General features: G+C 52.5%; 1 protein-coding gene across 1 annotated transcript; it reads right to left on the bottom strand.

Moving 5' to 3' along the window:
* Positions 1–9,830: 9,830 nt before the first annotated feature.
* bma (SCY1-like protein bma) lies at positions 9,831–41,336 on the bottom strand. The gene is made up of 15 exons (XM_029111125.1): positions 41,136–41,336; positions 32,034–32,194; positions 29,638–29,932; positions 29,264–29,479; positions 27,790–27,906; positions 27,421–27,546; positions 26,364–26,540; positions 25,002–25,238; positions 23,486–23,642; positions 23,206–23,324; positions 22,799–22,905; positions 20,938–21,080; positions 18,923–19,069; positions 18,627–18,771; positions 9,831–9,951 (listed from the first exon to the last, which is right to left on the bottom strand). The coding sequence occupies exons 1-15, from the start codon at positions 41,316–41,318 to the stop codon at positions 9,831–9,833; spliced, it is 2,451 nt and encodes an 816-aa protein (XP_028966958.1). The 5' UTR covers positions 41,319–41,336.
* Between the last annotated feature and the right edge of the window lie 30,075 nt (positions 41,337–71,411).

Below are 71,411 nucleotides of genomic sequence, written 5' to 3' on the forward strand. Positions count from 1 at the left end.
TCAATACAACGCGAATTCCTTCATAAGATCTAGTTTGCATCGCGAATCTTCAGCCTCTGCATATTTTAAGAGGATTGTTCCCTCGCCCCACTCTTCGTACTTCTTACGAAATGTTCTCCCCAGGTTCCTCAGCCGTGCGTTGGCGTATCGCGAATCACAACTTGGTCTTCGGAGGGCTGCCAGGCTCCGAGGGTACGCGAGATGGAGTCGAAGCGAATCGTCTCAGGTCGTTCGAAGAATCGGAAGACGGGCTCCGTTGGAAGGTGCCTGGGCTGATGGGAAAATTATAGTTTTCCCGCGCATCGTCCATCACCTCATGATAATGACCGCATTCGGTCCATCGACCAGGTTGATTGTTGGGGAGAATCTCCCTCTTCTCTGTCTGATTCCGATCATAAGAATGCGTCGGGTACAGGGGGAGCATTAGTGAAAGATTCCAGCAGGGAGGAGAAATGAGAGTTGGGAGAGGTGAATCAGCGGATTCGGGGATCTAATTCAGTCAGACCGGGAGCTGGCTGAGAGTGAGAGCGAAAAGTGAACAGCCAACGAGTGACTGATTCACGGAGAAGCGTGAGTTTTCAGATAATCAATAGAGGAGAACCTGGTAATGGCTTAGCGCTGTAATTAGTGAACGCGGGGCGGGGGGAAGCATTTGGGATGGCCTTCTCACTGGGTATACTCCCCAACGGACAAAAGCGGAAGCCGGAGGACCGGCAGCTCCTCACTTGAAAAGGTCTGTCTAGATATTCTGCCAATAGTGGTCACCGCGGGGTGCTTCTGTTAACCCTGCCATGATCACTGGACCATGAATGCTGGGATGTTCCTCGTGGGAATCGGGAGATCTTCCGGCCCTCCCGGAATACAGATACATCCCTGGGGGACAACTGTGCCAAACATCTGCGACTGATCGAGTATCATCCAGAGTTTTCCTCATTGATCGCCATATACTCCCGCGTAGAAGGACTTCCCTGGCCTCAGACGTTGCCGTCGGCGTCGTCTGAGTGTTCCGTGTCCCCTGCTGCTTCCTTCATTTTTTATGCATGAATTTCTCCTCTGTTCGTGACCATGTCCCCGGCAATGATTGGAAGCACTCTGGAGACGCGGGGAATACGTTTTCTCGAAAGTACAACACCCCTCTCTGTCCCTACTCGATTGGTTATTATAATAACCATAGATGAAAATGAGCGCATTCAACAGCGTAAGAATGATTGCAGGACATCTTCCCACTGACGCGACGGCTGTTTGTCTCCGAGGAATACCCTCTGGCCTCAGCTTCATCTGTCTGACCGATCCTCAATTCTATTATTGCTTTCAGGCGAGAGCCTTGTCGGGGAGACGAGTCGAGCCAATCAAGCTCATGATTAGGGGTTCCGACAGCATATGACCGCTTCTATATCGTCGATTTTGCCCATAGGGTCTCTAGGTGTGTTATTTCAAGTGGACTGTGTCTGTGCTGTGTCAACTCGCTTATCGTATCCCACAACTCCTTCCTTTTTTGTCCTCGGGGCGCCCGAATGACTTTCGCGGTCTCCCCCGTAGACTATTCGCCGAATCGGTCTCTGTAAGTTCTTGCTCGCTGCATACGATTGTCCCCGCCTCTGAAAAGATGGCTGACCTGTTCTTTCAGCATCACCAGTGATACTGAACCACTCCCGACTGTGTGCGACCGGTTCCCTGGCTCGAAGCTGCACGTGCAAAAAAACTTCAGCAGCACTCATGTCTGACCGGGCATTCATCTATTACAACAAATGAATTTGAGCTTCTGCCAATGGAATGCCCGTCAGTCGAGCTGCCACGATCGTCCAGCTCGGTGCGACGAGCCCATGAAACCGGCCGCTGAAGAGGAGGGGATACGGAGCTCGTTAATGTCTTGGATTTGTTTCTGGGGGTAATGTTTCGATGCCGTTCACAAGGAAACGAGGTTCAGCGGCCAATAGTGAGAAAAATAGTTTCGAGTCATCTACATTGGGAGAATCCCGTAAGCGAATGCTCTCACGAGGAGAACTGCGATAGATGTCCCCCTGGGAATCGAGTCCAGAATCACACACAAAAATCGAGATTCGAGATATTCGATCGGGGGTCGGCTAAGATGAGAGATATGTATTCGAACAGGTGCAGACAGACAAATCTATTTGATTGTATCTGAAGTGCAATAATTCTCAAATATTCGAGCGACCTATTCAGCTCGATCTCGAGCTTCGTACTCAGTCAGTTGAAAACGAGCTCGAGTTAGACTTCATCATGACTTTCTATTTTTATTCGTATTAATAATGTAGTTGTTATATTTTCCAACTCATTCCATTTATCCTCCACTCCGCTAGAAGAACAAATCTACTCGTGTTTCGCAACATTTCCACTTGTTTATAATTTCGATATCGTACCCTCGATTAGCGAACAGTTGATGAACAGTCCAAGTCCGCCATTAAAATACAACAACATCCGAAATCTGCTCCTTTTCTCGGACAGGTCAAATAATATATTCTTCTCGGGGGAATCCGAGCGCTTCTGAGATGGGTTTTCCACCGGTTGTTCCTCGGTGGTATAGAGAAGTATCTTAAGGACAAGAAGCTTGCTCCACTCCTTTCGACGACGAGACCTCCGGTGTGTATTTCGCGCCACGAGATCGGCTAAGGCTTGGTACTGATGGTGGGGTAGCCGGGCCCGGAGCGCGAGTTTCAACAGGAGACCTTGCGTTTCGGGAGTTTTCGTACGTTAAACCTTGTCGGCTGGGGGCTCTCTATAAGAGAGCGGCTCTCAAAACCATTCACGAAGTGGCAGGTGCACCTCATGCCCCGGGAGAGCAGAGCTTTTGCACGCCTTTAGCACACTCGTTTTTTTTCCCTTAATCTTGCAACGTTTCACCCCTCCTCTCGGCGAGATCATCTTCATTTTTCCCCCGGAATTTCCGTTGCCCAACCGTCAGAATAACCAGGATGGGTGGATATCGAGTCGGTGACGTCCGCACCCCCTGAAGAGATTCGGATAGAGAGACGCCGTGTTCGGTCCTACGTTTTGTACTTACCTATATTTGTTTTATTTTTCAATTCTCTCACTCAAGGTACTTCGAAGTGGTCATTCACGGCGGTGTTCGAAATGCCGCGTGTCACAGAGAGGGTGTTTCTTCATGAGTCTTTCAAAACATCTTTCGAGATCGGTTAGGGTTATCACTTTTCACCCATTGGTCCACATCGGAGCGTGGCATCGATCCTCGACTTCATCGTGGAAATTAGCCGCTCCTGCATTTTTTCTCCTTGAAAGTACTTCAGTTTACGAACGTGGAATCGAACGTGGGGGCCTTTTACGAGTATTGTACACACTGAGAAGAGACATGACACTTCGAAGGTTACAAGCGGACGCTTGAATTTTACGAACGGATTCCTTTGAAAAAGACGACGCGGTGTCTGTGTGTCTAGAATGTTCTGCGGGCTCGTTTTCTGAGAGGATCGCTCGACATGAGCCGATTCTCAAGGTTCAGGTAAAGATCTCCGGAACGTGTGGTACTCGATATCGACATCGGTGTTGAGAAATGTAAAAACAGATGTGAGTGGATCGATAGCGGTCGTAGGGTTCAGTTGTGAAAGGTCGGTGGTGTGTAAGTTCGTGTTACTCGGTTCCCAATAGGTTTCTTTTCTGGAGGAGTCTGACTGGTTCAGCCGACTCCACGGTATTTTAATGCGATAGATGTCGAACTAGAAGAGCTAATAGTAGTAGTAGTAGTATCGTGTTGATATAGTTGATGTGATCATGACATCATCGTGTTAGAGTAGAGCTAGTTGAAGTTGTATTACTATCAGTAGAGCTACGGAGAAAAGCCAAAATTCTAGAGTTCTCTCAAATATTAGCGCGATGATCAACACTACTTTCTGCGGAGCATAATGCTCGCATCGAACGAATGACGACGGCTGCGGAAAATCGGTGGATATGTTCTCAAACCCAATCGACAAACTTTTTTAGGTATGAGTGTACAGTCATTTGTTTCCAGGTTCAGGCAAGCGTATAGGTTGCGGGATCGTGAAACAATGCCGTCGAGACAAGTCCATGATGAATCGGGGGGGGGTGAGGTTATCTCCAGGGATTGGAGAACCGTTCGAAATCCCTACGGATGGAACGCCCGAATTCTCTATTCCGATAGACGCGCTCGGTCAAGGGCTTTGATCTTGGAGGACAGGGGCCGCACCGTGAAGAGTCGGAGAAGATGGGTACTAGCTCTGGAACGCAAGGAACCTTGTTCCGGAGCTACAGACTCGTGCGAGTGCAAGGATAGCAGAACTGCTCCGAGCTGACTGCAGACAGAGGGTGGAGAATCCAAGTCTCGAGGCTGTGCGAAGCATGCAAGACCTGGTGTCCAGCGCAGCCGGTCGCTCGTCTTTCCTGGGATCCCGTTTCTACGCTTTGAACAATGCCCATTGACTTCGACGACGTCGTCTGAATATTCGTCTTAGTGCTCGGCACGACATAATTATCAGATGAGCTTATTACCGCCGTCGATGTTGTTCTATTTATATTGTATGAACTCTGTTTCTTTTTTTTCACAAAATGGCTGAATAGAGTCTCAATGCGACACAGAATCGTATTTTGTGTATTTATGCGAAAACACACATGGTATATATTTCTCGAGCTGGAGAATGTTTCCTACGTTGATATTATTTTCGGTTGTTGCCCGCGTCGGACTCGTTTGGGCTCAAGGACGCATTAATCCCGTCTTTTCGTCGTCGGAGCCGGCGCTCGATTTCCATGAAGCCCGCGGCGCGGGCCCCACGAGCTTTTGACGAGCTCCAAATCGGGAGTTGTCATGGGAAACAATAGTTGCTTCTCCTGAGGATTGGGTAGACGCTATAAGAAAACGCGACTCGCGTCTCGTCAAATTGTGGTCCTCAAACAGGAAGGTCAGCGATTCCGCTACTTCCGTCGTGCCGATTCCGATTTCCGCCAGTGGTCTGGTCACATCCAGGGACCAGGCAGAGGTATTCCCGGGATGTGTGAAGTTCCGGTTGAGAATGGGAGGAAGGTCGTGATACTCATCCGCATTCCTCGTCGTGTCTCCCATCCGCATCGAGTCGATATTCTACTTGGGCTCACCTCTTGTCATATTGACTCCTACAAATATCCCAAACCACAACGGCATGCTGCGGATTCCTTTTTGTTGGCTGATGACGCGGAAGAACCTGGCATCACGAGCTGGGAATCTGATCGGGGGGCAGGCGAGGGTGGGCTCGGTGGGTTTCGTTGGCAGATTGCCTCACGCAGTGATTTCCATCCACCGTAGCTGTCACGAAACTCTTTGGCCGACGGAACAAGATGCTCCAACACTTTCTGGCTGCTGGAAAACTGCTGCTGCAGCGGTCGGATCAGATGATTTCGTGCGGTATGCGGACATCTGGGCTGGTGACTTCTGAATGGCTTTTTCGGGTCTAACTTGTCGAGTATTGCTGGTGGTACTGTTCTGAGGGTTGGTACTGCGTTGTTCGGCAAACAACTACTTGGTACTGTTGGAGGTTGTGTGCACGGCTTGTGATGCACGGCTTAGGGCTGCTCGATCGGGGCTGTCCGGTGGCGAATGGACAGCGACGACCTCAGGGTTAGTCGTGGACCGATGTGGAACAGTCAAAGCGATGGAGAACAGGCTTGAGTCCATTGCACGGGCAGGAATCAATGCTGTGTTTTTTTCCACGGATATGTATTGGCGTTGGTGGTGTGAGGCGTAGTGTTCGTCTCTTGTGTGGTGTGTTTTGTTGTGAGGTCTGCATTCAATATTTATGGGTTGTTCTAACATTACTCCTCCGACGATCGTGGCGCTATGCTGCTGTTGGTTATGTCTGAACGTATTCCTTGAGTTATTAATCGCTCATGTCCGTTGAACATATTTCGGATGATCACACACAGTTTTCCCCTGGACCTAACTCACGCACCGATGGCATCTCTCTATCCCTCTCCTGGATTCCGTCTCTTCTTCGTATTCTGTTTCTTACGCATGGCTGAATAATTCCACCTCGACCCTCGTGACCACGGAACAACCGGATTTCACCGGCTGTATTTGCGAGGAAACGCGCTTCGGAAACGACGGCTTCCTTTCACAGTAAATTTGGAATTTCCATCCCTGCAAATTTCCCATTCGATGGCGGCGCATGGTTGAGCGCGGCGCCGATTCCGCACGAAGGGAACCGGGGGGATTTCCCGAAAAATGCGCGTCGGAGAAATTGAATTTTCGCTGTGGACTTCTACTTTTGATTCAAATCCGTAAATCGAATACTTTGAGATGGTCCCTGAATTGCTCGCGCCCGGACTTGGCTGTCATCAACCGCAGACACCTTCTCTAATAACTTGAGGATACGAATTTTCCAATTGAACGACCATGACAAACGAGGTGTCTCTCCTCGAAGTCCTCGTGGACACGTTGCGTAACACATTGTTGATTCGGTTGCTGAAGTTGCTCCAGAAGACATACATACATACATGACAGTCGTCCCTGTGGCAATAGGAACCAGGGTAGGTTTTCCCTACAGAGACTGAATGACTGACTGGCTGAGGGGAGTTGATGGGAAAACGGGTGGTTTGGGCGCTGGGGACCAGGAATGGTTGGGCAAGCAAGCAAGCAGCTAACGGAAATGGATATGATAAGGTCTCCAGGGAAAGTCCGGGAGGTTGATATGTCCATTCTTGGATATGTTTCATTCATGATCTCTTAGTTCTTCTCCTCCTCTCTGCTCGTCATCGTCATCATTCGTGGCAGGACCTCATGACGAGCAAGGAACGGGATTAATAGCGGGCGGTAAGCCCGCCGGCTGGCTGTTCGTTTCGGATCTAGACGAATTGATGCCGTTCAAGCAATGCGCTTCATGTAGGCAATTAGTTCTGTTGTCTATGTGCATAGAAGATGCTGCCTGCGGAAACGCGCAGCAGCAGCAGACGACAAATGAACTAACGAACGATGGGACGATCATCTCAATGAACGGAGGAATTCTCAGCCATAACAAACATGTCGAAGCATGCGGACATGTACGGATAACATTGTTTCTGAAAACCGGGGTCTCAACAACCGCTGCTCGCTTCTCAGTGTTTTTGGCGAGGGTGATCGCAACCTCATCACCCCAGTCTCTGTCGACCGTCCTCCTTCTGACACTATCTGACGATTCGTCTCTCAGTCCCCGATCATGTAGTATCGTAACTTTGGATGCAATTTGTATCATCATCCTCGACGACAATTATTGTTATTGATATTATTACTATCGATCGGAGAAGACCCGAATTCGGGATTGGTCAGTGTCAGTCAAACGATCGGAAGGTTATTCAGAACTTGCCGAAGTCCCGCATGGCGCTCAAATATTTTTCCCCCTCATTCGAATTTCCCGGAGAGGAAGAGCCTCTCAACGAAATAGGAGAACTTCCCCCTTCCAAGTCTCGCACAGCGGTCGATGAGCGATCCGAGAGAATATTCACAGGTAGTCATTGCGTGTTCAATGTACAGAGAGAACGGGATGAGTTGCAATGACATGAAAATGTTCAATGGTTTTGTTGTTCTCGTTGTTGATTCTCGATCTCCGAATTTGAACCGATTGGGACGAGCGCTCGCACCCATTGAGCAGGATATAGCTTCGAAGAATTCTGTATCGGCCCGGTTGACTTCGAAAAGGAACGGGAACGGGCCTTGATTGCTCGTGTTCCGTCGAGAAGAGAAATAATTTTCGGTATCTTTCCTCCATTCAAGCTGTTTACCCTGTTTTGCCAGAAGACGGACTCTGACGGAATTTTTCGGTCAGTTGACGTCAGAGTGACGCTGTTCTAAGAGAACACGCTTTCAATGTCTCACGCTCGATGAGGCTGAGGAGGATCGCTCGACCTGGGTCCAAGCATTCGGGAACCCCGGCTGTGAAAATGGGGAACTCCGCTCAATCGGTAGCACATCCCGAAACCCAATCGAGACGTTATCGTTACCATTTGATGGATAATCATTTGACATCTTTCCGCCATTCTATGCTGCTCCTAAGGAATTTTTACTTTTCTCTATTCTGCGCTAAAGCTGTGATTGTAGTCGGGTCCGGTCCCGAGGAAGTCGAATAAATGTTTCAGGCTCGCAGACCAAAGTCATTTCGACCCGCTACGCTCAAATACAGGAGTACGGCTACTGCCTGACTATGCAGAACGTTAGAGGAACTGAAGCTAAACGACATGGCTGTCGAGTTTTTGTGTGTGAGTCATTCTTCTCCCTTTTCTCCTTCTCTCTCTTCTCCTTCTTCATCTTGTCCTCCTTATTCTTCTTCTGAGACCTCCCCGATTGTTACTATCGTTAAACCTATGAAGCATCGCAAAAGTTCGAACAACGCGCTGCTCTACGGTCAGATGAAGAATGAGTGATCGGGTCGCGCCTTGTCACTTCGTACAGCGGCACCTTGAAAACGAGGCGCTTGTAGTCCACGACTTGCTTAGGATTTCCAGGAATGATGAGTTCTCAAATGCCTTTCACCGGCTCCTTCCTCCGGTTTCTCAAATGATGAGGTCGTTGTGGAGTCCGGACGCGTGTTTTTTTTGTCCGTTTCTCCATTCGAGAGGCAACGACCGCTCGCACATAAGATGATGATAACGCTTGTTGTTGTTGTGGCAGCGGTGAAAAAGGTACAGGTCGCCGACGGGGTTTTCGGCGACAAGGAGAGAAGGTGGTCTCTCTCCTGCTCTGATTGTCGAGTTGCCTGCAGTGGAGATAAGGCACACACTTACAGTCAGAAGGCTCCGGGCGAATCACTCTAGAGTCGAGAAAAAGAAATAATTGGAGATGGAATCTCTGAGATCGCAACCTATTCCTTGCGTCTCTCATTTTGTTTTTCAAGCTTTTCTACCCAAAGGAAAAACTATCCTAGTACCTAGCCCAGATCAGTCTCTAACCGAATTATCAGAACGAGGGAAAAGGTGAAGCTGATATGGAGATATTCGACTCTTCGACCTTGACACCTCAAGGAAAAATTATTCTTAGCCTCCACTTACCCTTGAGATCGATATTACCGATGCCTCCTTCTTCTGTCGTAGATAATTTGACTGCCGCGGGTCGCAGTCTACGGTTTCGATCGGATGTTTCGTGTCTTCGTTCGAATGAGTTCGCCGTAGAGGAAAGTAGTTCATATTGTGGCGAATGGCGTCCCTTGTGAATTGCGCGGCGCGCAACCGCAAGGCGGACAGACCATTTCTTTTACAAGATTGTTAGAAAGGACTTCGTCTTTGGTTTAAGCTGTAGCTTGGGCCTTAATCGCGTCTGGTCAGACGCAGCCGTTGGGTTCTTGTTGATTCCGTTTCTTAAAGGAGCGTACGAGCTGAGAAAATGCTACTCGTGAACCATTGTTCGGTGTCGGAAGGTTTTTTTCAAGGGTGGGTTGCTGGAGTTTCGCCTGAATTTTCGATAGAGCTGCGCAGAAACGTATTTTTGCAAAAATACGCGGACGACTCGACAGCCGAATCAAGCCCAGGTTGGATCGAAGCTGTGAGGTAGTTGGGAGCAGAGTGATCTTCCAGAAGATGAATTCCTACGAGGTCGGGTCCGAAGTGACTAGGTTCCGTAACCGTGGTCGGGGAATTTCCTCCGAATAGGCGCTGCGTCGACGCAGATTCTTCTTCTGAGGTACCTGTGAGTCTTCACGGATGATCGCACCTTTGATAGGTGTCTGGATCTGATGAGATATCACGGAACGAGTCGCTGCAGAAAGCATCCGAAGAAACGCCAGTATTCTCTCCCGATAGGGAGCACCGTGATAGGACGAGAAGGGAAAAGCCCTTCCTGAGGATGCAACTCCGAAGCTCTCGTAGCTCTTCTGTTTCTTGTCACTTGCTGCTGGCGCCGAATTGAATTATTTGCCAGAGAATAGTGAAGACACTCCAGAACCCACTTGCTGTAGGAACGATGATGCTTGGTTGGGTAGTCCGGTTCCGCAGACAGCGGCGGCCGAGTAGCGTCTCATGTTGGCTCGACTGCAAGAGGAAACAAACAAGTTACGAAAGAATTCTGCTTACATCTCGGTGATTCCTCCCCGGTCTCATCTGGAGTATGTACTCTCAGAGCGGAACATCGTGATTTGCTTCCTCTGATCACAATACACTGAAGAACCCTCTGACCCAACACTAAGTAAGTAATGTCGGACATCCCACCGGACCCGATTCGGTCTCCAGATCTACTCTCGGATAGAGAGGCCGCTGTTACATTTTTCGTTATGTGATCCGGCGCTGGCCTTCAAGCGAGCTCGACTGTTGTCATAAGAACAGCGAACCTCGAGGAAGCGGATGGAACGCTCCACTGAACACGTAAGTCAGCAAGGAGAGAGCTTGTTTATTGCTCACTCCTCAGTCACCTGGAGTCGGACAGGTGGGCAGCTGCTGAGTGACCATCTGTACAGGGATGTTCAACCCAACTGCGAGTTGGTCAGCCAAAAGGCAGGTTGTGATTCAGCTGGTCCCGAGGCAAGAGGTACCTACTTCGAGTGGAGCCACAGTCGACTGAGGGAGCTGGAGGCAACAAAGCATCGAGCTGGATGCGTCAGCGTGGGCGCGAAACCGGCGGCGTCGATGGGGACGGAACGAGAGACGAGACATTCGGCTCAACAGAGGACGAATGAGAAATCAGAGAGATAAAAAGTAACTCCGCTTTCCGGCGTGAGAAAGGAACTACAGCACGGGGAAAAGTACAAAACGTCCGCTTGTATAACCAGACGCAGTAAGCTCCTCGACAGAAAAAGACTGACACCCACTGGAGGAGCAATCAGGCTAACACGCAACGAGCATCGAAAGCAGCCCCAGCGACGGGCCGACTGACCAACCGACCGGCGGACCAGCAGGCCGTTCGGAGGCCATGCCACCAGACAACCGGGGGTCCAGTAGTTCGCTCGCCGCCAGAGGCTGACGTTTCGAGGAAGGAGAGCGGAGATCGAGACAAGCTATTGTATCGGTGCTCTGGAGAGCAGATACGGTGGAGGAGCACGATTCCAATGGGAACGGGAAACGTAGTGCGCGGACGCGGGGACGATAAAGACGAACACTCACTCGTTCAGACACACGCACGCACGCCGAAGGAGAAGAGCGAGATAACTCTTGGAACAGAGCCGAGAGAATGGGAGCTCTGCTGTAGATATTCCGTCCACGTCGATGATTATGACTCTCATCCCACGTTTGATGGACACATACAAGCAGCAGAGCGACCGACCGAGCAGTCGGCCGTGCGGCCGGACGGGAAAACAGAGGATCGAGTGGAGCGACTCAGAGAACACAACAGACGAAAGAAGACAGCGGAAAAATGATGCCTCTCCGAGCGAGGCATCTACCTCGTTTCGATTACGCCACTCCATATAGCCGGATCCATTCATATTCCGCGGTCGGTGCTGAGCTCATTTGCCGAGCCTGAACATCGATGATGCGGCGGCTCGACTGGCCGAGTTGGTAGACGACGTGAGATCAGCAACAAAAAATGTCGCAGATCTCGCTTCAGCTGTTCGCTCGTTGGCTATCAGGACGAGAGCACTCTTTCGAACAGACATGGAGTTTGGGCTCAATCTCCCAATATATTGCAACACTGACGAGTGAGTCTATGGCGGATTTTTCCTCATCGCGATGTTTTAACGTGAAATCCACGCATCGTACACAATGAGCGGACGCACGTATACGTCGGAAATGAAGCACAAGAGGGAGATCTTGTGTCCTGCCCCGCCATTTTTCCGAGCCGTAGTATGTTTTTCCTGCATCTTCGGCCTCGCGTATGTAGATCCGAGACGAGGAAATATCTCTGAGAGCTCTCAGCCGAGAGTGTCGCAGGATATGTACTATTCGCGATACATTTGTACTGTTGTAGTTCATTTGTCAAACCATGCGCGAGCCCTTTGTGTTTTCGACCGTTGGGAACAGCGAGACAAGATGGCCAAAAACACTTGCCGAGTATCTTCCTGATTCGGCCACGGAAATACTGTGTATTCACACCGATACTACACATCGCTTGCGAAGTCTAGGATTCGGAGTAGGAGCAATCATTTTCGGTGGATCTTGCGCGGTCACCCCAAGGTCCTCCTCTCCGAGAATATTCCGCGCAGTGTTGGATTTATAGGCTGCCCATTGTTCGTCATGGACGAGCAGACTGACCAGCAGGAAAAACATCCACAACTGGCTAGGTACGCGCGCGCTTACAGCAGCTAGTTGCGTATTAATGAGGAGTGCGATTGCTTTTGTGCATGGATACAGGGCCGCGAGCTCCGAATCGCTCCGAATTACCCACTGTAGAGTTCGGACTAAGAGCTCTGATGTGAGAGTCCGTGAGCTCGTCTGATATCCCTCCCGTTGAGGAGAAGCAACGCCTCATACACATCGGGTTCGGGAATATGTTTTTCGCACCCGGGAATACTCTTTTCTGAGATTCGCCTGAGGAATCAATTCTCTATATGGTCTGCGGAAATTAATGATTCCGTCGATAGCTGTAGCGGCGGATGAGCCCTGTGGGATACCGTGCAGGGACGGGATCGAGTTCTGAATATTATTGTTGAAATTGATCCTCGCTAAAGTCTACACGTTTCCATTGTCTACATGAGCGACCCTGGTCCAGGGGCGACTTCCCTCAGCGGATCCTCCGCCGCGTCGAAGGATTCGATCTTGCTTAGGGGAATGCAGCATCGGCTACGGAGTTGAAACGACTAGAGCTCACAAACGCCGAACAGGCTCGTGCCCCCTTGCACAGAGGCGAGCTCCTCAACGAGTGATAAGCGAAATAACTCGACACATTCTCATCGAAACTGTACCCGATTGCGTTGCTCGAAGAAAAACTCCCGAGTAGGCGAAAGGAGCGAGGCATCTGACGTCACCGACCGAGAGGTTCTCCTCCGGGACCTTGCGTCGGATGAAGTATCGCAGTATATCGGCTCCAGTATATCGAGACCTCACAATGCAAAACGCTTCCAGCTGTACAGACAACATCACCTCGTTGAGGTTGTAACAGTTCCTCCGCATCCCCTTATCTGCATACAAAGTCTCGAGGTGCAGCTGCGCAGACATCGAAAGGAGTCTTGCATTCAGTCGACGAACAGTCAATGGAAGTCAAGGCACTCGCAGCTGCAGACGGTGTACACCAACAACAGCTGCAACAGCCTGGCTACAGCAGTCGCGGTGTCGCTGCCGTAATTGAATGCGAGCGATAGATAGATAGCTCGGAGCAGGGACGTTGCCAATGGAGAACTTGTGACATTTTTCACACAAAACCATTCGACCGGAAGATCGGGCGCCCTGCCCTCGCTGCTTGTCTACCTGCGCGCCTTGAAACCTCTCCCGCAAGCCGGATCCAGGTGCATGGTTGGCAGGCAGGCTGGTTGGTGGCTCGGATGATTCGCTGGATGGCTGACTTGATGGCGGCAAAGTTGAAAAACGACGTCCCCCGTCCCCGTCTGGCCCGGCCACCGTCGCAGCTGCCGCTCACAAACCATTCCACGACGAACCGCCCTCGAGGCTCAGGTGTTGCTTCGGCCGTTGCTTGGGCGGAGGTCGACTTACGCTTCTACTCCCTCGTCGACTACCGAGCATCACAAGCAACGGCGTTGGATCGTTGCAACATATTTATCACGGCATCGTTGAATTCCTCCCGTCGAATAACGAGGATCTGACGATTGCGAAATCGGGAGAAGGGAACGGGAATGAACCGCCTCAGATGAAGCTACGGCGTCATAACGGGAAAACGATCTGCTCCGGCAGTTAAAAATGTCCGTATCGTGTAGCACGCCTCGTCGGGCCAGGATGCGCTCAGGACACTGCTTGACGTTCGGAAAAACACGGGACGCGAAGAAAGGCGACGGCGGCGGAAAAGACTGTCGCAGGAGGAAACGAGCAGGGCGGCCGGCGTTGTTCCTCCCGAAATGGGCCCTGCCGACTGGGTTCATCAGACACAAAACCGACCGACAACGACGAAAGAAAATGACGGCAGTAAAAGGCTTGAATGTCGCCACCATCACAACCGGCTCTTCCGCCAAAACTGCTGTCACTGCGGCCGGCGGCGGGGCTAGCCTGCTATCATAAACCCCACGCCAAGTACCAACGAGCACAATTCCGTATGCAGAGGATCCGAGTGCGACAGCCCCAACGGCCCCCAGCCCTTATCCCACAGCCCCCCAGGCGGGGGAGGGGGCGGGTGGATACGAGGCGTGGAGCCGAGTAACTAGCGGAATTCCAGGCTAAGCTCATCCGGGACTTTCTTCCGATCGTCCAGTCTTCGAGAATCCTTCAGGCGTTCTCGGTATGTTCCACGCCGGACTCGATGCTCGAGATCGTCCCAATCGAAATTCTCGAAGCAAAATTCTAAAATCGAAGAATTCCTCATCCCGAGAGATCGTCCTCGGCCCTCGGAACGGAATGCTCGCGGATCCGTCTCAGGCATGTATCGAGACGTTTCCCCGCCATTGTCTTGGGTGACGAATTCTCTCTCGACGAGCACTCCCGAGACCACGGACAATCCTCCACCGCTGCTTCTGGGTCAGCTACTTTTCCTATCGCATCCGATCTGCTCCGTTTCCGTGTTCGATGATGCGGAGGATCGCACCGGTCGCGTCGAATCCGAAGTTAACTTGTTCCGAAGTCTATCCGGATCGAGCGAGACGGGAGCCGCACAATTGAAACATAGCACCGAGTATAGTCGGAACAGCGACCGTGGTCGAACATGTTGTAAAGAGCACGTAGATTCAGCTCCCGCGGCTGGTCCGCTGGCAAGCTTGCCCTGAGGTGAATAGGAAACAAGGGAGCGGGAACTCGCCCGCCTCCCGCCCGACCAAGTTCCCCGTCTGTGCGTCGTTGCTCCCTCTTCTCCTACTCTTCCTCTTATCCCCCCGCCATCATCTGAGAGAAACTCTACCACTTCAGAGATAAGAGGAGGAAGTAGAAGACGAACCGCCGCCGCCGCTGCAGCCGCTACCGTCTCTGGATGAGAAGAGCGAGCCAGAGAAAGACCGCTATGTCGGGGCCGCGTATGGCCTCCCGACCGTCTGTTCTGGGGAGAAGGAGCTCGAGTGCGACTGTCTCGCTTTGTTGAGTGCGCACAAAGGTACGTCTATAATAAAAATAATAACAGCAGCAGCAGCTTCAAGCGTGAGATTATATTGGAGAAACTGAAGGCGGGAATACTCCGTCGTTCGGGTCCATCCACGTCACGAGTCCATGGAACAATAAATTAAATGGTCATCCGGACAGACGTTGAATGCTCGCGGGGGAAAATCGCTGAGAGCGGGGGCAGACGTTTCTCGGGACTGTCGCTTACTTCCATATTTTATTTTGACAGGAGTCACCTCGACGGCTCGGGAATGATTTCCGGCAATCCGATCTGTTCGGGAAACGGAGAATCCTCATCCGGAACCTCAGCGCGCCGCGAATAATATCTGTTTCCCGGGAACTTCGACATTTCCACCAAACGGCCATCAGAGCAGATTTGAATCATCGGAACCTCTCACCGTGAATTCTGTGGAGTTTTGAATTTCGAAAAGAGCAAATTGGTACCTTCTGAGATCTCGACGGAGGATCGCTCCCAGCTGTGGAAGATCATCAACCAAGCTGATCAGACCGCTGGCGAGGTAGGATACACGAGGAGGGATCCCGCCTGGATTTCTTGTGGATCTCGGTCACTCACGTTTCAATGTCTGAGCTGTTTTGCGTTTCGGGTTTCAACCCCGCCGTCTGTCGGGTAGATTGTTCTACATTCTCTCGGTCGTTCTTCCCCCCAGCTCCCAAGATCCCGTTCCATCTTTTCATCTATTCCTCGCAAAGAGGAATTAGGCGCCAGGGATGTGAATTATGAACCTGTTGGTGGGTTGGTTGGTTGCTAACCACCCAGCGACCGCCATTCCCAACGAAGCGCTGGCGAACGAATCATTCCTACGAGCCGTCTCGCGGAGCGAAGGTGGGAGCTACGAGTCCGCGAGCGAGTATCCAAACGAACAATCGACTTGTTCAGCCTTCAATTCCAATCGACGTCATCCGACTTACGAGAGCGCTCGCGGCAAGAGCGCTCCAGAGTGACGTCTTCCGTGTGGGTTCCAGTCGTCCGTTTCGCGATCTCGCAATTATTCTTTCGCAAGCGAACTGAGACATATACGCTTCAACATGTTGAATACGAATTCGGGGTTTGAGACCTGGGCTTTGTTAGCTATACAATGATGACATGATTCAAGTCGTCACGTCATACGTCTCTCTTGAACGGCATTCCGTGCCGAGGCACAACGAACGGCGAAACGCACCGGAGAAAACGTAAATCTGTGTCCTCACCTCGGTCTCATCCGCGGTCCGATTTGTTGTTTTCCTCCTAATTTTTCCCTCTTGTATCATACGAAGCAACGAACATCACAGCACCGCTCACTGCCCACCGAGCTTATCCAATGCAACTTTCCGGAGGTCTGACGCAAATCAGCTGATCCGACACCTTGTTTTTGTCACGCCGGAGGAACGTTCCGCGGGCCGGAGCAGAAGCAGCCAGGCGGCCGCATGCTCCTAGCCTGCCGGCCCACCTCCCACCCGCCACCGTTCGTGGCGCGGGCTGCTCGAGTTCTGTTTCTCGCGTCGAGCGGCGGCACGGTACGGCATGGAGGCGGCCATGATGACGTCTGGTGGCGCCCCCGGAGTCCCTTCCTCGCACTGTTCGCCTCTCCATCCTCCTCACATTCTCTCCCGCTACTACCTTTCACCCATGCCCTCCTTAGCCGCCACCTACCCCCACCCCCTCGCCCCCCAGCCAAAACCTTATCCTCCCCAGTGTTCTTCGCATAGGAACAGCATGGCCTGCCGGCTAGCTAGCTAACCGTCCGGTCGCTTAAACAAACGAGTGCGACCCGCTGGCCCACCGATGGGACTTAGGACTGGACGGGGCGCAAGAAGCCCGGTGCAAAAGTACAGCCCCACCCCTGCCCTTTTTTCCCGCTTACCGCGTACGCCGGACCCCGTCTCACCTGAGCGACCACTAGGGGGCGTTGATCGCGCGAGTCATTGAACTCTCCTCACTCACAAGAAGTTCGGAGCGGGAATGCCAAAAAGATGACAGTTCCCCGAGCAAATGATATGCTATATGTGAGCCGGTGGCAAGACCTCGCAGGAAATGCAGAGAATGTCATCCAGCCGATGGAAAGTTTCATTGCGGATGTGTTCGAATCTGCTTCCTTCGAACTGGGAAGGGAGTGGGGGATTCCTCTGAAACTTCGATGGAAGCTTCGAGTACCGTGTTATTCTCCTTCCTAAGCTGCGTCCGGATTTCGCTCGTAATCGCCGCCTGACGCAAAGCGAAAATGCGCGGGGTTCACCCACGGAGGTGAGCCGTGGCGGATAGCAGATCCGTCAGAAAAGGATGCGCGCTCGCTTCAGCCTTCGAACGAATGCATCGCAAGTTCTCTCACGTTTATCATACGAGACTTCCCATTGAACCCTCCCGGAGGAACGTTCCCGCTATCGGGTTCGTAAATTATCTTTAATATGATGCGCTGATATTCCCATGTTCCTTCCACGCATCCCTCCCGTAAACCTCGGCCCAGACTCCCTCCCTGTTCCTCTTCCGGGTTTCGTTCGAGGGCGCTCTCCTTCCAGGGGGAATAAGGAACCGGACTCGACGAACGGAGCTCCGTGCGTCATTCGCTAGCTTTGCTAACCCCATTCGCTCCGTATGGAACTTTGGAGAAGTCTAAGCCGCTCTCGAATACTTAATTCCAGGTTCTTCCTTGTTTCCCTCCAAAGGAGTAGTTCCATCGAACAACAACCGCGGAACGAATCATCTCATCAAAAAACGCCTCGTGGACTCGAACAAAGCTCCAAGGCCCAAAGGAATTGCTAAGACTTCGTGACCGGATCTCTGGAGGGGGTTTGTTTGTCGTGCCGCTGCTCTCTTGAGAACAGAGTCTCGGATCGTAGTCGCATTTGGGAACATCGGTGGAGCCCGCGCGATAATCTGCATTGCTGATGCTGTCGTGAATAGGGGCCAGCTCCGGTCGGAAGGGGAGAACACGAGAGCAGAGCACGAGAATGGCACGGACGGGAGGAGAGAGCGAGCCAGAGCAGACGCGAACTAATTTGAGTTGCGGACGGGGGCTGGAAGGGTCGAACGCCCAGGGGCCAAACTGCCACAGCCAGCTGGCATTGAGCTGAACCTCCATCATTTCTACGTCGACCCTAATCCCAGTGGGTTTAATAAGCCCGCGCTTCCACCCTCTTCCCATTCCCGTCGTATTGCGACCGGTTCGTTCCTGGTCTTGACCGAACCCGGTATCCGTAGGTTTCCCGCTTAAAACTCCTCAACCCTGCGTTCTGCGGCATTCCCACACCTCTCCGTCTTCCCATGGGGGCTCATTCTGAACGGACCCCGAACCGCCACCCGAAACGACTTTCGGTGTTAGCAGCAGCAGATGGTGGACCCGTTTTGGGTGACCCTTGGCGGCATTCAACAGCTTCTCTCGCAGATGTTGCTTCCGACTATCACGGAAGCCTCAGACCGCACTCTCCGGCCGGGAAGAACTCTTTTCGTCGCTATTCCTCTCAGCGCCGGCACCATAATCGCCATAAGGAGTGCGCTTGGACGAGAGACGCAACGCAGAGCGGCCCTATTCACCCGAAGCGCTCCAGGAGCTCCGAGTGAGCGAACTCGATTCTCGATTCCTTAGACCTACCTGGAATTGAAGAAATCTGCACCAAGGCCCGTTGAATTACTAGATGTGGTTGTAGGGGATTGAAACTTTGGCGACGAGAAGAAGTTCGAAAAACGCGAATCCTGTTGGTGCATCCCCACTGACGAATGCCTTCGAACTGGCACACCTGCGGATTGCGTGCCGGTTATCATTTTCGGGCTACCAGACTTCATTCAAAAAACGTAGAGTTCGATTGTCTGCCAGGATTCGCACACGAGGTGAATCCGAGGCGAATCTCTCGGTGAGAGCCAAGCAAATAAGTGCCGTTAGTTTTTTACCGGAAGATGTGTAGCCGAGAGGCGACCCCGTGCACGGAGAGCACGGAGCCACTAGTATACGTGGGGGCTGGATCGTGTTGTCCGAGTGGCGCCTACCGGGAAGCGTAGCTTGTACACGCAGGAGGTTCGAGTCCGGTGAGGATGAGGCTGGAGAGGGGAAAAAATCTCCGTCAGAACTGTTCTTCCTCACGTACGACACCTGTGCAAACTCCGATCGTCGTGGGGGACGGGGGCTTTCGCGGTGCGTCGCAGCATCGCTTCCCTTATATTCCTTGCTCATCGGAAAATAGAAAGAGGCTCAGACAGCAGAGACTCGATCGGGCAGAGCTCGAGGGATTCAAGTTCGAACTCAGCGCATAGTCGTCGTTGGGAAGAGATCGGAGCGGTCGGGTGGAGATACCCCGCCGCGGAAAATCGTTCTGAACCCGGGGAAAATTCCGTCTAAGCACGGAGTGACTGAGCGAACGAACCAAATCCTTTGATCCTGCGGCAATATTTGCCCGAAGTCGCTGGTGGTGGTCGTGGTAGTGGTAGCGGTGTTGTCGAGAACAGCGCATCCGTACAAAAGGATCTCCGCAGACACGGGAGGGATCAATGGAAGCAGCCTATCCAGGGAGGATATACAGCAAAGTTGCGGAAGGCGAGGAATTACTTCAGAGTCACATATGCGATCTCGGTGAGAGGGGGAGCCAGTGAGTCCGCGATCGAGCACCGTTCAATCTGATTCTCAAAACTGTTCCCTCGTCAATCTCCCGAACCCGCTCGACTGTGGACCATCAGAGAGTCCCGTTCGGAATTCGTCCGGTGATTTCTCTCGTGTCCACGGGTCGATTCTCGCCTTACCGACACTGAATCCGATCGTGTCCTCATTCCCGTTATTTGATTGTCACGGAAAGTCTCTGTGTCCGGGAGCAGAACAACTGAAATACTACTCGGACGAATGCCATTGCACTTAGTGAATGGGTGAGTGAAACTAATCGCCGCTTCTGCATCTCTCTCAGTTTCTTTCGCCGAGGGAACCGCGTGCCATGCTGCTCGCCGGTCCGCCCCACCGTTTGCTTCCCTTTTCGCTCAATCGCTTTCACGCCCACCGGCAGCTGCGGGTAGATCCCCGCTCGCTTGCTCCAGCTCCATATTGTCCCGCGCCTTCCAATTAGCTGCTGCATGGCGGGAGGGGGGGGGAAGCGGGGCAGCACGGTGAACAGCATCGACGGGGGACGGGAAGCAACAATCGTTGCAGCGCGCAGTAATGGAATAGCGACCGATGCGATAACAGCAAAGACAGTAATGAAATTGACAGTCGCAGCACTGCGAAAAAAAATGGATTGGAGCAACGAAACCCACTCGATCTTGGTTGCGGCGTCTTGCGGCAGCACCTTTTCTGCAGGCTGGTACTAATGGTATCAACGTGACCCGACTCGCAGATGCGCATATGGAAGAATCGATGCACTAAAGCACCGAGTAGTTACGAGGGACAAATAGAGAGCCATCAAGCATAGGAGAAGTGGGATACGAGAGGGACAATAAAGACAAGCGAAGGAATAAGCTCCACCCGTAACGAGACCGACACCGACTCGTTTGCGAAGTAGTAACAGAGCGACGAGGAGAGAGGCACAAATCGGATTGACCAGACTGGAAGACGGAGCACAAGCGGGCAACATTGCTCGAACCAATCTGCCTTAGATGTTGTGCATGCATGGACCCGGCACTCTGCAATGGAGGTCTCGGGGGAAACAACTTCTGAAATCAATGTCCGTCGCTGGTTCTAATGCTCTGATGGAGGGGAATCACTCTTTCGTTGGAGAGATGGATAGCATTCCGATTCGGAGCAATGTCGTCCCAAGTGTGATGGTCCCCGAGATGGTCGTTGGTTCCTGGAACGCCGGTGGCCGGGAACTCCGGCTCAAAATACTGACCACCCTCGAAACGGTGGGGATCTCTGTTATGGGAGAAATTGCGACCGGCCCACCGAAAACGTCTTGGAGCCTCTCTCTCATGGCGGATACGAGACTCACCTGAACTACATGTCCTTCTTACGACGTCATCCATGGAAATCGAAGTACGCCTGGACTCGAGGCGCAGCGACGGCGGACGATGAGGGTATCCAGTCGGCTGCTCGATCGCGCTGAATTGCATCGGTTGAGTGTGCACTGGAACTCTGCGATCAAATAGGGAAGCTCACTTAATTCCAACCTTCCCGATCACCTATCCTACATCTCGAGCAAAGTTCCGGGGAAATCGATCGGTGTTCCCGTTTTCCTAGAGGTCAGCGCATCACAGAGTCAAGGATTCGAGAGCTCATTCGAAACCTTGACCCTCCGTCCCTCGGAAGCTTGTTATTCCTTCATCTATAAAGTCATCCACCAAGCGACCATTCCTGGGACTCATGGGGAAGGTTCCGGGAGGATCGGAAAATTACAAGTATAATAGTTATAATCAATCTCGATTCTTCGAATAGTCAGTCTCCCGCCAGCCATTCAACTATCCATCGATCAATCATCTTATTATGCGTCGACCGACAATAATGATCGATCCGTTGAGACTTGAGACGAAATCGTCGACGACGAAGACATTGCCTGATATTTTGACGACAAAATAATTATTCTGATGTCTCGCAAGAAGATGATTGATCGATTAGCCAATAAGTCAGGAAATCATTCTATGTATCGAGAATTTCCCGATCAATCAGGAAGTCTGTGATCATCTCAATTTTCTATAGCGTAGTATTCAACGCCGAGCGCGGAATACCAACTGAAGCAAAATTTTCAAAGCGTTCCGGTCTTCGGCAAGAGGAACGATCGCCTACGAGGTACAGGGAAGCCACCGGTTGAGCTTCCGTTGTTCTGGATATGATTTTCGGCGTCGCTAGAAACATGCACTGCACTACATCTGACTATGGGAACGCTCGGTTGCTCCGCCAACGTAAGATACCCATGTAGCGTTTGACGCGCACTCTCCGTAATCGAACTTACGTCGGGGACGACTCTCTGGAGCAGACGGGGACCCCGTACATCGGAAATCCCTCCCCGCACCCCTAGAGCATACAGAGATTCCTCCCCGACGGTCATCGTGCGCTTCAATCCGAATATTCGTAAACGGCCCTCTGATGGAAGGAATCGATTTTTTTTCTTGCGGCTCAACTTTCCAATCGGGTTCGCAATGGAGGGTGATCATTCAAAAGGTGGCGGAGGCGAAGCAGTTCCGATTTCGGATTCTATACAAGCGCGAGGATTGGATTTTCTCTACGAGAATCTCTAGGCAGGCTTTCGAGTTCCATCGGAATCGGAGCAACCCTCGCGTTCTCCAGCAGCCCAGGGCTCTCTTAGCGGTCATCAAGGCAAAGATCGGATCGAACGTCAAGGTCCAAGTTTGGGATCAAAGCAGAACGACGAAGCAATGTATAGGCGAGCGGTTGAGTGGACGGATCGACAAATGCGCCGATCGATCCATCGATCAATCAATCACTTTCTGCCGAGTGGTTGATGGGCACCGGAATATTTACGAACCTCTCCGCAGTATCCGATTTCTTCTCGTTTGCTCTGTCGTCCACCGTCGTCGCGCTTGAATCCCCAATGAATTATCTCTTATCGTTTCTATTCGCTCACTGGATCTCTACGAGCTGCTCCGACCTGACTACTCTTTGAATTGTTTGTGGTGACTTGCTCATTCCAAGAGGTGGTACATGAGCCATGAGCCCCAAGTCTCGGGCTCCAGTATAATTATTGTCTCAGAAGTTTTGAGTAAGAAGAGAGAATTTGAACTCGGACGCTCGTCGGAATTCCGACAGGCGAAGATCCGGAATCTGAATGCGATCTTCGGAATTCTCTAGGTGGAACAAGTGGGCGTGACTCCTTCGCTGGGGCACGGGGTACTTACAGTTCTGATGTGGATTGGAGGGAAAGTTTTTCCAACTTAAGTTTGTTCCTTTGACTTTTTGACACCGCGTCAAGCATCTCTTGGCAGAGCTCAGTCAGCTCTTGGAACTGCAAGCAGAATAAGGGAAAATGAGCTCTCGAGATCTCACCTTCGCGCGAAATGCGGTTTCTGTCCAATGTCATGGATGGAGAGGCACCTCCTGCCGGATTGACTAAGCGCCACATAACAATATCTATGCAAAAAGTGGCCTGGTATAACGGAGTTTCCGAACGATGTTTCCGAAGATTCGCTCGTTCTCTTGCTCCTTGCTCGCTCCGTGTCAGTGTCAAAGGCCGAAGTCCCCGCATTCGTGAAAATTTTGGCGGTACTGCCTGAATCCGTATAATTTCGGGGGCAGCGGATCTTACCTGGTCCAACTTAAGCGCTGGACTCACTGCGACCGGGATGAGAGTTGGTAGAACCTTCGTGGCAAGCAGGTTCACTGTGAGTCCGTAACGCTTATCTGCCATCATCCGCTTGTAGATTCCTGCGAACAGAGAATCGTCTCCTCATGACTAGACTTGATCGTGTACACGAGATCCGAACAGAGAGGCTTATAATGAAAAGAGCAGACGAGCTGCTCGAGACCATCTCCGAAAATACGAAAAAAATTCTGGTGGGTGACTCCGAGATTCGGAGAATACTTACGGACGACCGGCATCAATATCGTCGGATCTTGAACTTTCGCTTTTTCCAGCATGGGCAGAACTTGATCTAAAGTATCAGTTTTTTCCAGTTTGTCCATAACTTGTTCGATGCACGTTAGCGCGTTCGCCTGCACCTGCGACGACATACTGTGAAGAGGCTGAAATCGATTGAAGCGAATGAATTGAAGTCAGTTGTCTGAGCTTTCCGCGGAGCGGCTCGCATTCCAACCTCAAGAGAAAACGGCATCTTTCTCGAAGAAAAAATTGACGAGATGAGGCATCTCTGTCCAGCGCGGCAGGAAAGTCGGGAATCCTTAAAGGCCTAGCCGACCCCGGGAAATTCGGTGCGGTCCGCTTCTGACACGATATAGGGTAGATGCATATGAGCTCATTTTCCTGAGGCGCATGAGCGCTTATTCCTCCAGTTCACGATAGACCCCACTGATTCTGACTTCCCAGCTGCGTCCGAATGTGCCCATCCTCAAGGGTGCATTCCGCTCACAAATCTCTCCTTGAAATCTCTATCGAGTGCCGTCTCCCCGAGTGCTTAGCAGCTAGTAGAATAACTTTGGCGGAAGGATCTTCTACTAGTCGGCTTCGATATGAGGGTGAATCGCAACAAGGGGGAACTGTAAATGGAAGACAAAGTCTTTACGCGGAGAACAAATAAGCGAGCCCCCCACAGGGCAAAGCAGCAACTCGATGCTTTGCCCCCGTCTTCGTTCTCGGTGCCGGTCGGTTTCGGCTGTCCCTGCGGATTCAACGGAAACAAACTAAAGCAGCTTGGACTTCACCAAATCCTCCACATTCCATGGAGGTTTGGGAAGTTATTTCTGCGCGTCGTCCCGACCGACCGGCAGCCCATTGCTAGCTCCGTGCCCTTCCGACAAAACGGAGACAGGTCAGGGAGTCACGTCATCACGAGAAAAAAGATATTTCGTTCTGGGAATCTGTCTCCGTATGTCATCCTCCCACGGTTTATGGCCAAAATGACCTTTTTTTCTCCGTCCTGACTTAATATCGATGCTCTATTGGTATGAGCGAGAAGAATAGAGGAGAGGAGACCGAAGGTGGAATCAGAGCTTTCTCTTTATCCGGCGGGATGTGAGAAAAACGGAAGATCCCTCGGTAGTCACCGATCCTCTGGTTGTTCAGCCTCAATAGCAAATCGGAGGGAACCGATAATCGCAGAATACTTTGCCGCTGGGGATCGAGCGATGCATCACGACGCGCTCAGCCGCTCGACCGAGCGGTCCGTCAGACCGTGCGTTTGATCGATCCGATTTCCGATGACTAATTGGTTGCATTTCTGCTAAATAATGGCATCTTCCCCCCAAAGCAGACTCTACGTTGGAATCAATCCTCAAGCTGATCGTTTTCCGCAATCAGTACCCTCGGTGGCCGCTCCAGAGAATCGAGCTAACATCCGTCTCCGAATCTCAACGAGAGTTTCTCCGAGGAAAGAGTCATTCCAGTTTCCGGCATCGTGATGAAACTAAGACGCCCGAAATACTCACCTTTTGCCCCGAGTTTGTCTCGAAGACAGATCTGGTTCGGGGAAGAACCATCTTCCGGACGGCGTTTTCGTCGAGGTATTCGGCGACATGAGCGGCAGCGCGTATCGAAGCGCATTGGATTTGTGGTGCCGTCGACTCAAAGGAATTGTACACCATTGGGAGAACGTCAGACTTGATGTCCGCTTTTGGGGTTTTAGCCATGAGAATATCTATGTTTTCAAGCAGAGTGACAGTTGCCTGTAATTAATACTTAGATTTGAGAATCAATTTCTCTACGTCTCTGCGATCCTGACTGCACGGACAAGCCCGTTATGCTCTGGCTTGAATCGAGCGCCCGAAGCTTCGCCAGGGGGGAATTCGGAGAGCTCGCCATTCCGGAACCGCTGTAAAAGGAGCTCCGGCCCCTCCAAGCGGAGCCCATCCGAAGAATTCTTCGCCTCTCCCTCCCCCGATCTTCGAAGCAGAACTATCCTCTGAGACGCGGTGCGCCCCCGTAACGGCGAAGCGAAGGCGTCTTCGGCAAGTTCCACGTCGAGAGATGCACGGTCCGGTCTCATGGTCCTCGTCGTGCTCGCGGTTTCCACGCAGGCGAGCGAGCAGCTCTTGCTTCGTGATTCGGAAAAGCTTCTCGAGCTCCAATACGCGAGAAAGGAAACAAACGCAAGAGAGCAAACATTGAGACTTATCATGTGTGTGCTCCTCGAGACCACATATGTTGTGTACAAATTCGACGACGCAAGTGAGCAGGTAGGCAAGCGAACTACAGACCTACAACACGGACGACGGGGAGGTTTCCCAAAAGACCGGTGAAGGTGAACTGAATCCAAGGATGAGAGATCCATCGCAGGAAGGAATCGGGAGGAATAGTATGAGGAGATAGAGTGGGAGACTGACTGCCTGAGAGGTGAATTCGGACCGGTGGCCGGAAGAGAGTTGCAAAGAGAAGGCTTTCGGCGACAAGAGAGCGAACGAACGAACGAATGAATGTATTGCAATGATGTCTGAGTTATGCGCATATTTGCGTCTCGTTTCTGTCCTCCGTGAAGAATTGGGCCTCTAGCTGAGCTGCCACCGGGCAAGCAGGCTGTTGCTCGGAGCATGATGACGAACATATGGAGATTTCCGGAAGCGACCAACGAGCATCCCGCTCTCTCTTGAGAATTCACTCGTCTCTCTTCTTGCCACAGATTTCCACTCTCTGCTCATGCCTTCACCATGATCATGTCTCTGTGAGTGAGACACCGGGTCCATCGAGTCTGACTGAACCAGGTCGCTTCTTGTACGCTCAGAGACGATCATTGCGGATAGGTTTAAATCTTAGTTTCGACGGAATTCTTTTCTCAGTCCGTTCTATTCGCTCACCTGGACAGACTTGGGCATTCCAAAGACGCTCCTGAAGACGGGCAGAATTATGCTTTGGTACTCGTCAAGGGACGAGTTTCCGATCATGTAGAGTAGAGGTTGAAGAGCTGCTGCCAGAACCTCTGGCGATTGCAATTCGGCTTGCAGCGAGGGCAATATGTGCTGCCACCATAATTTCTGGAAAATGGAATATCCCGATCTAAGTCCCGGATGCATAGCTGAGTAATGTCTGGATCCAGAATGCCGAACCGAATAATAAAGTGTTTGTCCGGCAAACTCAGGAACGTATCGACCGTTTCATGCCGTGCTAGAATTGAGTCGGATATCCAGGCCCGTTCGAATATGTTTTTTCGAGTGGACAATGCCTGGTACATACTTGAGGTTTTGATCTCTTTCTCCGGGGAATGTGGCGGTATGCGGACCTCGGGGCGCTTATTTGGAAACTCAACGCGTTTATAGGGAAAGTTTGCCCTTATTTTCGCTTGACAGCCCCAAGCGAGGCGCGAACCTCTTCGCTCATGTATTGCACCGCGGCCGAGTTCGTTAGGCAAATTGAAGGAACTCGTGATCGAATTGCGGTCGAGGAATACAGTGGAAAGGAGGCCCAGACTCCGAATCGCACGTTGCGGCAGGTTCCGCGCTCCGCCGAGTGACTAAAGTGATTATGTATACTGATGGAGAGACTCCGTGAGAACTGATCGCTGGCGTATCAGCTCGCGTTCGAGCCAAGTTTCCCGTCGGATAACAAGAGCGATCCTTCAAAAGTCCTGCGAGCCACCTCAATGAGTATGTATGTATGTTGGCTCCGTGGTTCGCGTTTCGCTACCGTCGGGAAACTGCTGAGTGTTTTCGGGATAGGAATCAGTATTTCTCTCGTTAGAACTTCACTATCATTGAGTCGACGTCCCTCTATCTCTAACCCTACGCTGGGCGTCTAATTTCCTGTCATAGGCGGAGACGGGTACCGAGGAGGTTTAAGGCAGGTGTCAAATCAGCGATATTGAAAAAAATTCCTCTGCTCAAATCTTCAATCTCGAGCTGTTGATCGTCAGCTCACCTTCGGTATGGCGGGCAGGGTTTGTTTTAGATTGTGGTAGTAGTGGGTCTTGTGGGTGGAGTCCTTCATCTGGATCACGTCAAGGTATTGGAGCGCGTGGACACCTGGATCCATGAAATATTTAATCTGCAAATTAAAAACGCTCCTGTCAGTGAGCAAGCAAACCGAATTCTCGTGCGCGTGGGCGGCTGACACAAGGATGAGTCGCTCGGGAAGCCAGAGTGCTGATACAGCTCGCTCGGATGTCTCAGATACGAGCACGACGCGACGTTACGGAGTCAAATCGCCCGTAATACGGAAAACGGAGGAAAAAAACAGAATCGAGGCGAGAGAGGCTCTGAAGCCGGAATACGCCGTCGAAACACTTACGATGGAGAAGTTCTGTGAGTTTGGTCTCCGCTTAGCGTCCATGTTGAGTAGACCCTGGAGGGGCTCCTGTAGGTGATGGGGAATTTTCTCCAGAAGCGACAGCAGGTTCGTGTTCATCTGGAACAGGCGGGGATCAGGAGGTGAGGCCAGAGAGGGAATTCACGTATTTGCTCCCGTGGACGCTTCGCTCAGAAAGGGAACGGGTGAATACGTGTGGAATGGAATCCAATTCATGGATAGAAGAAGAGGAATGTATCCTCGAAGATTCCTCGGCAGATGACCATCCGAGGTCCGGGCAGAGCTCGAATTCCGGGGAGAACTTCCCCTTCGTTCCCGCTCTCAGAACGAATATTGAAGATGAGCCGGGAATATATCTCGGGGGGAGCGCGGGGGAACTAACTCCAAGCCTTCGGTCTGAAACTTCAGCACGTTCGACGTGGAAATCAGAAGTCGAAGAGCAACTGCTGGAGAAGTGCACGGAATTTCTGAATTGCTTTTCGATGCATCCTGCCTCGCGCCCGAAGTTTGACGTTCCGCCGCCGCGAAAATCGTTGAAATAATCTGGTCTGCGGCATATGTATATGCTCCCTGAATGGGGAAGATATGTTTGTCCGGCAGGTCGCTCGCTCGATCATTCGGTGAGGTCGCTACCGGCGGCTGACGAATGAGTTGCAAGCCGGCCGCGCCATTGTGCGCGGTTCGCGCGTGAGTGCCACTTGCGATCTTCCCGCTACCATTTTATCGTTCGGGAGCGCGCTGGCATAGCGAGGACCAGAATCGACGGAGCTTATCGGACGTTGACAGCCATTGGTGAGCACCCCAAGGGGAGCAGATGTTAAAGAGCTCTCCTTTACTCTGCCGAGCGCCATCTAGTACCTGGCATCGTCTCATCGGTCGTCCGAGCTTGTTTCGATCTTGCCGATCATCCCAAAAGTATAGGGGGCGAGCAAGTGCACTTGGCAGTCCCTAGTTACTAAGACGATAAACCAACTACCTAGGCACATGCGTTCGCTTCCATCTTCCGTTTAGCCTGCGAGATGATACGCCATCGGCTCGTCTCAATTCCTCCGGGCTCGTTCGAGTGCGCATCCAGTCCCCGGCTCATTAGATATAGGAGGTGTCACGCGTACCGGAGTGGGGTTCGAGCCCCGCGTGCCGCATCCCCCTCCCCGCACTATCAATTACGGACACCGCAAACGATGAAGTCTCCTTGCGTGGATATTTGCGAAGCCTCGATTGAGGACCTTGTAAGACCTCTGGCGTAAATCCTCGGCGGAAACTCGTGGGGGCGGAAGGGGTTCTCCCGTTGTTGTTCCTCCGGCTATTAGATCGAGTGTCCGGTGAGGAGCTCTCCGAGACCGGTGGTGTACCTAGTCGTACGCGAGTGCTGCTGAGTGTGCACCGGTAATCAGGGTCGATCCCGAGTAGTCCTAAGCTAATATGGGGCAATATTCATGCGTACAGATGTACGTACCTCTTCGATTCGCTGGGTGTAGATCGAGATCGACAGCTGGCTCTCAAGCAATGAGTGGCCCTGGTTGAAAAGGGCCGTGATTAGCAGACCCAATGAAAACATGTCACTCTGAGGGGAACACGATGCGGTTGCGTGTACTTCGGGCGGCGTGTAGTCGAGATCGGGCTGACCCATTTTGGGAAGTTTCGATGTGAAACCCTGACAGCCGATCGGATTCTGTTTGGAAGGAAAACACCGAGAATTTAGCTTGCGGAGGTGATTTCGTGAAAATCAAATCGGTGAGCTCGATCGGCCTCGTCTCGGAATATAATTTTATATATGTATGTGTATATTCATATTTTTTTGTTTAGCTTTGGGTGGACGACGTTGCTCACCATAAGGTCCGTTTCGTTGCATTTCTCGCTGAATTCCATTCCGGCGAGTTTCCAGGTTCCTTTCTTGTTGACAATCACCGACGACGGACAAACGTTTCGATGGATGATTTTGCAATTGTAATGCAGGAACAGAAGCGCCTCGGTCAGTTGAAGCAGACCATATTTGTGCTCTATATCGAGAAACTCATACTCGCGGGTCTCCTGGGCCACCGTCTGGGGCAGACGGTCTTCGAGGCAGCCGAGGATGTTCGCCAAGCTGCCCATGACCGGCTCGGTCGCGAACGCCAGCGAGTCGCTGCAATTAGATCGATCGGAGCGTTGAAACGACGGGCTTGAGAAAGCTCCTCTATTTTAAGTTGCCAGGGATCGGCATCCCTAGCCAAAGTTCCAGACCCTTCGACGGGGCTTCCTAGCCCATTTTCGCCGAGTCATAAACTCCTTCGCACCAACCGAGTGGCGGACCTCGTCAATGTCATATTTCCGCGTTGTTGCACGGCTTGCTTCGAATAACAGAGAAGATTACTCGGGAGCCGGTTCGGCATTTTTCTGCTTGCCGACATCCCTCGTCGCCGAAGCCGCCGCTATCGGAAGTGTGCACGTGAAGTTTTTGTGACTCTGCTCTCATATCGGAGCATTTTCGCCGTAAGCGAAGACGGGCTTCTGTGTGAACAGCTCTCTTCCGCCATACATAAGCAACTCTGTTTTCGGCAGTATATTGCTTGTCTTGATTGGTCTTGCGCGTCCGGACCTCGAGGGAGCGGACCGAGGGGAACCGGAGGGGAAGGGGACGGCGGGCGTTTGGCGAGATGGAAGTCTTGCGCTATACGTACACCCGAGAGATTGAGGAAGTTGGGTCCGCGAAAGCTGAGAACTCTCAACAGAGGAAACTCATACGCGACCTCGACACATAAATTCCTGGAGGATCTTTGAAGACATTTGGAATCTCTAGCGGCGGCGGGCCGAACAACATTCTGCCACCGCTTATTCTCAGAAGCGTGCCGGACATACGATGCAGCAAACGAGAGAAATAGGTCCGGCACCTACGTTTCAAGTAGGAACGGATGAGCCGGCAAGACTCCCGATAGCCGTGATGGATAGCCGCATCCGCTCAGACCGCCAAAAAGATACGACCGACCGACTGACTGACTGGCTGACTGACCGAATGAGCGGCCAACGGACCGTCTGGGTGACTGAGGAGACAGCGAGAAGAAGAACAACTTCCCCCCTCAAAAAGCGCCGCCAGCGATGCTTTCCAAGCAGGAAAGTTTGTGTGGCACCATGATTCGGCTGAACATTTTTCTCGCCGGGCTGTCCTGGAGTTGTGCTCCCCTAATATTCGACTGATGAGCGCACAGCGGCGTCAGGCTTGGCAACACGGTCTCGTTGGAGCTTGTACGGAGCAATCGGCTCCACCGTCCAAACAGCAAACAAAGCCTTCCTACCCCAGATAGAACATAGGAGCCGAGAAACAATCAGAGGCCGACCCGTTTTTCTTGCTTCACCGCTAGCCGCTCCCCGAGCTACCGGAGCCGGAGTCGGGGGTTAAGTTAAAAAAAAAAAAGGTTGCGATGCCTCGGGCATCGATGGATTTATGGCAACGGAGAGCCGCTGGATGAGTTCTGTGTGATGAAGAGGAAACAATTTGCGACGACGCAAGGACTGGCGGATAGGACTGCAGGAAATCCGCTTCCCGTTGGCCAGGGGGAAGGGGAACGAGAGCGTTGTCCGATTATCGGGGGACAGTCCGAAAGTGCAAACAGTTCGAATTAACAGCTGTCCTCAAAACCTAATACTTCGATCCCGCAATTGACCGGCGCTGGTGCGGCCGGAGAGCGCTGCTTTCGGATCGGAGGGCCGACTCCGATAGCCGCTCTCCTCCCGGCGGACTGGAGCGGTAGAGCCCTTGGCAACGTTTGACAATTCCGACATTTGAAGCCTTGTCTAATGGGGCGTGAAGGAGCTTCGCGTCCTTCGGAGCGGAGACGGCAAACGGTCCTGTCTCCCTCGACATCGGATAACCAGGTCGGGCGTCGGCCGGAGAGAGGCTGTATTCCTTTCTTTTTCTTTTCGCATAAGTTCCGCTGATTCCCTACCGACGGATTGCGGCAATCCGCTGCGAAGCCCAGTGACCACTGTAGCACCTGGGATGGGACTCAACAAAGTTCGGAAGATGCCGCACCGAGAGCCACGGCTCGATTGAATGCGTAAGGAGCGGAGGCTCAAATCTAGCGGGGATGAGTAATTTCCCTAAAGGAAGACATCAGGGAAAGCGAACGGCAAAACATCAAAGGTCTGCGAAACATCAGCCAACCGAGCCGCGTAGCTGATTCACCAAGTGGTCTTCCTGCTATTGAAGATCCAACAGCGTACCGTCGACTCTGCAATGCTCGACTCACCTCGATTCCTCAATAGGATGCAGCACCGACAAGAGTTTTGGATGTTTATAGCGATCCAACTGACGCACTCCGAATCGGAGGATTTCGGTGATGGTTTCCTTGCGTTTTGGCTTATGGAGTTTCTCGGCAACTTTCTTCTCGAAGAAAAAAATCGAGGCATCCTGGAACAAGAAGAAAGCAAAAACCTTGAACAAGCACTCGAGAGATCACTCAGTCAGATCTTGTTATTCCCCGAGCCGCTGTTGTGCAACACGGAGTGCGGAGCGTGGAACCCGAGACCCAGAATAGCACGAATTCGTCAGCAGAATGAACTCCAGCCGTAGCTTTAGCTCTAGATAAACCCAGACGAGCCCAGAGCCCAAACCGGACTGGGATCGTGGAGCGGCAATTCGCGCAATTTCTTTCCAAAGATTCCGTTATTGCGGGGAAGCGGAGGGCTATCGATGGAATCATCTTCTCCTCCCTACTACAGTGAGCTTCCTACCACGCGAAGTTATTCCTTCCGGTGGTGGCGGGCCGAGATGAAGTCTCGCGAGGACTTTAGCGCCGCCTTGAGCCTGTTCCTTACTACCGGAACGTCGAGAGAGGAGGATCCTCTCGGCTATTCACTTCAGGAAGACACGTTCGCTTAACTCAAGCCCTAAAAACAAGGTACGGGCCGCAGCTGGTCTTTGTCATTTGTACACTCGCAGCAGCCGGGACAGTGAGTGGACTTGACTCGCGACACACCGAGGGTTGTGTCTTTTGGGAGTTGAAGCTTGAGATTTGCCGTCCGGCCGGGGCACGGCAAACCTTCCCGGGCTGACCCCTTTCGGGCTCCGAGCGTTTTTCTCTCCATGGTCATACAAAAGACCATCTGACCTTTTGGAGTCCGAGCGAGAGGAGTCTCGAGAATACCACAGCAGCCGTGGGGAGCATGAAAGGCATTCCTATCGCTTACCTACCCTAGAACGTTCTAGAAACCTCAACCTGTTCTCAGCCTCCCTCCGTCCCTCGTAGATTCTTCTTCCAGCGACTGCGATGAATGAAGATCTCCGTGTTGAACGTGAGCCATTCTTCCCGATGACGCTCCCCGCACTCCATATCGCGAACATGTGAACCTATTGCGGCCGCTGTAACTGTCATATCAACCGGCAGGGCTTTTACAACGTCGCAGCAGCCAGACTGTCAATTGTTCCTTGGAGGCGTCGGGATTCATGGAGGCATAGAGTTTTTGTGCCTGTGTGCGGGGCCCGCACTGTGGGCTGGATTTGGAGGTCTTAGATGCAAGAGCAGCAGGAGCAACGGAGTCGGCGGCGGCGACGGCAAAGCCTCTTTGCAGGTGGTCCCTCCGATAACAACGTTGTCTCTTCTGTTGCTCTCCACGCCATTATCTGCTTAGTGGCGTCCTCGAGGGAAGCAGACCAATGGCACGGAAGGGACTAACGTATATTAAGGGACAGTGAAACCTTGCCTTGACGTAGCCGGTTTGTCTTGCCTCGCCTTGTCTTGCATCGGCTGCCGAAGTGTACCTCCGTTTCCGCTCACTCACCAAACCGGCTCGCTCGGTTTACGCCTTCGAGCGGACTTGGTATTCACTCGGCTCCGGCTGACCTCGTTAGTACTTCACCTGCGACCCCCCACCTTCTCCGACCGTCACGCGCGCCTGTTCCTCGCTTCGATTTCCGGCTGGAGATCAAGGTGTACCCAGCTCGACGCTCGACGTGTTTCGATAAGTTTTCGTGTCAGCTCCTAAAAATTATCACCATTCCAAAGCTCTCGATCCCGGAGGAGCCTGCAGATGTGCGTGCCTCTGAGCGTGTCACAGTATCTAGCACTCCGGAGAGAGCTGACTGCAACACGATAAGAGACAGAGCACGACCTTCCCCGCTTTTTATTTCCTGCTCCAGGCACGGAGAAACACCGGGACAATGGTCGTCACATGGCCAGGGGGCGGATGAAGGAGCGGAGGTCTCGAGCGGAGCGGTTTCGCCGAGAATTTTCAAAATGTACAGATCCTGTCGACTGCAAACCATAAAAGGAGAAGAGGGTCAAAAGCAGAGGAATAAAATCGAGTCAGCCACGTCTCTTCGCTCGGAGATTCTCAGAGAACACTTGCTCAGAGGTTCTCAGGAAGAGCTCGCTCGATAACCGGTGTCTGCAAGGTATGCCTACGCAGCGCAGTGGAAGCAAACCCGGGACGTGGAAAGAGATATGAACCCCTCTAAAAATAAGCCTTGGAACCGCTACGTGGAATGTTAAGTTCTTTCTCTTAGTGCTTCACTATTATTTCTGCTTCCTTCCGGTGCGATTCTGGGCACACAGAATTCGTCTCGGATACGTTCCCGTGTTAATATCCCTCGCGACTCTATTCCCGGCCAGTCGGGAGAGGTTTTCACGGTGAGTGAACGCAAAACTTTTGATCCTGTCCGCGAGAGTCTCTCATCCCGAATGAATTGTTCTTGCCCTTCCTGAGCTCTTCGATGATGGGAAGCACTTCTCAACGACTCCCACTAGAAGACCGAATATAGAACGAGCGAGCTAACAATGTATTCGCCGGCTTGTTATTCGTGACGAGATTCCGCAAACGGATGAATTAAACGCTCCACGGAAAGGGAACTCAATTCTCTCAGGGGCCCGCCCTCACAGAATTCCCGAGCTCAGAAATAAATACGGAGACTCGGCTTTCACCGATAACTAAGAAACCTCGGCCGCTTCAATTCGATATCGACAGACTCTTCTGAGGAACGAGCCGTGCTGCCCGAACTTGAGCTCGCAGGCTTATGCAGAGTCGCCTTCAAGAGTTCTCTGCCGTATGTCGGAGATGTTTAAGCGTCCTCGGAGAATATTCGTGCAATTTTCATGAAGTTTCAAATTTAAAGCGGGTATTCAGAAGCCTCCTATAAATATCCTAGCTGATCCCTGCCCGACGAGAGGAAGTCGAGACATGGAGCCGCTTCACACGTGGAAGCTCCCGTCGAATCGAAAATCCTCCTCCTTTCAGTCGGATTTGAATGTCTGCAGGAAGTCCCATTCAAGGTCACGCAAACCCTCAATTCCCTAAGCGATCCCTCAATTTCGCTACGAGTAAAATTCAAGTCTCGAACATCCGTCGTGCTCAAGCCACCACGGAAACGGGGTTATTCGATCGACGATTCATCTTCCGAGTAGATTTTCGGTTCAATAAGTTTCGCCGATTGTAACATTCGGGCGGTCTTCATCAAGGAAAATCGCGACTGCCTACCTAATTCAGGATTCGGAACGTTCAATCGACGATTCAACGAACATTCGGATCTACGCAAACCTCTGCAGGCGTTCAGCTCTGTTTTCCGCCGGGATGTTTCCGAATTCTTATGACCTCTCCTGTCGGATTCACCCTGTCGACTTTCGGTTCTGACTCTGTGCGGAAAACCTCCCACACTGAGCTCGTGGTCGGCGAGGATTCCCGTGCAGAACGATCAATTCGAATATTGGAAAGTCACCGCGCGACTCGCGGTTCTTTGTATATAGACTGTGCGCGAGTAACCGGGGCCCTCGAACAACGTTGCATCGTTAGCCAAAGGAGGTTGCGCAGCGAGCGGGTCTGCATATGTCGGCGGACGCGGTGGGTAAACCTCGCGGCGGCCCTCGTTCAGTCGGCACGCTCCGGCCAAGCGGCTGTTTCTGCTCACCCGTTAAGACTCGGCGACGAACGGAGCGTTCGCGGCTCCTGGGTCTCATTCGCAATTTCACGCTAAATCGTCACCCTTTCCTACGCTGTTTTTCCAGCCCGAGCTCGAGGACCGAGTTTTCCCGTCACTTTTCTCTACGGCTTTCCGTGCACATCCATGGTAGACGCAACGAGTCCATCCGGCTATCGCAGTGATTGTCGATACCCCGACCGGTCCCAGATGTCCGCCTCGACATACCCCTCAAAGCATGATCTCTCGTTGAATCACGGGACACCCTCGGGAGGATCGTCAAAGGAACAGCTCTGCGGGAAAGCAGCCTGAACGGAATATTGAGAGCCTCCTCGAACAACAAAGTCGCAGCGGGCAAGAGGACGAAGGAGAAGACGGGAGGGAGGATACGTGGGTGGCTAGCTGTCGTCATTAAAACTAACATCTGACCGCTTTGTGGAGCCAATTACATCGACGGGAACAAGAGTCACTCAAGTTTGGTCTGAGCCACTCCATGCTAACTCTTTGGAAGTTCTCGTCCCGCCTCCTCTCTTGACCCTCGTCGACCCAGTCCCAGCGGTCGTTCGTTCTCGAGCGTTGTTCCCGGGGCAGACGAGTTTTCCTGACACGGATGCTCGAAAGGGAACTCCTAATTGTGGATCGAGAGAATTCCATAAATTAATCCTCAAGAAACTAGCAACTCGATTTCACGGGGGACGGAGCTTCAGCTCCATCGTATCGTCGGTTTTCACAGGAAGGAGAAAATCGAAAATCCCGATCTCCCGCCATTCTATTCCAGTCTACTCGTTCGTCGACAAACTCATCCGAAAGTGCCTATCCGAGTGGAGTTCCGTCGCAGCATCGAGGAGAGCATACGACAGTTTTTTGTCGGACAAGTGTTGTCGCCAGAGGTGACCTCGGCGCCGCTATCAAGCGCCAGGTGTAGTCCTCTCTCCTTTGAGCAGCTTGGAGCCCATGTACTCCCCAGCTTTATCGTTTTCCTGCAGTAAGGGCAGCAACAGTCGCAGCCATTGTGAAGGAGCTCTTTGTTCGTCTCGCACCTTAGATCAGGCAGGATACAGCAAACTTTCTCTCTCTCCTCACTCCGCTCGCAATATTCTTGAGTTGTAACACCTGCTCACTTCATCCGAAAACCCCCTGTTCATTGGCCGGCCGTCCGGCCGCCCACCCACGATCTACGCACTCACTCTCGTACGGGGCCATGAAACGATAAAAAGCCCGAAACTAGAATCCCCGTCTTCGTCGAATCCCACGCGGAGCCCTTTGCTGCTGTCGGTGAGGTTGAATCAGGAGTCGAATGCCAGGAAACGGGAAGGAGAATCATGACGTTCAACGAGAGGTCCTGACTGAACAACACGACTGGAGGCGTCGGGGGAAACTCTGCGGGGAGTCTGAGGCTCCCGTGAATCTGGAAACAGCACAACAGTGACGGTAGGGAAGTTCGGCCAGAAGGGCTCGAGCTAGTTGAGGGAAGACCGACAGGAAAGGCTTCCAATTAACCCTCAATTTCCGCTTTCGTCCAGGAGCACCGCGAGATGCAAGGCTGCTGCGATGGGAGAAAACACGACGCCCTCGCTGGAAGAAATCGTGCCCGTAGCCTCGCTGCCCCGAAAGCTGTGATGAAGCGGGAGAGCCAACAGAATCTGCGTTGTCCTGCTGAGTCGTGACTCCCATGCCGATCGAGTTCCTGTGCAGGTGCAAACAGGACCTCCACCACACTTCGGTGAAGCCTCAATCGCCTTCTCCACGTTTCACTCCTTGCGCGTCCCCCCTTCCCTTTTTTGGCGAATCCCCTTCCGTTTGCGCCCTCTCACAAGGACCAGAAGCGAAATCACAGGGACGAGCAGCAGACCGGAAAGGGTGCGACAAAGAAATGAGTGATCCTTACAAAAGCTTCTTGACACGGAATTCCTCCGAAAAACTCCAGCTAGGAGACTCTCTGATAATTTTCGGACGCATCAGCAATCCTCCTCATGAGGTTATCGTTCGCCTTGCCAGCGTTCCAATGAGCAGAGCAATGCCCAGTTTGCTTGCATGAAATAATGTTGGGAGGATCAAATTTCTGCTCTCGCTGTGGAATCGAGGGTCGCAACATATGAATGCCCCTCTCCGCGAAAAAGCGAAAAAAAGAGAATTTAGCGATTTTTCAGCTCAGGAGCGTTCCAGTACGAGTACTTGGCGCTCTTAAGATCTAGTCGCTGATATTCTCTCAAGGTAGGTTCTGAAAGACTCGAGAGTATCCAACCGACTTTGTCGCGATGATTCAAGAGCTCAATCATATGTAGAGCTTTTCAATCCGACTTCACTCACTACCCCTTTCTCCGATTCTCCACGTTCCCCTTCCTCACATGATCTCAGCAAGACCGAGCCTTGGAGAGTCCTCTCTGCTCGCGCACCTGTCTGCGATTCCGGAACATGCGAGAGCATCCGTCTCTCCGACACATGGAGGAATGAAGCTTGATTCCGGTCTCGAGTTTGAGTATGGGAGCAAGTCACGCGATGACTTTCTTATCACGGAGTGATCGCGGGTGAGAGCCGAGGCAAGTTGCGGCTTCGAAACGATTCCCCGCCCAGTCAGTTATGGAGGGAAAACGACTCTTCGGTCGCACTAAGCACATCTCGCATGGATCCGCTCCCTCTCTGTTGTTCAGTGGAGAATTTCATCAGGCTGATGCAGCACAACTCGTCTGCCGTTTCCGTTATGGGAAGAGATTCGAGCATCGCACCGCTAGCTGAAAGCGATGCACTCACTCGGTCATCATCACGCACTTAATTGCGTGATGATGCTGCTTCCCTGACACGGTGGGAGTAATACGTGGATTTTTGCGAGCTGTGGGAAACGGGAGAAACAGGAGAAACACGGGATCCGGCCGTGGATATCCAGGAAACGATATATGCGCATCGCGTTTGAGATCGAGGGTGTTTTTTTCACGCCATTCTCAGACCTGTCCGAATCCCCCGTAACTCATCTCAGAGCACACATGTTTTATTTTCATTTTTTCACGGAGTCAGAATCTCCCGATAAAGCGCCGTCGTCGGCTCTCGACAGTGCAGACTCTATTCCGTGGCGCGATTTCCCCAGTTCACCCCATACCGGATTTATTCTCGCCGATGTAAGGTCGGGGAGGTAGAAAATAGAACACGCTAATCCCCGGCATCAATTATCTCAACGCAAAAACTCCGAGTTTCGTCTTGTCTCCCTCTGATCTCCTCCCGTCCTTGCTCTGCTCAAATGTCAACGTCGTGTCGGATCTCATCATGAAGAGTTCGCTTCCCCACTTCGAAAATTTCCTCACTTAGAGGAAGCACGAATTCCCAGACGGTATGAGGGAGAACTTCATTTTCGAGCTAAGGATCCAACACTCTACTAGGAAATCGCTCGCGGTGGAGCAAGGCTCAAAATCCTCCCGAGGTTGTCCTTGAGTTCCGGAGCTCTCACGATAGAGGGAAAAAAGGAGACCGTCCTTCCGCCCGATCACGAGAAGCCCTTGTAATCGAAGGACGTTTAACCCACGAAATCCAGGGTCCGGCGAGAAATTTCATTTGTAAAGTAAATAAATAGAATCACATAATAACGAACAAAGCAAGCTTACAACGGCGGCAGCGAGTTCCGCGAAAGTTTTGAAAGCAGGGAACCAACGACCCTCACGAAAATAGGACGCGAAACAAAACAGTCGGAACTCGTTCAAGAGTTCCGTTTCCCGCGGACATCCACCCTTTCGCCACGTTCTTGGGTATTCGCCAGGAATGAGCCAGACAGGAATCTGAGTGGCAGAGCCGAAAGCCCGAGCCCGGGAGCCCAGGAGTTTTCCGGAAAGAATCGTGAAATCAAAATCAGAACCGAGCTCAAGCTCTCACTTCAAATACGAGAGAACTCATAGATCTCACTGATTCGCCACTCAAAGGAATAAGACTAAAATTCATATTTTCAGAGCTCCGAGGGGAAGGTCTGCCTACATCGCATAGAATTCTCAAATGGGGGCTCACACAAGGATTTCAGCCCGACCCCGTACTCTGAAGGATTTCCTGCGAGTCCATGGCATTAGATTAAGCCCAACGTACGGGGAGCTTAAAGTGTGACCGCGGCCGCTGGCAGCGCTATCCACAAGCAGCACCTCCGGCTTCCGCTGTCGTTGTCCAATAATGTTGCATTCCAACGGGTATTAGCGCTCTAGCGTTGGACCCAGAGTCCCTCAATCCCCTCGCCGCCGCCGCCGCCAGGCAGCCAGCGACCATCCATTCCTGCATCCGAGCCGCTGTTGCTGTTGCCACCGAGAACCCCGTCGAACGGCTCCAGCCGTCCCGTCCGTGGCTTTCTCCAGCAACATGGTGTGTCCACAAACAAGCTCCGACCTCAACAAGTTGTCCAGACGGAAGGTCTCTTCGCTTCCGTCTGTTGCTACTTGTCGCTTGTTGTTGTTGTTGCAGCGTCGTCCGCTCATCGGCGGTGATGGAACCCGTCGGCACAAGGAGACTAATTCAGCTTATTACACCCGGATGGATGACATTCAAGTCGAGTTGGACATGCCAGCTGATATTAGCTCCGACATTCGCAGGGTCGGGGGACCAGCGGGCGGACAGGCAGGCCAGACCAGTTCATTCACAGAAGCTTCCACGCGCTCATCCTCACCGTGTCTCGACTACTCGCCTTTTGTTCCTAGTACTCCGAGATAGTGAGCCGATGCTCGGGACGTTGTCATCGCGATCCTAACATAGCGTTACGAGAAGATTTTCCCGACCCCGACATCTTATTGCGGAGCTGCGGCTATCCTAGCGCGCGGCTGTGGCCTAATTAGCTCCGACCACCGTTCGGCTGACCGATCGGCCACCGCCCGGTCGGAGTCGCTCCGGAGCTACTTCGCACTCGTGTGGAGCTCGTATCCGCGATACTCTGCCACTGAGCACACCCATTGAGTGTTATCGGCGATGAATCGAGCACATATCGTGAGCCCTCCTCGGATTTTTTCCCGAGAAAGCCAATCCCTAATTATCGGTGGGGCTGGCAGGTCCCGAAGACCGAGGACGAGTCTGACCTGCACCGCATGGGACATGAATAGCCCCGCATATTGACGCGTATAATAGAGAAGGTTTCACGTTTCACACTTGCGCGACACAATGGATGCTTGTATCGGGCTGGTAGCGTCGAAGTTCCTCCACGAGATCCGGCTCGAGCGACAAGAAGCCGATGCGATTCATCCCCGTTCCCCGTGGGGGGACAGACCCCCCCCCCATGTCACTACGGTGGGAATTTTGTCTCTCGGGATGACCGGGAAAACTTCGAAATTCTCCCGAATGGGAGTAGACACGCTACACGGGAATGGAACACGAATTTTTCCTGGAATAGCTACCAGGTCAGAGAGAGGAAAAAAATGAGCCAGAAGCGAATAATTCGTCTTACGGACGGAAAACCGCACCCTTGGTATGAAATCTATGAATGCCTCACCTTGTTGTCGGATTTTCGTTTGGCGTCGTAGATCTTCCATACAAACTCTGGGCCTGCAGAGCCGACTAGGCGGCCGATCTCGAATTGCTGACTGATAGGATTCTGTTCTATGGGGGAAGGAGGACCTTGTTTGAACTTTGGAAGTCCTCCGCCGCCGCCCGGATTCACCAGCTCAGCGATCATCGAGCGCCGCCGACCCTTGGGGCTCGGGTTGGGAGACAAACCGCATGTCGACGATCGCCTTCCCCCGGGGGCCTCGTCTGGCCCCCCGACTTGCAACACATTCGGAGAGTTCCCGGGAGCGAGCGTGGCACGGGGAAGTATACTGCTCGTTATGTTTTATCCCAATCCGGGACTGGGCAGGTGGTGCGCGGGACGCCGCACCACTTCGCGTCTACGACCTTCGGCAGAGAGGAGCGCTTCCGCTTCTGCAGCCGCCGTCGGCTTGCCGGGAGAAGGCCGTGTCAGAATCGACGGAAGAATCTTCTGCAGTGACTGTTGGCGGACGACAGAACGGCGAGGGGGAACGCTCCGTAGTACGCTTGCTCGAGCCACTCCTCAGCATAACCTGCGGAGAGAAACGAAAGGAAATTTAGTGGGAGCTCGATTTGTTTTCCTGTCGTAGGCAATCGCGTCTCGAGGAGCGCTGAAACAAGAAGATCATCTCGCGATAAGATCGCGAATCCTGGCCACGTGTACCTTACTCCCGGAGACGATGCTCGTCCCGAGTTAAATATTGATAGCCTGTTTCCGACCTACATGCGGCAGCAGCATCAATCGCGAGCTCCACTTGAATAGAAACAAGTCTCTCAGCTTGATTAATGAAATCTTGATTAGTGAGAGTGGCAAGCGGGAACGAGGTTTACAAATTCGTTCCGGAGAGACTTGCCGAGCACGTCGTCAGCAGCTTTCCTCGTCGAATCATCATCGGCCCACAAGAACATGTATCGAGCATCTCCCCGAACCGAAGAGTATTGGATATACTCAGGCATACGCGTCGCAAGTATTTTCCTCCTGGTGACGGACCCCGGGTCTCCCAAGGAAACCTATGCCTCGGAACTCTGCGGCTTGAAGCTCGGCTGAGGATAGGAAATGGGTACCAACCACACGGAAGAGAACATTGTTGCCGGCGCGGACCGCGCGCGCTTGTTCAAGGTCAACGGAGCTCCTCGGTACTCCCACCATCATTGTCATTCTCTTTATGGAGTCTCGTTTTGTATTGAATGAGGTGCATTGAGAATACGGCGAGTGAGGTAGCGCTCTGTTTACCCGCAGGTGAACGCAGTTAGGCCGAACAGCACGGTCGTACGCTCCGTGTTCGTCGGGCCTGCCTGCTGCAAAATGTCTGTTTGTGGAGTCCATTTCCAAAGGACCACGGTTTTTATGTACCGCTGCGGAACGCGAACACGCGTACTATTACGGTTTTCCATTGTGCGAGCCGCTCGGTCCGTCTCACAGCTTCCTCTCCGTAGCGCTGCTCTTGCCTCGCTCCTCGGCAGCGACAAGCACGCCGGAGGAAAACGCTTACCCTCTCCTAGATTGAGTAGTTCGCGCATTGTCATCGAGAGCGCAGCGTGGATCAGTGCTGGAGAGATACTTGAATCATTCCGCTCCTCCTCTCATAGCCCCATAGTCCTTCTTCTCTCCAGGGAAGAAGTATCCGTCAAAACTCCCTCGGCGGCCTCCTCTATCGGATCGAAAACCCACAAAACCCGCAGAGCCCAGATCTCTCGTTCGTTCGTTCGTCAGTCAGTCAGTCAGTCTGCCCGTCTGTCGGTTCGCTGCACTTTCCGAGTGATCAGGATCTGCAGTCCGGAAGCCAGAGCTACGCGGCAGAAGCCTCTCCATCAGCAATGACCATCTTTCATGTGGGATGATCGAGAATAGGAGGGGGAAGAACCTGTGTCATACCGCGGCCGACGACACAGCAGCGCCAGCGTCCGCAGCGAGAACAAGAAGTAGACGGAAAAGAAGCCGCCGTTGCCAGATAAGGGGAATTTCTCTCTTCATTCCCTCCGTTCCCTGCGACGTATCTCCCCCCTCCCCCTCCTCCCCGGGCGCTGGCTTCACGTGGGGTTTATTCCCCCCAGGTCCCGCGCTCGCCTGCATACAAAGCTAGCCACTTTTTCACCTATATGCTCATATACATATTTATATGTTTTGCGTAGAAGTTGCTTTCGTCGAGGAGTTCCCTCCGCGTTGGATAAGATATTCATGTCTGACAAACTCCGTCGAACACGCGAACGGCAATCCTGCCGCCGCCACGCTCAGGGTTTGTTATTCTTCGGAGTCCGACGTTCCTCGAAAGCTCTGCTTGAGTCGATACTCATTGTTGCGACGGTGGTGTTTATTTTACGCAACACATAAACAAACCCCACGGATCTCGTGCGTATAATCGTTGCGCTCCGAGAGGTCCACGACGCTCGGTGTCATTCGACAAAGACTCCATCGATAACCGGGAGCAACCAATCAGGTTTCCGCGGACCGTTCAATGACGAGACCGACGAATGGCTACCGGGGAATAGGAAGAGATTTCATCAGTCCTTCCATGATGTTAGAGACCTCACGATGCGGTGGGGAAACTCGACCGATTCGACGACATCTGAGGAAGCAATCGAAGCGGATGTGCACCCTGCGGCTGTGCTGGCCTCGTCCTCGCCGAGCTTAGCTCTGATACCGCTGTCGTAGTTGTCCTACTCCTCCCCACGTCGTCGTCTTTGGCCAATAAAGCGATACGCTCCCATACCCGCCATTCAACACCGATGACCAGGTAATTGGAAGGATTCTGATGCTATCGATAACCTATATATCAGTCGCCAAGCATCGTCCAACCTATCTCAACACCCAACGAACCGTCGACGCACTGCACGACCCCATACCAATGAACACAACTCTACGTCCCCGAATAACTCGTTCGAATGGTGCGGCCGAGGCCATTCCACCATTGAGGCTGAATGAAAAATTCACCCACCGACAAAGTGAGTGCGATCGTCTCTCGATGATCTCGATGAGCGAGCGTCCCGTGTTTCTGACCGCCCACGACTCGAATCGGTTACCTTTCTTTCATCGGAAGATCGCTGTCTGTTATTATCGACCGCGAAAGCGTACCTGATTTAAGACGCGGGGGGAATGAGGGATTCTGGTCGATGGAGGAACATGAGTGGGCTCGAAGAAACGGCTTTGTGGGTGGGAGCCGAGACGGGAGCTTATCAAAAATAGATTCCCCCCATGAATAGCCTACTTGTGTGAATGAAAGCCCACGGATCAATACTTCTGCGCGATACGTCGAGCCTGGATATCTATGGAGAATCCGCGATGTGGATGTTATCCTTCGTCTTTGCGATCGGAGCTCGGAATCCGATTCTATTGCCTTTGGGATTTTGATGCCGTGGAGCTTGATATTCAGAGAACGATCCCTCCGCCGATATCTCCCGTTGCGTTGGGGACGTCCACAGAGTCCGATCGAGTCTCCTAAGACCAACGAATCGGGTCCGGAATCACGGGTATGGAAGACTTCTTGTCATAATCCACGACGGACGGCGGAGCGAATGCAATTGAGTTTTTGTCGATTCAGGTCCGAATCGGCGGAAGTTATCGCGCGGGATCCACGGGTTCTGCTGACTGGGAATCGAGCGCGATCGGTTAATTTTTCTAAAGGAACTCAGTCTGGAAAGAGACGGATACCAATCTCGAATCGAATACATGAACGATTCCATTGTAATCTCTCTCCGTTATTTCGATCGCGACGGCTCCCTTCCGGCCCGAGATGACCGGATGGATATCGGATCGTGTCCCTCAAGTCTCGTATATGCATCTCCCGGCAGGGTTTCAGACCCGCAAAATCGAACCGGAGAAGCTGCTCTCCTCGATAAAACATCTCAATTTGGTGAGAATTTACGGTGAAAGTTTTCTCAGGACGCGCCCAGAATCGAGCTCGTTCAGAATTTTCTGATCTTCGTGTTCGGAGAATTCCGACGCAGAAGCAGCCTCTGAATTTAGCTCGGTTTATTTCTGCTCGGTCTGAGCTCTTGGGTGCTCCCGGAATCCTCTCACCTTTCGGGACAGCTCGGCAACAACTACGGGGCTTGTCAATGTCTGAGAGAAAGCGAGCCGATCCGAATGTGGGCTGCATCGTAGTTGATGGGCTGGTTAGACGCTTGTTGACTTTGCGGAAAGAGAGAAAGGAACGGGAAAAAAACTGCTTTGCCCTGAAGGTGGAATAGGCTCTCGTTGCCGGGAGCCAGTCGTCGGGAGAAGCTCCAACGATCTCCGCCGAAGCGAACAAACGAACGAACGGAGCGAGGAGAGACTTCTCATTTATTGCCGCGAAATAGCTGCCAGGAATAGAAGGGTTTTGAGTTTTGCCTTCCACGCCTTGCCTCTATCGAAAATCATCATTCCATTCCCTTTCACTTCCCTTTCATAACAAGAACCAACGCCGCGCCAATGCTGTTGCGGCCGCTCCAAAGCCCGGGGAGATATCGAACCAGCGATTCGAGCAAGGCTGACATGCCGTGCAGTGCGAGCCCAGGAATCCAGAGATGCAAATCGATATCTAAATTTTCAATCCATAATAATAATTCTTAATTCGTGTCAATCTTTGTACTCATATAGTTCGTTCAATTCCTAATTCATCAGTGTCGAGCTCATACCATAATCATCCGCCTCGAGAACGTCAGCGTCGTCCTCCGCGAGGCGAATACGCTTCATTCTCCGCGGAGTTCTTCCTCGGTGAGCATCCGTGGCGGAAAACACGCACACCCCCGACTAGTGCAGTGGGCGATGATTTTTCCTTTTCGGCGATATTCCCGGGTCGGCACATAGGACCGCGGATCGTTCTGTTGTTCCGACGGCTGCCGCGCATAATGCTGACGTACGTCATCGTGAATTCCCGCTCCTGAGAGCGGCTAGAACCGCCGTGAAGCGTCAGGAGCCGAGAGCCGGGAGGGAGCTCGCACCGGCAGCAGCAGCGGGGGGGGGCGAGCCCCGGAGCAGGTCAGGGAAGATTCGCTCGCTGGCTCGCTTTCCTGCGGGCGTCATGACACCTAAACTTCGCGTTAAGCTGGTGCCTTAAGCTGAAGCATAGTTGAAGCCAGACCCTATTTGAGTCTGTTCTCCACAAAGCGGCACCGAGGCTTAGCCAGACCGAGTTGAATGCAATTAGGAAAAGTTATTCTTGCACATACGCGCCCCGATGCACTTTCCCGAAACAGAGACCGCGTCACAGTGCACCGGACGGAATACATACTTCTCTGTAATGCGACGGCCGCCATTTCGGGTTCACGGCGGTGGCGACTGCGAAACACAAGGGGGATCAAGGGACACCGAATATTCTCGAGCCGAGAACGAGCCGTCAAAAAGGTATTCGAAATGAAGTGATCGAGAAGATAAGGCATATCGGAGGTGAGACGACCCACCAGGGCAGAAAATCCAAGTTTTATTGGGAGCCGTCTGGACCTGAGCCGTTCTCCTCCGGAGCACTCAGAGCCGAGATCAAATTCTAAGGCAGGGTTCGAGGATAGCGACTAGGGAGGAATCGTCCCTCTAATCAGATGTGACCCATCATTTTCTGAAGCGGAGTTTTCTAAGCCTCAAAAAAAGTTCTGGTGCCTGATCGCGGAGGATAAGCTCCAGCTCCCCCTGAGGGACGGAGTCTTTCGGCGAGAAACGCATGAGCGAAACCTCAAGCTCGAGAGATTTCCCAGTCGGGTCCGAGCCTCCTCCGAAGACTACGCGTTATTCTCTCCCAATATTAGAGTACGAGGGTCGTGAGCGCAACGATTCGAGCCTTTTCGCGAGACCTCGATATTGCAATGAGCCGAAGCAGACAAGTGTTGAGGCGATACAAAAGACGTTGAGTCCGGGGATTCGACGGGCGGGGTGAAGAGGGAGCCGTCTCTCTGCTTGTTTTAAATTGGAGAGAATCGAGATCTGAGTTTCATCGTGGAAGACAAGCGATATATCTTCCGTCGAATCACAACGGCTACAGGAAGAGGAGACGGGGTGTGTCCGCTCCGCAGGAGAGGAGGGATGGCGAGTGGGGAGAGCTCAGTGCAGAAGCTTCTGAGGTTTTCCGGGAGTTCGGAGTTCGAACCGAACCCGCGCTCTTTCTGCAGTCCGACACTCGAGCGTTCCCCGGTTCTGGAGCAGATCTCGTGAAATCTGATGGAATGAATAAGTAGGTGCTCACGACCATTATCTGTATTCATGTTTATGACATACGGGGCTAGAAACAACTCGAGGATCCTTTCTCGGTCGGAGATCAGTATTTTTCATTTTCCCCGTGACGCAACCCGACTGGGGAGAGCTGACGCAACACAGCCCAGTTTTCCTCGGTGTCGGATGAGGTCCGCAGCGAACTTGACACTTTTTACACGTCAGGCAATTAGAAAGTTCGATTCGACGGTGAATAATGAGCAAGATCTGTTCCTTCACCGAGGTCCTGCTCGCTCTCGAACCGCCGCTGGACTTCGCTCGGATCAATTCGGCCGTGCGTGCCGGCGAGTCGGGCGAATTTTTTTCCGTTGCTCCATATTCCGAGCATACGGATCGAACGAGCAAGAGATTACGGGAACTCACTCAAGTGAAATTATCTGGGCCAGCGATGATAATGAGGTCCCCAAAAACTGAGACATATGTACATATACTCAAGACTTTCGGGCCTGAATGTTCGGAGTTCCTGGAACACGTCGAGAACACGAAGTTTACGCAACTCCGAGCACTCGAGGTATCGCGCATGTCGACAGCCCAAGCGACTTCTCGGGATTGCGACATGACAGTATGCGATGCAACTTCCACAGGGGAACTCGGAGGGACGAGAATGTCGATCAAAAGTATTTTAGACACAAGTGACTTCGAGCTGCCTCTCTCGAAGTCGTGCGGGCTCTGCTCACTGGGAGTAGGTTTTCCCATGATCTTTAATCTCCTTCGTTATAAGCTCGGAGCTCCGTGGAAGGGTTCCCGGCAAGAGTTCCTCGCCCCGACCGCAGTTCCGGGATGTTTTGAAACCATAAGATGGACGACTCTTCTCACGCGTCGCTCTTCCAGGCTCCATCCCTTCCCAAGTCCTGCCAGACTCCTCGGTTCCAGCCTCTTCCTGCCGAACATTTCGAGCTCTGCCAATTCCGCGAGCCTCGGACACGCTTGATCGTATCCTGTGGAGCGTATCCCGGGAAATATTTTCCATTTTTCCCCCATGCTTCCAATAATTCTTCGCTCGGTCATAACTCCAGTCGGCTCAACCTCTCTCGTTTCTTGATCATTAGACGCAGGAGGAAGGGGGTGGGGAGCAGAGTCGATAGGGCTGAATACCTACGGAGCGTGGTCGAACATTTGTCAATTCTCCCGGTGAGACAGACCCATGTCGTCATTGAGTCGTTCTACTGTTCGACCCTCGACTGTCGTCCTCGAAACTCTCGTCTTTAGTCTCCCGAAGAGCCGGATCTCCTTGATTTCAGTCGGATTGAAACGCAAAGTGAGGATCCCTCTCCCAAGCGGCTTGCAGGAGACTGTTCGGTCGAACTGTCAGTCAGTCAATTCAATACGTCGCTGCTGTCGTCTTTTTTTTTCTGCTCCTGTTCATCTCCATCCTTTCTCCTTTCGCCGCCATCGTGCTCCCTCCTCGAGGCTCTTCCTGATCGACTCTTGATCCTCGCTCAGAATCTCTTCTAAGTGTTCTTTTAGTCAGAGCGAAAAGGAAACTTCCGCCGGCTTTATCTGCCTCCGCCGACGATTCGAGCCGGAGTTCGTCGCCAGCTTAGGAAATAGAGCGCACAGTCGAAGTCGGTCGGCGGTGTAAGTAGCGATGCACCGACAACCGCGATGAAATTCGACGAAGAAGTGCTTCCCACTCACTTCGTACCGCGAACAGCTGATGTATTTACAGCTGGCTATTAGATCAAGTTCGCAGTCGCATTCCCCGCGAGCAGGCGGACCGCGACGCATGGCTCCCCAGAGGGACATTGGCAGGAGCCGAGAACTACGGCATCACTTTTTACCACGACCGGTCGGGAACAGCAGGAACAAATTAGGAAACAATGAGCCATCAGGAATATTCGCGACTCGGAGCGCAGTCGAGAAATCCATTTCTTCTCCCATCCGTCAAATGTTATCCCAATGAAGCTTTCTTCGCAGGTGGAATGAATCCGTTGAGAAATTCACAGGCGAATACATTACGACGGGGAACACTCGCTCGTTCCCGCTCCTGTCCTTCCGTCCCGGTCACAACAGACTTATCGCTACTCGACCTTCCCGCGAAATGCTCAGCCGCGGCGTTCCCATGCATGTGATGAGATCTTGCAGAAGCTCTGTGACGTGAATCGCGAATCGTTTGGAAAGGTTCCGGGGGAGAAGGGGCGAAGAAGCCGCCCCGTTACTGCGTCACGAGCGCAATTCACGACGCTGGGTTCTACGATACGAACCGACGATTCGACCCAGCCGATCGCAAGATTTCATTGATCGAAATCCACTTGGTGGGACAAGCGATGTTCCCTTCCACTTAGCTAGATTTTCGAATTTCGTTCGAGGGGACGGAGGTGAGGCATAGCCCCAATCAGCGGCTTAATTTTCGTCTCTCTCCTGAAAATAAGCAATAAAACCAAATAGGTCCCGCAGCTGCGAACGGACACAGGGGCAAAGTGCGATGGAAAAACGCGTCGGCCGAAAAGAGGAATACGTCGATCACCTTCCCTTGCGCACCGTTCCAGAGTTCTCGCCTGACCTTAAAAACTCCTGGAGCGCGAGGACTCCCTCGGAATGAAACGCATGCGGATGAAACGAAACTATTCCGGAGCTCGGAGAGAACGAACCGCGCTAAAAACGAACGTTGGGTCGGTACAATGTCTTTTTTCCCGGACATTGAATATTCGCGCGGCTCTGCTAAGAGTCAGTGCGGATAGGTTTTCTCTCCCGATTCCTCTCTCTCCTCTATCTCTCTTATTTCTCGCACTTCGGGAGCGAGAACCTCAGACAAACTGTAACAATTCAAGGCCGTCGAAGCCTCGGGAGCATTATCTGCTGCGTACCGCTCATTCGTCGTTCCGAATCCGAATTCTGGATACTCGACCAGCCCACGATCCTCCGGGCCTCCGGGTCCTCGTCCATCTCTTCCATTTAGGTAGTCCCTCGCTGGGGGAATAACGGAAACAATTTTTTTCTGTCCGGTGGCGCTCTGGTGGTCAGGTGCCATCCACTTACGTCGATTCGGGGCGCCTATCAGAGAAGCCACCTGAGAATTGACAATCTCCTTGACGATATGCAGAAACCGAAGAGATTATCCCTTAATGAACGCTTAGGGAATTTTCGTCTTCTTCAGAGCACCGTTCTAGCCTCATGAGTTCCCGGCTCAGCTCGCAGATGTATCGCTCGATTTCGGGCAGCCGAAGCGGAACGTAGTGTCTCGCTAGTGTTGCTCGAAGAGTGCGTTTTTCCCCTCCATTCCAGCTGGGCAGTCAGTGGAGGAAGCAGATGCTGTCTTTCGGAGAATGTTGGTCCAAAAAACATTGAGCAACAACGCATCGAATCATACGTGGGTATGGGAGAAGGGAGCTCACTTACTCAGTAAAATATCGTCTCCGAGATAGTTCTTGGCACTCCGTAATGTTGGAGCCAGGTCGCTGTCCATTTTGGCGCAGACTCTTCCTCTACCCTCCATCGGATGGCGGAGGGGGAGCTCAGACGGCCACGCGACTGACGCATTTGTCACCTTTCATTGACTTCCACCGCGGCAACTTTTTCCTTCAGGAGAAAAGGACAGCGCAGCTCGGCTGCTGACGCTGTTGCTTTCCATGACCCGGTGATTTTTCAACGTATCCGTGTTTTCCTGCTTAGAGCCATGCTGCCTGAGCCGCCTCCGTCCTTATTTACGCGCGGAAATCACACGATTGTATTTTATATTCACGACCCTCTGCCGGTGTGAGGCATCAATCTCCTTTCGTCTTTCTTCCATGGGAGACCTCTCTTCCGGCGATCCGGGGTTTCGTTCCTTTGTCGTCGTCTACTCGAATCTTCCAGCTCCCGTCGGCTGACTTCCACTCCAATATATCTGAGGCAAGCACCTCGATCCGAAGAACCATCCAAACATTGCAGGAGGCTCTCCGTTCGGGCATTCTAAATTGAGCTGCGTGTTTGAAGATCATCGTTTGGAGAACTCGTTAGTCCTGCTCATGAGGGGGAGCACGGGTAGCCGTCTGCCCGTCCGTCCATCCCTCCAACCGCTCGTCTGTTTTGGCGTTCGACCGAGTGGCTTCCCCACCTGTCTCGAGCCATGGGAGCTTGAACTCACCTAGGTCGGTCGGTCGACCGGCAGCTGCAGTTGACACTCGAGCTCGCCAACATGTCATAGTGGAGAAGAGAGGGAAAGATCGTCTGGGCTGTCCCGTTTCTTTTTTTCCCCAATGAGTGTGGAGCTCTTCCGTATCGTTCATTCCTTCGTTGGCTCTTCCGCTGGTCGCGTGGTTGGGGGAGGGGGCCGGCCTGCCGTCTCAGACACCTGCTTTCAACTTCGCAGCGCCCAGAAACAATTTCGCCCCAATCACCGCCGGTTTAGAAGTTAGCGGTACTCACTCCCACATCAAGCTTCAGTTGAGCGAGAAGAGTCCCTCCATTTTTTTGTTCTGTTCCAGACATAGGCTTCAAACAGAAGGGTCCCGACTCACTTCGCTTCCGCTAATGGTGGAGATAATCAAGACGGATGGACAATTTGCGGACAGAGTCGACGAACCTGTCTGGCTCCGGTCCACTCGTCTTTCAGCGTTTCGATCCATGAGTCTGGGAGCCTGCAGCGCGCTGCAGCGCACATTGCGTGAAGATGAAGAAATAAGAACAATGCTGTCAATCCGAAAGCATATGCAGATATTGTCTACGTGTCGCCAGTCGCCACGGACAAAAAGCAGAGCAATCCATAGAGCTTACATCGCGGTCTGTCGAAACCGCTCGTGAATACGGGGATTTTCTTAGGGAGCATCGATGACAGCGGGAGACTTTGCTTTTTTTCCGAACGGAAGGGTCTACCGTACGTGAGCTCGCGTCCAGCCTGATGGGAGAAATCCCACTCCGACCCCACGCATAGGTCCGGTCGGGCTGTTCGGAATCAGAGAATTCACTCCTCGTTAGCTCGATAACGAAAAATCAATGTTTCCGAAAGATAATTGATTTCGGAGATTCTTTTTGCTGCCGAGTCGCAATCTTCGGACAGAACTTCCACGTGGTCATTTCTCGAGAGTCTTTTCTCTCCGTGAGGCCAAGACCAATTCCCACCTCGAAGACGTAACTCTACCGGATCATCTCCTCGTCTGCCGGCGGCAGTGCGGAGAGCCGTCGAACCATGACCTCGGTCGTCCCAACTATGTACCTCATCGAGAGGCTGCATGCGTCAGCTGGACGCCGTAATTGGCTCATTGCTCATCTGTTCCGTATTCATGCTCGAGTCTTCCCGGACGTTGTGCCAAATTCAATGTATTGGGTGGCATGTGGTACATGGTACATAGGTATATTATTTTCTCGCAACTCGACTCCATGGATGCGATCCGGCCCCGGAAGAGCATCCCATGGGCTCGAGATTACCGTAGTTGTTTCTAGAGCGAAGTTCCCGCATTTTGTCAGGATGCTCAGCCCATCGGTGCGTCCCTTAATTAGGAACCGCTTCCACTGGGGCTTTGCGGTATCCACGGAAGCGGTAAAAATGTTGCGTGTCAAGAGCATCTATCAGCCATCCATGGGAGCTTGCTCATTGGTGGCTGCGTGATGAATGAGTAACAGCAGCAGCTCGGGCCATATGAACAAACTCCACGGACTCAAACCGAGGAACCAACAAGAGCCTCACTTGCGGATTTTTTTCCGGTACGGTCTTGATCGATCCCAGCAAAACTCCAAGGTTTCGGCGGGTCCAGTGTCGGCTCGTGCATAACGACGACGGCCGTTCCTTGAAAATTCCCTGGCCGTCCCGCCTCATAGAGAAACTGCGAACAGTCGTGATTGCGAGCATTTCCCGCGACGAGCACGTTCGCTCCAGCGGAATTTCGCTACAAACTTCCATTTGTAATATTCTGGGTGGGCAGAGGGTTTCTCATATCCGTTCTTGTCTAACTAGAGGAAGTTGCACTTCGTTTCCTCCGGCTTTGCTCGTAGGAACGCATTCTATGCATATGGTGTTAGTTAAGCGCGCACTTGTAGGCGGTCGCGACGTGCTAGAATCACCCTCCGGGGCTCGGGAGAACGTGATCAGGAGAATAATACTAAGGTATTCGCAAGGAATCAATTGAAGGGCTTCGCCGTGCCTCGACGCCCCTCTTGACCCACGGTCGTAACCCTCGGTCGGCACTCTCTGCTCGGGCTCCCGAAGTGCGGCAACAGGCATTAAAGGGAGCGTTTGATTGGCTTTTTGTGTTCGACTCGAAACCTTACTCGCCTCTCCCGGGGAAAACGTGCGCGAAGCTGGAAATGCGACACCCCGTCACCTGCTTTAGCCGATTGACATCGCGATGCATGAACCTATGTATTCCGAGTTCAATGAACCCCATAAGTTCCACCTACGTTCCCCAGCCATTCCGTGATTTCAGCGAAACGCAACAATGTCCGGGCCCTCGTTGTGAAAGTTTGGGATGCGCTGCTATTCAGGAGCTTGTTTCTCTCGAGAACAAACGAGACGGGCTCGGAAGAGGCGGGTCAGACCGAGAGATTGATGTGACTGACTTCGAGAACTCATGTGACATGTTACCATTCATCGATCATGTTATCGTGGACACGGAAACGCGAGGCAGCTCTGCAGGTCTGCTGGCGGAGGACGGAGCCGACGGTCCTAGGATAGGTAGCGTGGCGAAGCGGATGCGCAGACGACGAGCATTGAAAAATGAACGAAGACGTTCCCGTGCATGAGCTGCGATGACAGGCTCTGGCTGAAGTAGCCTGCCATGCTCATCCCGTTCCAGTTGGAAGAGCTTGAATGACCGGTCAGTGAAGGGGAACCGCAGCTTTCGAGTGGATTGAGGTGGATTCCATTCCTCCGGAAAGAGTTTCCTGATCGGCCGAGGGTTCGTGCTGAATATCTACCGCGGATTTGAAGAATTCATGGTCTGGATTCTTTTGATTAGTTAGCACCTTTCTACCCCGAAAATAGCTCTTTCGTAGCGATCTCATATCTCTTGCAGGTCCGTTTCCTATCCGGCAGCTTCGACAATCAGTGGGATGATTTCCTACGGACATGGTGTTCCTCCATACGCGCGAGCGTGTCAAGACCGACCCGACTCCTGCTTCGTTCTGAGTGTTCTCGGATCTCAGCGATGTTTCCATCGACTGATTTCTCAATACGACACGCCACAAGCCATCATCGAGGGTCAACACGGACGAGAAATCTCTGACTGAAATCGGAGTGCTCGACTTCGGAAACTGAACATTCAGGAGAATAACAAGATGGTTCTACCAACTCATTCCACTAATTTTTTTGAAGGTTCACTCCGTCTCTGCGCAGGACGACGCTGCTCGATGTGGTTATGATGATGTGATGAAATCTCAGAGCGCCTCAAGGGCATGATCAGTCATGATCATCGATACCCGCAGTGCGATAATAATTGTCGATCTGGAACGGTATCTAGAAGCAAACGGTTCATCGTTTAGGAATCGTTTAGGAATCGAGGTAAATCGACCTGACGTGGGATTCTAGGGAGTGAGCGTGAATGTATCATCGGAACTCTCTCCTGATGGATGCTGGTCGATCTTCTCTGCCGTCGGATGCGTGTTCTCGAGCGATATTCCCATTTCAATTAATCCGGCATTCATTTCATTCATCATGTAGCTCACAGCTCGACATTTCATAAAAATATTCATCCGGCTCCGCCTCTGATCAGATTGTTTTCCTACGTCACAATATTTGGAATCGCTTCGAAAGAATTTCGGAACTCCCTTCTGATGTACCCCCGTATATTTCGACTGAGGGCTTCTAGGGGCAATTATTCGGGTTTCTCCACGGTCGATCAATGGAACTTCTCGCCGGCTGCAATCGGAGCCTGTGCGAAGTGACATGTTCCCTAGGCGAACTCATTCGAAGTTCCCCGGGAGCCAAAGCTCTGTTCGGCCTCGCGATGTGCCTAGATGGGCATAGCCTCGAATGACGGATCGGAACGAGCGAATGTTGCCGCGTGTAACGACACCGGTGCTCGTATATTTTTCCGGCTCTCGGGTTCGCTCCGGCTCTCATTCCGGGAGATCGCTCGGGACAAATTACCGTCGTGCCCACCAAAGAGGGGATCCTTGAGAGGATTTCCTCAAAAGCAGGTCTCCGAGTCTCCGGCATGAGACAGGGCTCTGGCAGCGCCAGTCTGAGCTGGTTATCGTGGACGTGAACTTGTTGCCATTCCTAGTGTATGTCGTTGAGAGAAGAGGCAGATAAGCTCCGCAGAATGAGTCGGAGCGAAGCATGGCGGCACGACCAGATTAGCACGAAGACTCCACGCAACCCTAATTGGATGGGGGCGGCTGTACAGAATGCATCGGAAGCGGTTTTCTGAACACAAAGCGATTTCCTCCGTCAGTCGGAGGGAAGAGGAAAGCGAGCGGACATGGGGCTACGGCAAAAGATAGTCGGGAGAATGAAGACGCGGAAGAACATACGAATCGGTCAGATGAAGAACAAATTACCGAATAGAGAGCGCGCGGATAGAGTAGAGCGATCGAGACAACGACAGGTCTCGGGCGAACGAGAGAGGAATGAGGAGCGGGGCCTGGAGAGGACGGGGGCAACAAAGAGGAGACATTTGAGGCGGGATTCCGGTAATTGCGACAGGCATTGTCACCGCAGATTCCTTTCGCTCGATCGATGATCCAGTCCACCGGTCACGCGAGAGGAGCGTTTCGATATGGAGCGAATGACGGATGGTGGGATGAGAAAACGATGAGATGAACAAGTGTCCGAAGACGGAGGGGGCGTCGGGGAATAGGCGGGAAAACGGTTTCCCGACACAGAATGGGCGCAGAGGAGAACGCTGAGGCGCAGGAGCAGAGAACAGGCACAGATGACAGCTACAGGTGGACCGGTGGGTGCGAGAGAGAGAGAGAAATAAAGGGAGAGAGAGAGTGTGGGAGCGAGTGAGAGAGAGAAAGAGAAACAAAACTGAGAAACCTGGCGAGGGGAAGGAGTATCTCCTCAAATGGTATCATCTCACGGCTGTCTCGTCGCAAATTGGCGGAAGTGCCCTCGAGTTGTACAGCCATCTGGTTCTGGTGGCAAACGGGCGGAGAGACCCACAAATCACGGCGCGACGGAACTTACTCGGATAGGAAGAGGCGAGGCAAGACAGACATCCGTGCAGTCCCGACGGCGAAGATCAGCGTCTATGGTACAGCGGTCACTTCCTGACAAATATTTTCTGTTCTGCTCGCCTCTACGGTCATCATTTCCGTTTGGACTTCCGCCGCATCCCGAGCTGCTAGCACGGGACACAGGAAAGAGACGCAGCCCGCTACGAGCGTGAGGGAGAGCCGCGAGGAGATAGAAATCGGAAGCTTGGAGAACTCCCTGGAAACAGACAGTGTCTCTACCTTTTCAGCCCGTTTTGCGCTCGTTTGATCGCTCGACAGCTCCGGAAAAACGTCGAGTCGAAATCGAGGAAACCTCAGGAACGATCACGGGGTCGATGCGCGCGTGGGAGGCAGAAAACACGGAACTCTTTCCGAAGCGTACCTACGCATCACGCAAACCCATCGGCCAAGTTTGAGGCAGAAGCAGAAGAACTCTCGAGAGCGAGACAACGAACATCGCCGTTCGCTGGGGCAGCGGCGGCGCGCGGTTCGTCCCACGAGAATTTCTCGAAAGAAGTCGAAACGAAGCCGCCAGAGGTTTCGATCCCAGCTATTGCCTCTGCTAAATTGACAACGACTCAAATTACGCTGGACACTGGGCCTCAAACGCGCTTCTCTCAGACGCCATGTCATCGGAATGAAGTTTCGCCCGACAACAGAAGTCTCTCACGTGACGCCTGGTGCAGAATCGTATACGAACATTCTTGAAGCTCGATCGAATGAACATATCGGAAGACCTTTCGACGGTGAATCGTGCATGCATATCCTCCTTCTGCATTCGCAACAGCTGGAGCGGAAGTTGAAAAGAATCCCGACAGCAGTCTCAGGACGAGATCGACGAAAAATCTGCAGCATAACTCGCTTGTTTCTTGGAGACGAACGAGTCGGGACCGAGTAGACTAGAAGACACAGCTGGATGCACATATGAAGGCCGGGACCCTTGCCTCAGCCCGAAAGACTTCAGTGTGAGTGTCTGAATCGTTTCGAGAGAAGTAACTGGTACGGACAACATCTGCTCTCGAGCACTCGTCAGACGCACGGCCTGAGCCAACGCGGACGAATGAAATGAAAACAAAACCGCAGCCAGATGTGACCCTGCCTGGAATCAACTCTCGTCCGGGACCTCCTCCACCGGCAAACGATGGGGAACGCGGAGGAATTATTGTCCGAAAAACATTCTCTGCGTAACAAACAATGACGGGAGCCGGAACACCGAGCTCCAGGAGGGTGCAAAGGATCGTTTCCACGTCCCGGAGTCCTCAGATAATTGTTACAAAGTAGCGTTCTGAGCTTGTTGTTGTCGTTGTTATTGTTGAGCGAACTTGGAGGTCTTCCGGTGGCGGCTCGGCAAAGCGTTATTGCGGAACCCGAACAACGCCCCGCTGCTGTCTCTGCCAATCAACAGAGAGCGACAAAGCGAACAAGCGTCTTTCAGCGAAATAAAAAATCCGACGAACGAACGAACGAACAAAAGTCATTCATTCATCCAGCCGCGCATTGGGAGCGAGGACTGACATCTGATAACTAGCAGCAAGAGGAATCTTCTCATTGCGCGCGTCCTAGTCTTAGAGCTGCTTTTCCTTACTCACTGGTACTTTTTCAAGCGAAGCAAATCGCATTAAGAATTCGTGAATGTTGTTGAGGCTGTTTGACTTGGAAATGTTTCTGATGCCAAGAGCTCGAGTAACCCGAGCCCGGCCCGCTCGGAGGCGACATCAAATAATTTGAGAAGGCGAAGAAAAAGAAATCATTTGCGCCTCGGAGTAACGACACGGCACGAACAGCCCCTACGCTGTGAAGTTTTGTCCCGTGGCTTCGGGTTCGGTCCCGAGAACTCTTACATCCCCCGGAGTTTGCTGCTAAACGTTCAGCATCGCCTGAGCGCTACCCAACCCCACTGGTCGAGCGGAAAAAACCGCAGGGGCCGTCTGCGTTCCCTCTCAACAGATTGCGATCGCGACCCCATGGAATGAGATGTGTTAACAACAACAACAACAACGACATCATCATCAGAAACAACAGGTCTCGCAGCGATTCCAGGATGACGACGGGGAGTCAGCTGTTCGGGTCCGATGCGAGTTCGCATTTTTTTATCTACGACCGTTGCTCCCGCTGGCACTCGCTCTTTCGGGATTAGACAACGGGTCGTGACGTCCGTATTCGTGCAACGAACGCCTCCGGCGCAGAGCTGCAGCTGTCAGACGCAGGTGGTGCTGAGGACTTCTGGCGACTCGGGCTGCCTACGCCGCGCCGCCGTAGATGTCGGAGCCGTCTATACTCACTAAAGCGACGACTCCGATGGAGCCCATGCTGCAAGGAATAAGCCCCAATAACGACTTCATTTGCTACAAGCAGCAAGCCCACCTTTTGCAAATTGAAACAACGACGCTGAACATTGTCATCGATCATCCGTCGGAGCTTCAGCCCGAACAGCGTGATTAGTTGATTAGACACATCGCGTGCGGACACCTGTGAGCTCCGGATGACCGTCGCGACGCCGCGCCGACTCATCAGGGACTTCCAGGGAAAGAGTGAAAGGGGTGAGGGGGAAAGGAGGGGTGAGCTGAACAAGGTCCAGATGCTTCCGGGAAGAGGTCGACAGGTCCGGAACAGGAATCGACCGGTGCATGTGACCTGTCTCGGAAAACTAGCTCTCTCAGTCAATTCCAACATCGTTCCGCGTCCTCTGACGAGTCGCCAGGAGAAAGTAGTAAGCTCCAAAAGCAAATAGACTCGCAGAATGTAAATACTTGAAGGTTCGAAAAGTCGAGCCCTAACTCACCCCTATACGACTTCGTCCGTACAACTTACCTACGGGGGTACCACAATGACGCATAGAGACAAATTGTCACCGTTCGACACAGACACGACAGAAACACTTTCGCAAACATCGGCTTGTATGCTCCGAGCCGTCAACGACTTTTGGAGGATTTCGGAATAGGCGGCTGATTGCATGAATACACATAGAGCGAGAGATAGACACGCGCACAACGAGGAGGCCCAACAAGACGGCGCGCGGCGGGGGAGAATCGGATGCATCCCGCGACAAACTGACGCGAGGAAAGTCTGCTGTGCGCTCCTGACTATTCCTGAGCGATAATTCGATATCGGCAGCCTCGGATTCACTTTGAAATGTTGTGCGCATGTCCGACTGCTTGTAGCTAATCGCTCGTTCGCATGCTCTCGCTCGTTGATGTAATCGTTCGCTGAGTACTCGAGTCGCGGCAGCGCTCCAGATTGTAATCATCCGTGTCGATTTATTCCGTCTGTGTCTGCTCGCTCAACCAATAATGGATGATTCCGCGACAGGATGGACTCGTTGAATATGCTCACGAAGGATCTGCGATGCCTATTGTTCTAGAGGAGGAGAGTCCTGACGATATCATGAATAGACTCGTGGCTCATTTCGCATAGAGCAATCGTATGGAATCGAGCTCTTTTTTTTTGTATCCAGTTCTTCTCCAACATCATCATCAATACGCGGTGGGAAGGCGGGCGAACGAGAGCGGGAGGTAGGGATTCTAGCTCAATGAGGAATAATTCAGGAAGGAACGGCTTGGAGACGATCCGGGAGAGCCTTAATTAGATCAAGGATACCAGTCCCGGAGGTATTCCTCCCATTCCACACGACATCCCCACGGGGGATGAAGTTCTAGCAGCGTCTTGTTTCCACGGGAAGAGAGGGCTCCGATTCGAACTCTGGTAGAAAGAATCGGGAGCCCTCATTCCAACTTTTTGGTGGGGAACGACTCCGATTCCTACAATCCGTTGAAAAGAGAAATTCCTGATTTGGGCCTTTTAGAGAGAGGGGGCTGGAAGAGGAGGCCACTGGAAAAGGACAGCTCGGGCGGGACGGAGAGGGACCTCGTTAGAGTCGTGAGAGCCGATTATCTTACCCTGGGGAGGTCTGTCCAAATGACCCGACTGGCTTAGAGGCTCGCTTCTTCGCTCCCATCTGACGTAAATAGCGGCGCCGGTTTCCTTCAACGAGCGACACTGTTTTATTTTTACAGTGTCTCCAGTGGTGTCACCATCGTAACTCCGCAGGAACTCGAGCTTCTAACGATTGACAAGGCCCTCGTCAGCGTTTCTGGACCGCCGTCATTTTGGACGCAGAAGGAAGGGGCCGGAATGCGGGAGACGCTTTCGGAGTTCGGAGAAGAAGGTTGACGGTGAAGTTCAACCTCCTAAGGGTAGACCCACCCATGGCTAGAATGTTTTCTCGCGCTCGTGTACCTCCCGACCGATCCGTTCGATAAAGAACGGAGTGAAATAATCTACCGCATCGTATCCCGGATTCGTCAGAGGAGGAAGAGGAAAGACAGAGTCGGCGGTTGAGTGGAAGACTGTGTACTTTCTGCGCTCCTGTGAGTATTGCATCCAGCAGCTACCATGGGTCCTTTACGGAGCAGTGGACAGTGATGTCCGGATGAGTTGGCAATATATTACAGTCTCTGACCGAGGGGGAGAAAAACAGAGGAAAACGACGACAACGACGCGACGCCTGTGGTGTTGGTGGCGGCGAGGAGGGCGGCTCGGGTCCCGCGGAGATGCTCAGCTAAGAGGAACTCCAGGCGAATGTAGAGACGCGGTGCAAGAGAAACGCAAGAGAAAACTCAATGGCCAGGCCAGAGGGAGAAGGGGAAACGCGCGACGGAGCAGGAAATACCAAGAGACGGAAGGAACGGGTGTCTGCTTGCTTTGCTGACATCACGCTCAAGCGCCTCCGTTGTCTTTGAGCTCCCTCCGCCTTCGGCTCTTCTCCGAGGCTTATTGCTGCTGAGCGGGGGAACACCTGACCCGTAGAACAAACTACCCATCCCTTTTCCATCCACAGGCAAAGCACACACTCGTCGGCCGGGAGCCGAGTTCATCTATCTTCTGCGATTCGTAACTGATTTTCCCCTGTGACGCATTGCCCACGACTCAAAGCTTTCCGCAAAACTCGGCAGCTCGTGTGGTAAATGAGCGGGTCTCAATTTTTCCGCCCGGCCCTCCCGGGAGACGGCTCATGAGCGCAATCGATTGTTCTACCAATGAGATAAAAAGAGGAATTTCAGGAATAGCGACGAATCCCTCTTGGCTCCAAAAGTCCGATGTCGTCGAGAGCCGGATTTCGGTACCGCTCCCGGAAAGCATCTAGGGAGCCGATTGTGCGAATGCGGCCGATTTTATCGGAACCGGGCCCCACATCCAAGCTGGAAGCCAGGATCTACCCACTCCGAGTCTTGGCCGGGGACCCCAGGAGGAACCCTGGCCTGAGCCCCGTCTGTGAGATCCCTGTAATGTCCTCAGGTGTACGGGTTCTCCGAGGAGACGTCAAGATGAAGTTTCCTCGTCCGCCGGGAGATCAAGCTCCTCAAATTCCGAGACGGATGTGTTTGAAATGTGGTGCTCGTTCCGCTCGGCATATTCAGCTCCGCGGATCCCTGACGTCGGCGTCGGAGCACGAGAACCCGGAGATCACTCCGATTCGTGTACGTCGTGACGATGAATTTTTCATGGTCATATACAGCGTTTCCTCGTTGACTAGTCACGCGCCTCGTGGGGAAAGCTTCTCCGTTCCCAGCCTTGGCAAGGCTGCCGGACGGCAAAAGTTCCGAGGCTTTGGAATAAACTGCGCGAGAAAAAAGAGGTGCGTCCAATTTGGCTCGTTGATGTGTTGCTGAAACAAGTTGGAAAGTTTCTCGAGCTAGCGAGCAAGCACATATAACGACGAACGCCGGGAGCAGCCAGCCAACGTAAGAACGAGAACTCAAACGACTGATGTACTTACGAGGGAGCGTTCGAACGCACAAATTGCAACAAAGCCGGCTTGTTCGAGTCCGTCCGTCCGTCAGTCACTCACTCGGTGGCTCGCTCGCTCGAACAGGCCGCCAGGTAGTCAGTCAAACGAGTTCCGTGGCGTGAAAGAACGTCAAGAAAACGTCTGGTCAACCGAGCGTAGCCGGAAAAGCCCTTGGAAAACTTCGCGCTGCGAATCACATCATGATCTCAAACTTTATCAAGCAGCTCCCACTCTAATTCCTCTCGCTCGCTCACGAGATGCCTCTTGAACTCTTTTCCAGACCGGTGCCGTCTGATTCTAATTTAGTTGAGTAGTTACTCCTCGGTGGTTGAGCCGAGGCAGCTTAATCAAGTTACGGCTTGTGAGCGGACTTTGCGCGATTCGGGGCACAGCATTAACTGAAAGTGTTCACTCATGGTCTAATCTGCCCCGTTTTCAAAAAACAATAAAAAAAGCTACGAGAGACCTGGCTGCCCCAACGTCTCGGATGTGTTCCGCGACCTCGCTCGTCCATGATACGGATTCGAGCTACTTCTATTCGTCCCGTGCCTGATCTGATTCGGTTCCGCATTAGGAGTTCACCGGTGAGCTCCGGATTCAGTTCCAGGACATTACGTGCTGCATCGGAGCCTGTCATTTCTCCTGATGAGCTTCGAACGTTTAGCAAGGGAAGGACGACCGATCCGAGTTGTACAATCGCTGCCTGCGCACGCTCCTCATTAGGATCGCGAGATACGAAATGAGGAGTTATTCCGATGAATGAGTCGCAAGGAACGGCGCAGCGTCTTTCTGTCCCGCTCCGGATCCACCACTATTGTTTTCTCTCCCCATTGTGAAGCTCACAGAGATTCCCCCGCCAGGAAGCGTCTGTAATATTAATTACAAACGCGAAAAGAGATACGCCGGAACTCTCATTCGGGGCTTTCAGGCGGAAGGGGACAGACATCGTTTTTCCCTCCGATTCCCATTTGCCCCATTTCGCGCGTCTGTTCGAAGTCGGTAGCTTGTCCATTGAGTTCTTCCATCAGAGTTTTGTCAGGCCGCACACGTATGTAGAACTTGCGGCCCACGCAAGAGAGATTCCCGACATTGTATAATATGAAGCTTAAACCCACGCAGGATGGCGGAAACAATCGATTCTGCATTTTGCAGTCACAATAGCTTCGGTCGAGACGAATATGCGGAAAGTGCAGTCGAGGAGGAAGCGCAAACCATCGACAGACGCCGCGAAATTGATGGGCTCTGCAAGCGATCTTCCCTCCACGATGCCGTCGGTTTCTTCCTCGCATCTCTTCTCCTCTGATGCTCCCGCTTGTCTTCTCTTGTTGTGCTTGTTCACCTTCGTCTTTTTCCGTCGCTGTCTGTCGTCGATGAGGCAAACGACCGATATATCGACGTGTTGTCGATAATATTATAATACGGTTTCTCTCGATGCGGTTCCGAGTGACGAGCGTGCGAGCGGAGAGGTAACATCGCTTCCCCATTTTCTTCGAGCCCTTCTCGAGTCTCTGTCCGAAGGAACCGCCGGAATATATCCTCTTACCTCGTTCTCGAAAACGGCTCTCAAGCGAACTATCCGATGCCCTTCCAAGGCTGTACCGGGGCAACTCCGCGAATAAAATCATCATATTCCACGAAGTGCGCAAGTGCCGACTCTGGACCTGGAGCACCGTCTTGGTATCGAGCGATATCTCTCCCGTCATATTCGACGTGCTATCATCAGGGCAAGAGGCGCTTCTGAGGCCGGGGCGCGGGCTTCAGGTCCCGATCCAGCAGCTGGACGCGCCGACCATTGACGACGACTTGGGATCGTTCAAGGAACAGACAGACGGGAGAATCTAACGAGAGGTCGGGAGGGCTCGCTATGGGAGTGAGGCCAAACGGGCCACGGAATTACGGAAGGCGCGTGGGAGCGGAGGCAAACCTTTAATTATGACTTTCTCGACTGTCAAGGAGGTCTGTCGCAGCGGAAATAATTCCAAAGAGAGTTGGACCTCGACGTCGGGGCTTTGAACTTTCTCGGTCGCAACCCCGTAATAGTCTGGTCTAGAGTCTAGACGTCTAAACAATTTCTATCAGGGATGAATGCGCCGGAGATTTTCTCTCGCCTCCCATGCAGCTTCCTCTGCGTCAGAACAGAGCAAACCGACGACCTTCGATTCCTGCGCTGAACAGCAGGATCTTCGCACAGAGCAGAAGTAACGATCGACATTGGACCGAAGGGACGATTGCGCACGTCCAGTATTGCGTACGGCGGAAAACAAGCATCCTCTGTCCTAAGAATGGCGTTTTTCATTTGCGGTAAATATGCTGATTTCTCACGCTCGGTAGTTTGTCTTCGAGGTGATCAATCGTCGCTAGATGGGAATCTAATGGATACTCGCAAATGGTCGCTCGATCAGTGTTCGATGCGTTTCAGTTCCATTACGAGAGGGAGTCTGTGGTTCGATGACCCTGAGTGTGAATTGAAATTTTTCCTTCGGCTCGAATCGAGTCTGGTCTTTTCAGCTTACGTATCAGAAAGGCATACCTCGAAGCGGAGGCGAGCGTCTCGACACCTAGCTGTCCTTCAAATCTTATCGAGGTAGCGAGAGGAACTCTTTCTCTTCCACACAGACGATGGCGAGGGCCTGCAGCCAGGGGGTCAGCAGTGACTGCTACGACTCAGAGATGGGAAAACGGGATTAGCGCAGGGACGAAGAAAGCGGAAAGTATTCTCCGACTCCAGCGAGGTGGAGTCTCTCATCGTGAGGCTCGAAAGGCTGAAGATCGAGGAACACTCGGGGAAAGGGAGACAGAGAGAGACTTCCGTGAAGCGAAAACGAAAGTAAGGGTAGGGAGCAAACGACTGCACCAGAACACAATTTCTCATTTCCCAGAGCTCCCTAGCTCTGAAGCACATCACTTTTACAATACATTATGTTCCAGAGTCGAGAGATATCGGGCATTACATGAAGGTATCGATTTGGGACTTGAATGTCTGGGAGGGTTCATCATACCAGGGAAGCGTCTGCGGATATGGTCCGTTACGCAGACGTCCTCGGCCACGTGCCGGTCTTCCCGGGAAAGAGAGTTCGCGATTGACTGCCAGCGCCCATCCGATCATCACCGCCCCACAGGAAAACGCGGAACGCTGCTTGCATGCGCGTGTACATGGGTGTATCGAACATCTTGGAAATGGCGAAATTCGGCGAAATCCCATATGGGAGGGATGGGATAATCCGTGTGAGCCGCGACAGGGGGACGGGATCCAGTCCCCACGGAGGCGATTGATCAGCGAGCCGTGGAATTATCCGTCCATTAGATTCGAACTCCCTGTCGTATGATTGGAAGATCTCCGGGCTATGCCTAGAGGTTGAGATCGGTGGATCGGTGAGCGGAGAGTAGACTCAGCAAAGAGTACACTCAATTATCTCAATGGAATCTCGGAAAACATCAAAGCTCAGCTTATGTTTCTCCAATCCATCCGCGCGCTCGGCTGTCCACTTCTCTCCCTTGGCGCGATCTTGCGATTCGGCCCGAGGGAGCGCTGCTGCTGCTTACGGTGCGCTGGATGAAACGAGCGACAGAGGAGCGATTGAAGCTGCTACCTGTCTAGCTCGTTTCCCGGCGGTATCCATGAATGAAAGGTCGCAGGGAGGCGCAGAGACATCCGCCGGGTAGATAGGTGAATGGGATGGATAGATGGAGATTCGCTACTTCAGCGAGCAGGCCTCGGCAAACGGGAATAAGGTCGAGGCGTTTTCGACGAACGAAGAAAGAGAGCTGTATTGTTGTCGCGAAGCCAGTCGTCGAGGGATCGGAGAAGCTCTCGACGACGACAACGAACGGAGACGGCTCCCGGCAGAGATCGGTATGAAAGGAAGAAATTTCTCTCGCGCTCGAAACTCTTTACCGTCAGAATGTCATCTCGGACAGACAGCATCAACAGCGGCGATGCCGACTGTGTTGCGTTGTTGACTACGTCGCGACGAGAGAATCGACGAGAAAGAGGAGCCTGGTCGAGAAGTGGATAGAATTATCTTATCGCGCATCCGAAGACTCTATTCAACGAACAGAGGGAATCTCTGAGTTTGCTCGAGCTCAGCTCACGCGTGATCGCGTAGAGTGACGGCTAGAGCGGATCGCCAGACTTCAATTTTCAGCTCTCCCCGCGAACGGTAGGAAACTTCTGGCTCCCGCAGAGATTGCAGTTTGTAGCTCCGAGAGAGCGGGAGAATGCAACGCTAGATTTCAGTTCCATCCATCCGTCAGGAGATTCTCGGACGGCGATACGTGAGAATCAATTCCGGAACGAAGAATCGAATTACCTATCTCTGATCGAAGCTTTTCGAATTTCTCTGCCGACGGAACGGAAATGAGAATTCCCCCGACTCGGTCTTGAACCTTCAGCGGTTTTCGAGTTGAGACAAAAATAAATTTCCAATCATCAAAATCTGATGCGTCTCTCAATTATCGGATCGGGAGGTCGCGGAAAATTCAGTCTGACATTCAAGGTACTAAAAACGTTCCGCTAATAAGGCAGCGAGCAGTCGGCGAGCTCCGACAAAGCGCCTATGAAAACCCAATGAGCGACAGACCGCTTGACAGAGTAACCCGAAAACAAGCGCGCCCGGAGCAGCAGAGTGGCAAATGCGGCGGACGGCCCGGATTCGGACCTTCTCTGGACGGAGCTCGATATTTCTCCGAAAAATCGTCGGTCGCAACCACTTCGACTCTTCCATCTCAATCGAGGGGTACGCAAAATGTGCTGGAAGGACGGGAATGAGACAGTCGAAGAGACTGCCCTGCGAAAGAGACGATGAGGGAAAGGACTCCGAGAGATTCGGGAATCCGTGTCGTGAGAGCGGTAACGAATACGAACTGGCACCAAAGGTTATGAGGGGAAGGAGTTGGACAAATACGACGGACGTTCGGAGAAACAGAATAATAGACGTGGTTGTGCTCATTCCAGAATCGGGAACCTTCCAGTCGGTAATTGACCGCTCGGAGCCCGAGAACTCCGTCGATATCGAAGTCGATATTCACATTGGTCGGAGGGGAGCGAGGAACTCGACAGAGACGACGCTGAGGTGGAACGAAAAGACTACGGGACGACATTTGAGGCTTCTTCGATAAAGAGCCGCTGCCGCTTTCTCGATTCCTGCTTCTCTTACCTTGGGCACCTGTCCGCCTAGGGCTATATCTGTGATGTAACCCTGAACCTTAGCTGGGCGGCCGGCCCCTCAAAAACGAAGCTATCGTTGTGAGCCCTCCTCGTGCCCACCGCCGCTCGGCAACTGCTCTAGTGTGATACGCTGCTATCGCCTCGTTTTTCCTGTTTTATCTTCGTCTCTGCCCTCGTCGACTCGCTTGGCTTTCTCGTCATCATCTCCTAAATCTCCCGTTTTTCTCTTCGTTTGCCTCCGCCCACACGAAGCAGTCGTCGGTGTCGCGGCCCTGTCCGCCTCGATTCCTTCACGAGTGAACTCACCTGAAATCAGAGAGAACTTAGTTCGTTGTGGAAGAGACGTGTAGTATCTCTTTCAAGCGCTCCGCCAGACGGCAGCCGCGTAGGATATGCGTTTCGAAAATCTCTTGAGACCGGTCGGAATGTTTTTTCCCGGAGACGCAGCAGTTGTAGCTTGAAGAGGACGACGGCAAACGGACCGAGACGACGAGATAGAAATTTCCTGAACTACGGTGTATAAGATACCTCAAACTCCTTGAGCGCCGGTCGACTTCCCCTCTGAGGTGCTCTTTTTTCGATTACTCGCTTCTCCCGTAGAGAGCTTCGATGACTTCCGAAGTTTTCCCTTGATATTGTGCCGTATCTCTCCCGCACTACATACGTGAATGTCCTTCTTCAATGTGGTCCGTTTGTCCCATCAAGCGAGCGCGTCTAATGTGAAGTCGGACCAGGAACAGGTCTTTCCGGAGTCATCATCGGATCGATGAAATTTCTTCCCTTCTCGATGCTCGCACAAAGAAGTCGTGACTTCTATTCGTCGATCACAATAAACGAAAAACTCCGAGGATTCATGATCGCCTAACTATGCAGGACGCTTCCCCTTTCGCAGTCGAGGTTCGCGCCGCGGCGGAGAGGTCGACTGTCTGAACTCTACCGAAGAAATAACGAATCGGTTCCTCGGCTGAGAACCTCGAAGGATCCCAGGAGCCTGGATTGTGAGTTGTGAGCTGTCCTCAGTATTCAAACAATTGTTCATTGTGGATATGCCTCGGGTTGTTGTCGTGCTATACCGGAGCCTAGCTCATGGGAACTCGTCGCTAATCGAATTGACTCGGGAATTCCATGATGTGGTACTCGAATTATCCACTCAAGTGAGAGCCGGGGAACACAACGCTCGTGCAATATGATTACCGGCGGAATCGATTCATTCTATTGCGATGTTCGGCTGGAGTTATCAATCAACGTCGTTCCCGAACACGGGTGCGAATGGAATCATCGCTCACGGGGAGCTGGGCATTTTCCGCATCCATGGGGAAATTCCAGGTTCGGAACTCCTTCCGAATGTTGCAGAGCGAATCCGGGTCGCGATGTCTACCTCCGGAGCTCAGATACGATCCCTCGTACGGTAATAGCGCGGAACGACTGAGAAATGTTTTGGCGACGCAGCCCCGAGATGAGTCTCGAAAAAGACGTTAAGAGCCTTGTGGGAGGGCAACAATTCATCACGCTCAGCCTCGTCTCGACAAGGTTATCTGGGAGCAACTCGTTGCTTCAGCAACAGCGGCAAAAGCGAGCAAGGATGTCCCGTCGGGAATTCCGTCAGCGCGCGTCTGTTCTCCGCCAGCGCACTTTAACTCGACCCGTGCAAGGCTATTCTCCCGTCGGTTAGCTCGCGCTCCCTTGTCTCTGAGCGGCTCGAAGGACTCGACTAAACGGAACCTGGTGGTAACCCACATGATTTGGGGCTACGGTCCCGCGGCGCGTTCCCCGCGGGGCTCCTGCCAGGTCGATCGGCGAAAAAACGCCAGTTCTTCGATGTAGCTCGCTCGGAACCCTGGAAGCGTGTCCGGATGCTCTGGCATGCATGCTAGGCTCTAGCTAATTTTAAGCCTCGACCGAGTCTAGCTGGAGTTAGGGTCGTCAGCTAGAAGGCATATCGCGTAAATGATAGCGGCTCTGTAACCAGGGATAGCTCTCGCGTTAGGATGACCTTGACGATTCCCTAGGGGAGTCCCTCGACAGAGTCACATTTGATTAAGACAGTTGTTTTCTCTGCCGTAGCAGTGTTTCAAACCTAGGCGATATCATGTACCATGGACAGAGCAAACTTTTTCTTGTCATTATGAACGTAGTGTAGCGGACATCAATCACACGGGGAACAGCCGAGTCATCGGAGTTAACAAAAGATAATAATAAATGAACAATTGATATGGAGTGAATAAATACGGGGAAAAACATCGAACGGGCTCAAATTCTATAGGCTTCTCTCTTTCCCCGCACCGCTGCACGAATAATGTGAACGTTAAGAATTCGTCTTCCTTCCGTTCCAGTCGAGCGAACACATATCAAAGAACCTTTCCAGTCTTTCCAGAGAGCTGTCATGATTGGCTGCAGAGCCGAGGCGACTGCGAATGATTCCATCTGGTTTGTACGTTGCTTCACTCCAGTCTCTATCTACATATGTAAAATTGTAGCTTGTTTTACATAATATCATACGGGAATCTCCGGAGACACTGCGGACGAATCTGACGAGCACCGCTATCCTGATGTGCTTCTGTTTTCGGTCACGCTCCGGAAATACATGGTATTCATAGCAGCTCATCACACGGATCATGGTTTAGTTTCAAAAACCGACTCTCGAGACCTCAATGTCAAACGTCAATGTGCCATGATATAAGGGCATACGTCGATTCGAGCAGATTCATGAGCATCAGAATCAGTGGAGCGAGTACGGACTTGACTCCACCGTTTATATTATCGAGATTGACATCCAAGATACTTCGGGACTGTGCACTCCCACATCCTACGATTGGTTGTGGGATCTAGGCTCCGAACGCTCCACGGTGTAATATATCTACTGTAAAAGGACGGGTTGAGCGAGCCCTCGGATGAGCTCATCCGATCCGGGATCTCGAAACGTATGTATGGAATCGTCCCAGTTATTCCCGGAAGGTCAGGGAGAGTCAACCCCTTCCGGGAGTCTGAGGACGGCGGACCCCACAAACAGTGGGGTCCGCTCTCGGGTTCGTGAGAATCGCTCAATGTAAGCGATGAATTCAAGATCGGACCTCCGGTTCGAGTTGGAGTATGATTATCAGCACCGCTGATTCGCTCGCAGCTATTGTTGTTTCTGCTGCTCTTAACGATGCCGTGCTCCCCGTCGACTGCTCCGTGACGGAGCGAGGCTTAACTGGCAGTTTGACGTAGCGGGGAAGCGGGTCGCGAACTCCGAGCGCCGAGCTTGGTGCTCGTCGATCTGTGCGTCTTCCTCTCCGTCCTCTCACGGCCGGTCGCTCGGCCTCTCTGCCTGTCGGTTTGTTCGCGATTCTAGTGATCGTCGTGCGTATGTTGGTCCGATCTTCCGCAAAGGCGATTGCTCGCGTGCTGAAAGGGTGACGGATATAATGCGCGAAGGGAATATTATTGCTCGAGTGATAATGCATTAATATGCTCCCTCTCTGTGAATGGGGAAAAAGAAGCCGACCGGCGGTGGAATGGGGGCGGCTGATCGAACGAGCGAATTTGACGGAACAGATAGAGAAAAGCGGATAAGCGCCGCAAACGAGAGCTTTCTCATTATCACTGAGCAACGGCCGCTCTCCTTCTTAGCAATAACACAGGAATGAGCGGCTCCCCGAAACACGTATACCACGTGAAACCATCAAGGTCGACGCGCTGAACGTCGGTCTGGCTAGCGTGTGCCCGTCTAATTTGACTCACAAATCGTTTCGAGATCATGGCTCTCGATTAACCACGAGAATTTGATGCATGTGGATCTCGAAGTCATTCACAGTCCCTTCCCGCACGCCTCGTGGGCCCGACGACGCCGCGCGGAGCTCATATGCCAACCGTCGTGCTGATAACGCTGGGAACACGCTCGCGACAAACAATTTCCAATGTCAGACTTTCCATTTGTCAATCAGCGAATATAATTTTGGCTAGAAGGAATGGAATCGGCACATCTACGTCCGAAGAAGCACCACGGGATGTGACTCCGCACTCAATCGAGATGAGGGTTGGAAACTCC

Source organism: Galendromus occidentalis, unplaced genomic scaffold (genome assembly GCF_000255335.2).
Source record: "Galendromus occidentalis unplaced genomic scaffold, Mocc_1.1 scf7180000075558, whole genome shotgun sequence".
Taxonomy (NCBI): domain Eukaryota; kingdom Metazoa; phylum Arthropoda; class Arachnida; order Mesostigmata; family Phytoseiidae; genus Galendromus; species Galendromus occidentalis.

What these genes read in the sequence shown, in the direction of transcription:
- bma (XM_029111125.1), bottom strand. Translation starts at nt 41,318, where the DNA reads ATGATCGCTGAGCTGGTGAATCCGGGCGGCGGCGGAGGACTTCCAAAG. An exon ending in ACACCCAGCGAATCGAAGAG is followed by an intron (nt 27,907 to 29,263) that starts GTACGTACATCT and finishes CGCCTGTTCCAG; the next exon opens with ATGAACACGAACCTGCTGTC. An exon ending in GCAGATTTCTTCAATTCCAG is followed by an intron (nt 9,952 to 18,626) that starts GTAGGTCTAAGG and finishes TTCCTCTTGCAG; the next exon opens with TCGAGCCAACATGAGACGCT.